The following is a 72089-nucleotide window of genomic DNA, read 5'->3' as shown; positions in this document are numbered from 1 at the left end:
TGTATTATGCATGCCCACTATGCAGAGAAGATACTTATGCAAAGTATTTGGAAAATGGGAAGAAAATGTCATTTGTTGGTCATAGACGATTCTTACCGCGGTTTCATCCCTATCGAAGGCAAATGAAGGAGTTCAATGGCATGGAAGAACATGGAGAAGCTTCTACACCATTATCTGGGGTTACCTTGTTTAACAAGCTTTCAGACATAAGGTGTGACTTTGGAAAGAAGATTAGTGTAACAGGTAAAAGGAAAAAAAATGCAAAGGAGAATAATGTGACAGACAGTAAAGAAGAAAAAGATTTCAGAAAATGTTGGAAGAAGAAGTCAATTTTTTTCAATCTTCCTTATTGGAAACACTTGCATGTTAGGCATTGTCTCGATGTGATGCACATTGAGAAAAATGTCTTCGAATCCCTCATTAATACTTTGATGAATGTTAAAGGAAAAACTAAGGACAATATGGCAGCTAGGTTGGACATGGTTCAAATGGGAGTTAGACCTGAATTGACCCCTAAATTTGGTGAAAAAAAAATATATCTTCCTCCTGCTGCATGCTCATTCACAAAAAAAGAAAAGTTACAAGTGTGTCAGTCGTTAATGGATATAAAAGTTCTGGAAGGTTTCTCATCGAACATGAAGAATCTTGTGTGCATGTCTGAGCTGAAGTTGACTGGATTAAAATCTCATGATTGTCATATTCTAATGCAACATTTTCTGCCAATACTCATACGTGATGCACTACCAAAACATGTTAGATACGCCATCATAAGATTATGCTTCTTTTTCAAAGATATTTGTTGTAAGGTTATAGATGTAGCCAAGTTAGATAAGCTACAATCTGACTTGGTTGTTACGCTATGCCTATTGGAGCAGTATTTTCCCCTTTCCTTCTTTGATATCATGCTTCACTTAACAGTCCATCTTGTTCAAGAAGTTCGATTATGTGGGCCAGTTTACTTCCGATATATGTATCCATTCGAAAGATACATGAAGGTGCTTAAGAGTTATGTAGGTAGTCGAAAACATCCTGAAGGTTGCATTGTTCAGAGATATTCAGCCGAAGAAGCAATTGAGTTTTGTTCAGAGTACCTCAATGGCCTTGATCCTGTTGGGGTCCCTCAATCAAATCGAGACCCCAAAGCAAATATTCCTGGTTTCTTAGCATTCAAAGCACCAATTTTAGTGCAACAAGTTGATCTACTACAAGCACATTTAACTGTGTTGGAAAATACGGAAGAAGTATCTCCCTACATATTGTAAGTGTACCATATTAATTTATTATTTCTCACACTGTGATTGCCTATATCTACTATCTAACACAAATATATATATAAATATTTCTAATAGTGAACATAAAACCTTCCTTAAGTCAATGTTTCCAAAAAAGAGTCTGATGAAAGGTGGATACAAGATGCTCACAACAAGAGATTCATTAACTGGTTGTGTGCAAAGGTGAATGCAAAAATCGTTTTCATAAATTTTGCATTGAACAAGTTGTAGCTACTATTTTAATCACTCTATTCAAATTGAATACATGTCAGGTGGCTGCTGAAATAGACAATTGCAATGGTGGAATGACATCGACATTGACATGGTTGGCTCATGGACCACGTGCGCACGTCATTAAGTATAGTAGTTATGTGATAAATGGTAATTTATACCAAACAAAGGCACGAGATGATGAGAGAGTTTGCCAAAATAGTGGGGTTTCTCTAGTTGCCAACACCATGCTTGTTTGTAGTGCCAAACATAAGCATCCCTTATTGGTAGACGTGACTTTCTATGGAGTGATTGAAGAAATATGGGAATTGGACTATTATCAATTTCAAGTTCCTCTTTTCAAGTGCGCGTGGGTTGCAAGTGACAAAGGAGTAATCACCAATGATGAATGTGGCTTCACCTTGGTCAACATGAACAAACGAGGTCACAAGAATGATGAATTTGTCCTTGCAAGTCAAGTTAATCAAGTCTTTTATATTGATGATCCATTAAAAAAAGGATGGTCAATTGTGCTACAAGTGCCAAATAGATGCTATGAGGGAGAGGATGATGACTGTACTAGTATTCCAGAGTCTCGACCAATTGATGATATTAATATTCATTGCATTCCTGCTCATCAAAGATACTTTAGATCAGAAAATGAGGGTGTTTGGGAAACGTACAAGAAAAAATGATTATTTGTAATTTTATGTCATGTTTATGTTATGAATAAGAGAAGACACTTTATGTACTTAAACAATTATGTTATGCACTTTTATCATGTTTTTATTGTTATTATTTATGTAATGTTTATATATATTTGTCTTATTGTTATTATTTATGTCATATTTATGTTTATGTTATTGTTATTATTTAAGTTCAATGAGGTGGTAGTCGATCGCCGGTGACATGGAAAAGCAATAAAGTATTTCATCCTTCAAGTGGTTCATTTGCTTACTCCTTCAAGTGGCAGCAGTTTTCGTCTCCCTACCGTAGTTCATTTCCTGCTTCTAAATTTCGACGGCCACAGTAGTTCATTTGCTTACTCCTTCAAGTGGCAGCAGTTTACCAAGTTGAGTACGAAGATGAGAGAATCCTACAGCAGATTCATAACCTACACAAATTCTCTTCGCCCATGCTAAATGCTAATGCTAAATTGATTAGGATGCTAATGCTAATGCACCACTAGTATTGAACTGTCTTATTTTTATTTATCAATTTGCTCTTTCATTATATGTTCATATTATTATATTGTTAGTTCCCTTATATTTCATTCATGTTCTATTGCAGGAAAGAGCATAATGGGTCGTAAAAAGGAGGGGAAAAAACCTACAGTTGAAGGGCTACAAGACTTAAATGAAGATAAGCTGCATGGAGGTATTGATGCAGAGCAACATGGACTTTCTAATGAAGATGAAGGTCTTGTAGATGTGCAAAAGAAGAAGAGAGGACCTACATTGATGGGTAAACTAACTGCAGCTGCAAGATGGGGCAAAAAAGCAAAGATTGATTATGATAACATGGGAAGGCCAGCATACAATGCAAATGGAAGGGCTTTACAATCATACATTGGCTCTATTGCTAGATCTATGGTGCCAATTAATATAAAGTCCTGGCCTGATGTTCCAGAAAACATAAAACAAAAAGTTTGGGAAGAGATCTCTGTAAGTATAAGATTAGATTTTATATACTGTTCATTTAAATTTGTTAATTTAGTTTATACATAAAGTGTATATAACAGCAAGGGTTTAGATGCAATTCAACATCTTTGTATGCTAATGCTTGTTATACTGCAAATGTCTTAAGGCTGAATTGCAAGTGTTCATTAACTGCAAAAATCTGTAATGCTTAACAGAAAGTATAATGCTTGTTATATAATTTTTTCGTAATGTCTGTTATATTGCAAGTGTCTTAATTATAACAGCAAGTGTTCATTAACAGCAAGTGCTTGTTAGACTGTAATGCTTATTATACAAATCTGTAATTGTATCAACATCTCTATAATGCTTGTTATACAAATCTTCATTACCTATATACAGATTTCAGCATATCTTAATTACCTATTGTAATGCTTGTGAGTCTGTTGTAATATTTTTTTTAGTAGAATTACTAGTAGAATTTAGTAGAAATCAGCATGTCTTAATAGTACCAACTAATATTTTTTTTTGCAGAATGTCTTCGAACTAGCTCCACAAAGTGAGTCTACTGTAATGAGTTCAGCAGCTCAAAAGTGGCAAGATTTCAAAAAAAAATTGACCAGCAGATTTGTATGGCCGAATAGGAAAAATCCTGAAAAGTTAATTTCTCCCCCAAGTCAGTATCAGCTCCCAATAACAGATTGGAAAGCATTTGTGGATGCGAGACTGGATCCATCATGGGAGGTATAATTTATAAATTGTCATGTTTTTTTTAAGAACTATTAATTTCCATACTTAAATAAAAAACATAATGATGTAGGTTATTCATGAAAAACAAAAAGAACGGACCATGCATTGTAAATATCACCATAGAATGTCTCGTAAGGGTTACATCGGCTTGGAGGCTGAAATGGTAAGATATATATGGAGTATTCTATTTGTTATTTTAAGTAAGTTTTTCATGTTCTTAAACTGATGAATTTTGAATTGTAGAGAGAGAATAATATAATTGCTGAAGACGAGGAAGTTGATAGATCAGTGCTTTGGCGTAAAGCCCGGGAAGACAAATCTGGCAACATAACAAATGTGGAGACGTCAGAAGTTGCAGGAAAAATTGTAAATGTTTAGTTTTATTCAATATCCATATTGCCTAGATAAATAAAAATGTAGTTTTTGGATTGATTGTTATGTCTTCAATTGTAGGATGACTTGTTGGAAAAGAAAGAGAAAGGAGAGTTTAAATCTTCTGGAATGAATGATGTGCTAACCACTGCTTTAGGAAGCCAAGAACATTATGGAAGGGTTCGAGGTGTGGGAGGGTTCGTAAAACCTCAAGTATACTTTAAAACTCCAAGAAAGAAGAGAGAATCAGTCCCAAACACTATGGCCGAAAACTTCAAAGAACAATTGGAAGAGACTAAGAGGTTAAAGGCTGAATTGGAGAAATTGAAAGCTCAACTTGCTAGTGTTATGCCAGTCATCAATGATCGAAGTTCTGAGAATGCAGTATCGAACAAGTGCTCAAACATGAAAGATTCAAAGGTGTTAGATGATGTGGAAGAAGTTTATGAATGCGACATTTCAAATACGAAGGTTCTATATTTCTTAATTTCTAGTCAAGTTACTTTTTTCCCTAAATATATATATAATATCTTTTTATTCTTAATAGGGGAAGAAATGCCACCTAGCTGTAAAACAACTTGAAAACGTGGTGGCGTATGGCACAATAATATCAGAAGGAGTCAGACCTTTAAATTTTTTCCAAGTATCTGTTGATGTTGTCTTAGATAAAGAAGCAGAGCTTCCAATCCCAATTAAGTCTGGACCAAGAATCATCAAAGATGCAGTTGGAGTCATTGTTGGTTGGCCTAAAGAGTTGGTAATTTTTCCAACAACAAAGGTACTTTAAGTTTTACTTGATTTTGTGTTTGCAGTTTTTATATATGCTGCTTGGACAATGGTTTAGTTTATAAAACTTGTATGAATATTCTAAATTGTAGAAGAAGGGAAAACCTCAACCATTTGCTCTATCGGATGTTCTTGGTCATCGTGACAAGTTCAAGGATATTGAAAAGACATTACCCATGGCATGCAAGTATATCTACTCACATGTTGTTAGATTGATGAATGAATCAGAGACCATATACATAGAGTTTAAGGACACTATGTTTGGACGTCCTAAAAGCATACGGTTGCTAAGAGAAGATATCTTGTGCTTTATGGAGATGAGAGAGATAGGTGCCAGACAAATTTTGATTTACATGGGGTATGTTATGTCTAACTTACAATGTTTGTTTGCATTTTAATATTTTATTTGGAACTTGCCCACACTTTGAAACATTTCTAACCAAGTTATATAATCTTTGAGTGCAGTTATCTCTATAAATATTTGAGTGATGAAGACAGGGCTGATTATGTTTCATTTGTGGATCCCGGCAACATACCTACATGCCCACTTGGTAAAGATGGTCGTGACATATCACAACATATTGCCGATCAGTTGAAAGCAGTGTGTAGAGACAGCATTTGCCTCATCCCATACAACACTGGGTAATATTTTAATTATTTATCGATTCTTATTACATATTAGTCAATGTTATATTTTTATTTTTGCAGGTACCATTGGATCTTGACTATTGTCAATGAAGATAAAAATATGATATATTTATTGGACTCTATGTCTAATAGAAATCGAGACGATGCATGGAAAACTATGGTGACCAAGTAAGTAGTAGATTGTGTTGATTTTGAATGCATTCACTTATAAATATGAAAAATATAACTTTTTTACTTTTTAAAATGTAGTGGGGTCAAGATGTACAATGCCTCAAAAGGTATTGCTAAAGCACCAGGTTTTAAGCAATTGACGGTATGTATTGTACATATATATTAACACATGAATGGATATATAGTTCTTATTATTTGGATTGTAATTGTTGCATTACTTTTTTGATTACATTATAGGGTAATCTAAAACAAAGTGGTTCTGTTGAATGTGGATATTGTGTGATGAAGTACATGAAAGAGATAGTTGAATGTGAAAATCCACAGTTAGAGAAGATGGTGAGTTTCTTCTTTATGATATATAATATATGAATGTAATGATTTTATAAATCTAATGCATTTTTGTAGATTTTATAAATCTAATGCATTTTTGTATTTTTTTTACATAATAGTTTGCAGGAACAATCAAGAATCAATATTACAACCAATCTCAATATGATGAAGTCAGAAGTGAATGGAGCGAATTTATCTACTCGTATCTAGATGTCTAAATGAGTCGTGTAGGTTAGGATAAATATTTTATTTTACATTATGGATTTTTGGACATACATACTTGTGGACACACTTTTGGTTTGTGGATGTATTTTTTAGTTATGTTTGTGGAGTAATGGATATATATATACTTGTGGATTGATGGATAAATTTCTAGATTGTTATGGTATTTGTCATTTTGTTATATATATATATATATTGTTTAATTTTGATGAAGTGAAAAATATATTTTTACTTCGTCACATTAAAATTGTGTCGAAGTCAAAGGTAACATTTACTTCACCACAGTTTAATAATTGCGAAGTCGTATCTTATCAATTACTTCAGTATAATATAAAACAATGAAGTCTTGACAATCAATTACTTTGTTAATAAATATAAACTATGAAGTAACATAATACCAACTACTTCGATTAATAAAAAATATGGTGAAGTTATAGATTATATTTACTTCGCCAATCAATATAAACCGTGATGTTACATATCATCTATTACTTCAGCACATTATACAACCGATGAAGTAAAAGATACTATTTTACTTCGGCAATCCATTTAAATCATGAAGTCGTATATCATTTTTTACTTCGGCACTTTATAAAACGAACGAAGTAAAAAATGTTTTTTTACTTCAGCATTGGTCCAACTTTGAACCGGTTTTGCCTCCTTGAACCGGTCAAAGACTTCGCTTTTTTCTTGGATACGACTTCGGTAATAGGATGAAGTAAAATATTACCCTATTACTTCACGTGCGTCTACTTCGGTAATTATCTATCTATGACTTCGGTGAATATACGAAGTAAAAAGCCATAATTCTACTAGTATTATTTTAAATTGAAATGCAGAGAAATGAGCTATAGAAAAGGGATATCAGATATGGATATCAAGTGTACCAGTCTGAAAATTCAGATTTCTATAAAAGTTGAGGGATGTGCAAATTCAAATAGTTTGGAATGAGTGGTGTATCAAGAATTTAGAAATAGTATCAAGTAAGGGAGAAGCTCAGATGGAGTTTTGTAAAGTAAAGTAACAAATGGAATTCTAGTATCATTGACTTCTACAAGTTGTATTTTATTGCAAAGATGAAATAACAATGACACTTGACAGCAGTAAAGAGATGGAAGTTGAAATAGAGTGGTGCAAATTTTTTTTAACTTAAGCTGAAATCATCACAATTATGCAGTGCTGAGCTTAGTCCAGGAGCCTCATATATGTTTCTGCAGCAAGAGTGATCTAGAACGTGAATGTAACATATTCTGTGCAAAGTCATTGGAGTGCTGGAAATGAGTTATACTGTATCTGATTTAAGCCAGATCTCTTTGCAGATTCTTAATTAGTGAGAAGCAAAATAAAGTTGTAAGGTTTGTATTGCCTTTTGATGTTATACTCTTCTCGGTTCCTTATGTTCAACTCTGAAAATAGGTTTCTGGTCAAAGGAACTGAAATGAAGTTCTTGTTTGATCATTATCAGGTGGTAACATCTTTTCAAGCCTTCTTGTTTTAAGAATTTGAAACTTCTTCGAATCTGAATTCCTGAGAATCAGTAATGCGAATTCATTTTACAGAGATGTATTTAAAAGTTCTGTTTTGCTGGAAATTGAGTTGAAAATATTGAATTGTATTCAAGAAGCATTCAAGTTTGTATCAATATAAAGATTGTATCATAAGCTTTGAAAACAAATCTGGATAGAACAGAATTTCAAATTTTCAAAAACTGTGTGAAGTTGTAATAAGCAGAAATTTTCAAATTCTGGAAGAGTAGTGCTAAATTAGAATCTGTGAGCTCGGTTGCTATTGGTAAATCTATTGCAATTGGGAGCTAATCAAATCCATGCTGAATTGAAGCAAGGAAACTGCAGATCTATGTTTTATCGAGAATGTACCAAAATTTTATCAACAATTTTTTTTAATCAGTGGGGAACTTAGTGCATATTGTATAGTTTTCAGCAACAAATGGAGTTCATCTATTTCCATGTCTTATACAAGTGGATAGAATTGATTTATGATTTCTGAAATACTCAATTTGCTGAAAATGAATTCTGCTGAAAGAATTGTGCAGAATCTGTGAGGCATTAGAAATATAATTCTTTTTGTTGTTTTCAGACAAGGAATGAATGGAATCAAAGAGCATACAAGGTGTTAATTGTTTGTGCCAAATGACATGGTGAATTTTGAATGGAGGCAGCAAGAACTTAGCTTCCTAATGTGTCATTGCTAAATGAGGATTTTTGTTACATTGAATTTTTCATAATGGAAGGAGGAATTACTTTAACTTTTGAATCTTGAAACTAAGTCGAAGAATCTGATATATGTAAGGAGATGAGAGGATTGAGTTCTGTATCGAATTGGATAAAAATTTAGTGCTCTAAATTCCTACTAGATTTGAGTATTTGAATTTAGAATTTGACAAGGTTCAAGACCTATCAAACTTAAGAATCTGTCCAAATTACAAAAGCTACAAAGTGCTGAAAAGGAAAGTTGTGATGGATTTTAGTTGTCTGTTTTTTGAATCACACAAATTGTGGTCATTGTCCAGCCAACTTAGGGATGAGTACTAATGGTAATTGAAGAAAAGTTAACACAGATATACAGTGAGGTATGCAATTTTTGAAATGTTAGATGGTATAGCAACTTGATCTTTCTGATATACTTGAAAAGAAAGCAGAGTGCAGTTTTATTTCTGGCCAAGCTTGATTCCTGAAATTGGTCTTGAATTCTTACATTGAAGAGATCAATTCTATATTAGAGTGTTCACATATGATGTTGGTGGAGATGCTAAAATCATTAAAGGAGTATCAAGTAGCCATATCAAGAACAGAAAAAATAGAGAAGCTGAATCAGAATTCTGTGAAGCTTGTTCTTTAACTGTAATCAAGAGCAATTTGGTTATTTTGTGTGCAAAGTCTTCTTCACGGTGTGATCGGTATAAAACCCCAATTGAAGTTCCTGTTTTGTGTCAAATATTCATGCTGTTATGACATATACCAATCTGAATTCATCTCAGTGCTTAATGATTCCTACTTTCCAGCTTAAGTTGTAATGAATTGAGTTAAGTTACAATTGAATTCCAATTATGAAATTGAAGTCTGAATATGTCAATTTAAGCATGGATTCCTTCATTGTCTTGTGAGAAAGCTATGTGCAAATTCTTGCCAGTGATATCTTAGAGATCCGGCTATACCATTATTGAGAGTATTATCTTGAAACTGACATTCTCATGGGTAAAAAAATCTGCAGAATGAAAACAAAATCAGTACATAGAAGAGTATCAAGTCATTTTATATATGAGGTGTTTTATTGTCCGAGACTGCCAATGCTTTAAGTGTGGGGGAGGGAGTTCTTCTCTATTAGTTGATTTGAGATTATTTGAGTTTTCAAATGCTGAAATTGAAGTGGAAAATAGTGAAAAAAAAAGAAAAAAAAGGAAAAAAAAAGTGGCAAATCAGAAAAAGAGTATCAAGAATTGTGAAGAAAAAGTATCAAGATTCTTTGTTAGCCATCAAATTGAAGGAGAGGTTAGCTTGATATGTTGAATTGGTAATGACAAATGGTATTCATCTCTTTACACATCGAATTGGTTAACTCATCAAGTATATTCCTCCAATACTCTCATCTTCTCATTTTCTTCATGAAAATTCTTTTCTTTTGTCTATTTCATCCATTTAAATTGTTCTTTTGCTTCTATTTCAATTCTTCATGATAAATTCCTTTTGATTCATGTATGCTATGTTTATAGTGATGGAGAATTAAAAAACAAGCAAGCTTATGGTAGTGAAATGTTGTGAGTGACATTGAGTGAGCTCCACTTTTATGCATGCTTGAGTGTGAGAGTTAGAATAGGTAAATCCATTGTGAGATTGCAACTTGCTTAATTTTTCAATTGGATTGAAACTACCATACCTACTGATTATTGTTTGGATTGTATTCATGGTTGTTTGTGATTTTTAGATGATTTTAGTTAAATTCTTTTTACTATCTTCTAGGTACTGCTAGGAAATTATTATGGAGATAATTTGTAGTTTTCTTGACTTGAACGGGATGTCCAAGATTAAGTGTGGGGGATTTGATAACCATGATTTTGGCTATATTATCTTGATTCATAATGCACATTTTTAATGGTCTTTTTATAGCTTAATCTCACAATTACATCATATTTCATAATTGCATTTGAATTTGGACTTAATTGCAAATTGACTTATAATTATGGTATTTGATGGTAATATTTTATTCTTATTTTGTAGGCATCAAAAGGGTCATGGACTCGATCAAATCAGACCACGTTTGGGCTCAAATATAAGGCTAAACAAGGCGATCAAGCTTTGGATTGATTTGGGCCGTTTGTTGAAGATCGGAGAGATCTGAGTCATCCGTTGAGAATCTGGTCCATCCGACCTAATGAGGAGCAGATCTCGTCCGTTGATGAAAATCTAGAGGTTTTGATCCAGATCTAAAGACATCACAACCGTTGATCAAGCCCGAGCAATCTGGACCATCCGATTTAATCCGAGGAGTATTTAAATATGAGAGAAGCTACAGTGAAGCTGGGCTCGGCATTTCCGCTACAAAAACACTGTTCCTCCTTCTTCCTTGCGGCGTCGTTGCTCCCATTCCGATTTCCAGATCCGGTGCTTCTTCTTCTTCAATGACAACAATCATCCAACTGTCGACGTTCATCTTCCGGTGATCAGAGAGTTTGAAGGAGGTCTCCAGATGGATATTTTGATTCTGTTCCGCCGCCGCATTCCTGAGGGAGGTTTCCCGATCAACGAATTTCGCATCCATCAGAGCTTCGAGGGAGGTTTCCTGAGAGCTTCTGATCATTTTCCGATCTTCATTCCACAATGAAGTAAGTAGATTTGATCAGCCGACTTAGTTTTGTGAATTTACATAATTGAGCTCTGTTTCTTCGGCCGATGAGGTTTCCAGTTGGATGGAGCTTGAATAGAGGTTTCTAAGAGCTATGAGTGCCTTCTGGAAATAGCTGGAAGCTTCGGGATTATTGTTGAATGCTTATAGGGGTCCCGAGAGCATTTCTGCTTCATGACAGATTGTGAGGAGTTGAGTTCGGGATTTGGTTGAGGAATGTTAGGGTTTAGTTTTCTTTATCTTGTCCTTGAATTGTTCGTCAAATTGCTTAAATCTGATAGATAGCTTGCACTTAATTCCTTGTTTAGCAATTCTCATTTCAGTTTTAGTTTAAGTTCAATTCTGTTCTTAATATTTTCATTTGCAATTTCAGTTTTCATTTAAGTCTCTTCAATCCGAATTTTGTGCAGCTACTATATTGTTTGCAATTTATGTTCATTTTGAATTTACAATTCTGTTTACTGCTTGTTTGTAGGTTAGATTATCTAGTTAGCACAGCTTGTGTTTGGTTCATTTGATATGCTAAGACTGTGATCATGCTTAAATGTGAATGCTTATTTTGATGAATAGATTGCTACCTCTGTTTAATGCTATTGTGATTGAATTCTTGAGCTTGATTGTTAAAATGATTGTGATTGAGAATTGGATGTAGATTGGTTTAGTAAAGGGTGTCTAAACCTTGAGTTTACTTGTTATGGAGATCGAGAATTGAATTATTTGATTTAATGATGCTTTGGGACCCAAACTTAATTGATACTAATTTGATGAGATGGAAAAGAATCAATTTAGATGAGAACAACATTTCTTTGATGCTATTCTTGACTTAGTTGAAATTAGATTTTGATTGGAACCACTTCTAGAATTCACACACTCACTACTTATCCTTGGAAAAATATGACTTGGGACTCGTTACTACAACATTTGATTTTATTTTAATGAGTTTCAATTTTAATCAATTTAGGGTGCCACGTGACATGCAAAAAGGCCAACACCAATTATTCGAGAGCTTAAAACTGTTGGTTATGGGTTGACCTATGAACAACAGGTTCAAGAAGTTATTCATTCCCTTTAAGATTCTTAGGAGACCATGAAGCAGACCCTAACCCACAGTGAAAGTATCAAGACTTTCACTGATGCCTCACACCATGTAAAATTAGAGTCGGAGAGACTTGAATTCGCAAGGATTTCTGGACTAGCCTATGTCGCTGTCGGTTCTGTTGGATTATCTAGATCCATGAAAAGGAAATGATTCAAGAAAGGGAAGGGAAAGAAGAAAGAAGTTGCTGCTGTGGCACAGAACCCAATTATGAAGAAAAGAAAGAAGACTGGAATGAAATCTAAAAGCAAATTGACTTGCTTTAACTGTAGCAAAAAGAGTCACTTCGCTCAGGAGTGCACCGAGCCAAAAAAGATAAATCCAAGTATGTTTTCTTTTCTTGAGCATTTTGTTGCTAGTTTAGTATTGTTAGTTGATTCTTATCCTTTGTGGATTATAGATTCAGGACCATCCAACCATGTAGCTCGGGAGTGAGTTACATTTGTAGAGTATCATTGGATATTAGCTAACAACAAATGGATCTATGTAAGAAACAATGTAAGAGTTGAAGTCAAAGGAGTCGACACTTGCAAACTCAACCTTCGTGGTGGTAGTGTTTTGTTTCTACATGATGTCCTGTATGCTCCTGAAATTCGACGGAATCTTGTTACCGTTACATGTCTTCTTGATTTAGGGTATTATATTAATTTTTACAGTCGGTGTGTTGAACTTAAGATTAACTCAGTGTCAATCGGATATAGTTTTTTAACAAATAGTTTTATGGTTCGATGTAGAATCAGATGTCATTTATTCTATTGAGGGTTATTTTTCGAACATTGCTTTAACTAGTGATATAGGTATAACTAATGAGGTTTAACAAGCTATATTAGGACATATAAGACAAGAACGTATGAATCGGTTGGCTAGAGAGATCTATTGAGCACTCAGGCTAAGATTCACTTGTCTATATGTGAGCATTGTCTTGTTGAAAAAACAACTAGGAAACCATTTAGTAAAGCTATTAGAGCTGAATCACCATTGCAATTAATTCATTCGGATATTTATGGTCTAATGAATGTGAAGGCTAGACATGGAACTTCCTATTTCATTACATTTATTGACAATTTCTCTCGTTTCGGTCATGTGTATTTGATTTCTTATAAATCAGAAGTATTGGATTGCTTCATTTATTATATGAATGAAGTTGAGAATCAAACGGAACATAAAGTTAAGACTTTACACACTGACCGTGGAAGAGAATATTTGTCTGATATGTTCAAGACAATATATAATGATAAATGGATTATTAGACAAATGACAATCCTTGAAACTCCATAGCAAAATGAGGTAGCTAAAAGAAGAAATAAGACTCTTCTTGAGATGATTATGTCTATGATGGCGTAAGCCAATTTGCCCATCTCCTATTGGAGAGATGCATTATTAATTGCGACCTATATATTTAACAAAATGTCTTCAAAGTTAATTCCATCTACCTCATATGAACGTTGAACACGCAGAAAATCAAATTTAAGTAATCTGAGACCTTGAGGGTTAGCTGCTTATGTTCATGATAGTTCTCACAAGTGTGAAAAACTGGGACATAGGGGTAAGAAATGTATCTTTATCAGATATCATGAGGCATCCAAAGGTTATGTTTTTATAGGTGAGCAACTAAATAAAACCATCTCTGAAATAGATTTGAGAGATGCGACTTTTCTCGAAAGAGAGTTCCCAACCAAATGTGATGTTGATAAAAGAGTTCCTCTATTTAAGGAGGATGATATATTATCCACAAGAGAGGTGTTAAAAGGGATGTCTGAGTCTAGTCAACTGAGTGTGAGTGATATGCCAAGTCATGAGTTGACTTCTCAACAGCACAACTTACGAAGAAGTGTTAGTAAAATCAAACCTAAAAAGAGGTTTGATATTGAGAATGAAGTATTGATAACACTTTCAGTTGACAATGATGAACCTCAATCCATTGAGGAAACATTGAGATGTAGAGTTAGAGAAAAATGAAAAGATGCAATAGTTGAAGAGATGAAGTATATTATTTAAAATCATGTTTGAGACTTAATCGATTTTCCTCCGAGCCGAAAGGCTATTGAGAATAAGTGGATTTTCAAGATAAAGAGAAAAACTGATGGATCGATTAATAGATACAAGGTTCGTTTAGTTGCAAAAGGATATACCCAAATGGAGGGTATTGACTTTGAAAAAATATTTTCTCCCGTAGTGAAATTTGTATCAATACTAGTTATTTTAACCTTTGTAGTACATTATGACTTCATCAAATGGATGTAAAAATCACTTTCCTTAACGGTGAACTTGATGAGAAAATCTATATGGTTCAACCAAAAGGTTTCATGCTGAAGGCCAAGAGGAGAAAGTATGTAGACTTAGAAAGTCTATATATGGGTTAAAGCAAGCGTTAAGACAAGGGAACATAAGATTTAACGAAGTCGTTTAATATTATCGTTTCAAGATGATCAATAAGGATCATTGCGTTTTCTTGAAAAGAGAAAAAGGAAAGTATGTCATTTTATCATTATATGTTAATAATATGCTAATAGCTGGAAATGACATTGGGTATGTGAATGAAGTCAAGAAGTGGTTGTCATCACAATTTGATACAGCTGATATGGGAGAAACTGAGCACATCTTAGGGGTGAAGATCATTAGAGATCGCCCTAAAAGACTTTTGAATATATCACAAGAGTCTTATATAAATAAAATGTTGCATCATTTAAGCATGTCTAATTACAACATAGAACATACACCTATTGTGAAATGTACTATTTTGAGCAATAATATGTGTTCCAAAACATCAGAGAAAATAGCTGAAATGAATAAAAAATCATATGTCAGTGCTATTGGTAGTTTGATATACACTATGTTGTGTACACGCCCCGATATCAGCTATGTTGTTTGGCTTAGTCAGTCGCTTCCAGTAAAACATAGGACCGAGACACTAGAAGGTGGTAAAAAGGATAGTCAGATATCTCAAGACGACAACAGATTATTGCCTCTGTTTTCAAGGATCAAATATGAGTCTGAAAGGTTATTTAAATGTAGTTTAGGCTGAGGAACTGGATGATAGAAAATTCACATCAGACTATGCGTTCTTGCTGAATAGTGACGTCATCTAATAAAACAACAAGAAACAAGTTTGTGTAGTTTTGTCAACTATAAAAGCTGAATATGTAGCATGTTCAGTGGCTGTGCAAGAAGCAGTCTGGTTGAGAAGGTTCCTGAAGCATCTGAAGATTGCTGAGGAGTCCAGTAACTATCTACTGTAACAGTCAAGCTGTAATAACTTTTTCTAAGGATCCCAAATATCACAGTAAAGGAAAGCATATAGCTATAAAATATAACTTTGTGAGGGATATTATGGCCAAAAGAAAAGTAATTCTTGAGTATGCCCCTACACATAGCTTGCAGATCCTTTTACTAAGTCAATACTAGAGAGTCATTTAAAGTACATGTAAAGTCTTTGACACTTCGTAGAATATAACAATATTGTAATAACAATCAGATATTATGATTTGATTGTGTGATTTGCCATAATTTATTTAGTGTATATGATTTTGTTACATTTATATAAAATTTCGGTGAGCATGTTGGTAGGTTGAGATTGGTCTACTCACATGGACAATCATCTCTATTTGTTGAGTACAAATAGAGGTAAGACCATTACTTATGAGACAGCTTACATAGCTATAAACAAAGACAGATCCATAAGTTAAGATCACCTTAATAATTGTGTTAAGATGAGATCATTTATATGTTAATAATGATCGAAGTAAATGAACCACCATTTATTGAACCTGTTGAATGATAGATTGGAATTCATATGTTGAATTCAAAATTAGATATTAGGTATATCTAGATTAAAATCGTATGATATATATTAAATTTGAAAAAAAATATGCGCTTTTTTTTTATAAAGAGAATAACATCGTAGTATGCGATTCATACCACATGTGCTATTGCGACAATAAGGGTAGTAGGAGAATGAATCCCTATTTCTCTACTATGTGAGACTTTTGAGATTATAAGTTAATCTTAGTTTTTGCCTTTAGTGACTATTTAGCTGTTTATTTAAAGTTTTAATCATTGTCTGTTACTCTAGCATGGATCCTATGAATATGGATGATTCGGTGTATGGAGCATAACTAAGAAAACGACTGATTAGAATGAATAGATTCTAGCTAAAAAAGAAGATTAAATAGATTTATATCTTTTGATGTTATTCACTGATCGATCCATTTCTGTTATGTATAGAAATAATTATGAATATTGAATATGAAACATGCTCTTGACATAATAGTCATAATAAGATATTAGAGATGTTCATATTAATATAAATGAAAATTATTTAATCAGGGTAAATAGCAAGACATGAATATCTCCAAGACAATGGTTATGTGCCACCGGGAGATTGGATGTTTCCTGGATAATAGATATGTACCGTCAAGAAAGAGACTATGTGCTATGATAAGTATGTCTCTAATTCATTTGGAATAGCGACTAAGTAAAGTATAACAACTTTGTAGGATTGATCACTCTGAGAGCATATGTAAACTGTAACAATCTTCTTAGCAACAATCGCTCAGTGCGCTTGTTGTTGTACAAATCATTTTCGCTAAGTATGGATTGAATGTTTTATATGGTCTTTATGACTAAACTCTTATATAGTTTATGTGACTTGTTTAGTCTTTGTGATTAACTAGTCTTAGTGACTTACCTGAATGAACTGGTCTTTAGTAATGGACACTTACAGCGAAAAGCCTCAGATGTTCTTCGTAATTTCACAAACCAAATCCCGCAACCTTGGATGTTCTTCTTCCTCTCGTTCTTCCACTCATTCCCTTCGATGAAAGACTAGGACACCTTATATTTTTAATAGGAATACCAAAGGGTATATTAGTAAATTTCCCCGTTGAAATATGGACAACATGGGAATCATGGGTAGCCCAATTCCCATGTTTCCATTACCAACATTCCCACGTTCCCATTCCCATGGGACAATTTACTAATATATCCCTTAGTATTCCCATTATATAAGGCGTTCAAGTCTTTTATCGAGGGGAATGAGTGGAAGAATGAGAGGAAGAAGAACATTTGAGACTGTGGAATTTGATTTGTGAAATTGTGGAGAGCTTTTCGATTTTTGTAATTGCTCTTCTTACAATAAGTCTGAAGATCACATTCTACCATCGCCGATTGCAGATCTACGGGAGATCACTGTAATTGTTTACAATTTACGTTTTAATTTCATGCATTTAGAATACTACACGTACATAGTGGGGTTGGGGGTGTTCATCCGGATGCTACCTGTGGCAACTACTAGTTAGGAGTTATGACAACTACTAAGAGCATCTCCAGTTAGGAGCTTCTACTGGTGATGTGGCATGAGGGATGAACCTCCCTCCCATTGTGGGAGAAAAGTCCGCCCCTCAAATGACGGAGCAACTCTACATCGTCAATAATTTTTTAATTATTTTTTAAAAACATTTGTTATTAAAAACACACACACAAGATGAGATAACATATGATAGTGGAGAGATAAATTTTATAAAAATATAAATTTAAATTTTATAAAAAAATAATTATATATAGGATGAAATACGAAGAAAAGATAAAATATATATATAATGAAAAAAAATATGAGATCTATATAGAAGAGAAGCTGTCGAGAGATTTTTTTTTTTTTTTTTAATAATGAAGAGATATATAAGGAATTTTACTTTTGATGTGACATTGACATAGCATTGAAGGAGCTTCTTGAAAATGTGAATGCAGATGCTCTAAGTGTTTGATGTTGGGATGCTGATATGAATCCTCCTTGCTAAGTCGGTACGAATTCAAAAGAAGAAACTTGACGAGGCAAATATACAATTGACAAGGAGAGTTTATACCTCAATGAACTTGTGCCACTTTATAGGTTTGGATCGATAAGGTTAGAGTATCTTTTGTCTAGTGATCAACATGACCAAGTTATGCCGAGGCTTTCATCCAAGTTGAGCATCAAATGCAACGGAACATGTCACATTGATTACGAACACAATGGATCGCGTTGACGATGGGATGCAAGTAAACGAGAATCAAATCCTAAAGCACTAATAAATTTATGATGCAAGTAAACACTGCATGTATTTAGTTTTTAGAACAATATTTTGCGTGGTGTGATAAAAAATTAAAAGATAATAGACTAAGAGATGTACAATGGATGCTTAAAGAGAAATTGTTGAGATCTCACATTAACCTTTTGGCGATGCAGATACAAGTCGATCATTGTCGAGAAGTGAAGCAGGAAGGGAAGCCTTGCAGAGAGCTATGTGCGACTTGAGTCTCGGGATATTGGGATGTGCGCTTCGACATCTGTGGCAGCGCAGCTCCATTTTCAACAGACTCTCATCGTCATTTATATTGGCCACTCCGTGCTTCTCGATTTCTTGGATCAAATCGGTTGAGTCGCGGAAGAATGAAGTGTTGAAAGAGTTCCAGTGTTTCTTGTTTTGCAATCGTGGAGAATCAAAATCTTGGCTTATGACGTGAAGATGAAGTTGCCGCATTGACGGAACCTAGAGAATAAACACATTGACTCTGACTAGACTAAGAAATAGAGAAGACGATGTTATTGTTGAAGGGCCGACATACCGCGTGATATCCAAGTCTAAACATCAAAGAAGCATCCTCCTTTAAGAACATCCGAGTCCATTTCAGCCCAGCAGAATGCATTGCCTTCAACAAAGAAAGATGTTCTTTGCGAACATCTGAAAGAGAATCAAGTCCTTGCAATCTCGATACAACCAGGACATGTTTCTTCGCCTGCAGAATGAACTAATGCAGTAAGCACAATGAACACGATATGCGAAGATAGGAAACATGTTACAGTTTCTAACCTTGGGATACATATCATTTAGAACAACATAGTCATCTGATTTCTCCATTACAACATTCTGGTGCTTCTCGGGGTTCAGGGCAATTTCATGAAGTGCTTGTGCCCAAGCACCCCAAGACCTTTTTGTAACTTCGGCATGCCTTCTGTTCTTGTCCACCGCATCACCTAGAGAAGCACTGCTCGTTAAGTTGCCAATGTTTTCATTGCATGGAGTATGACCATGACCATCATTCATGACAATATTTTTGTCCTTGGAAGCACCACTAGTTGCAAAAACCTTTGATTTTTTGTTTCTGTCAGGATTAGATTGGGCTTCTTGCTTGACCATTTGATCACTATCTGGAGAGGATGTGATGGTAGTTCCTTCCTCATGAGTATCAGAAATTGCACTCACACGTCGCTTGCTATCAGTCTTGCTTTGGTTCTCCAATATGGAAGCGAAGTTTGCGAAAAGTGATGAATAAGCATTACGGAGTACTTTGCAACCTTCAACATAGTCATTGTTCAGACAATTCGGCCTTTGTGGATTCATGTTTGGCCCAACAACATGAATTACATGAGTCACCCTTTCTCTTGAGTGAAGTGGCGAGTTAGATGGAAGAGGAACAACTACAGAGCTTCCAGGACTGAGAATGTCAGCACATTTCTTTGTTGCAGTTTGAAGGGATTCCCCAGCTACTTTAAATATTGCTGCATTGACACCTCCACCACCAGGTTTCAGCCGCCTACATGAAGCACCGAATAAGAAATATAAGCATCCTAAGTAACAGAACTTCCCAATCAAACTGTAATGGCTTATTCGGTTTGCATCATTCTCAATCTACAAGAGACAGCATGTTAACAGATTGCCTGCAAATAAATTCAACTGAGAGAAGAGATTAAAAGATATAGAAAGCCTGAAGTATTTTTCAGATAAAAATTGAAGATAAGAGACTTAATAACTCCAATAAAAAACTTGAAGTCTAGAGACTATTTTAGGCATATCGTAATTTCAGAAAGCTAATAATACTGAAAGTTGATTGAATGAAGAATGTGCTAGCTTAAGTCTAAACTAGCACATTTGCATGACAAATTGAAGCCATTAGACATCCATCAAAGCACACATGTATTAACAGATGGATCAGGTAATAAAATATGGTGCATTATAAGGAACCATTCGGAGGGGCAAAAATGTGCGTAATAGTGTGCATAAACAAGTCTCTTCTATCTAGTAATTTCAATCATCAATTTGATCTCTTTACCATCAACCACGAGATTGCAGGATCTTACTACTGAACCTTCATTGATAAACTAATTCTGTTCAAATAGCATGCACCAAGATTTATTATGCACCTGTTTAGCATTTAATGTTAACATTCTAACATTTTTTTTAGGGAAAAAAAGGTATTAAAACATCATCAGCGACTTCATCCTACATACATGGAAGAAACAGCAACAAAGCATATCCTTTTACCAACCATACTTTAAGGAATACCAGAAGTTTCACCAGAAAAGTTCAAAAGATACGAGAACTCATGTGAGAGGACAATCAAAGGTTTAACATAAAATAATTTTACCAGTTGGCAGCATTGGCTATTACATTGCATCTCAAGTTTCCTCTTGTATGCAGCTGTGTAATATCTCCAACGAATGTGAAGAACTTACTTGAGTCAATGTGTTTATTTGCAGACCTTTCTCTAACCAAGGACAAAATCTTTGATTTTTCACTGAGGTCGACAAGAACAAGCCTAATATTGTCAAATCTTTGCAAAAAATCAGAAACACAGTCAACTATGATTTCAGAAGCCAACTTAAGGTCAAACTGAAAATCAGCTGTCGAGATGGATGGGAAAGCTAAAGTATGAACAAAGTCCATGGAACTATCACCAATGAGAGATCTCTGCGACGGGCAGTTAGAATTTGAATTTCTCAGGTCCTCTTTATTTTTTTCTAGTTCCATTGAGCATGTACTAGTAACAGAAGTTTGAATCGAAGCAGTATCATGGGGGAGATTTCCAACAGGTGTTGAATCTTTGCCTGAGGCATCAAAATCCAGTTTATCAATTTTCTTCAAAAACTTCATTATCCCAAGCTGGACTTTTGCTTCCTTAGTTTTCTGTCCAAAAACTCCAGCTGAAAGGATATCTGATGGGCCAAGTTGACTGTATGTTTTAACAGCCTCTTTGACATCACTTTCATTTTGACAAAATGTAATTCGACAGAATCCTTCACTTAGATTTGGTAACTCTTTCTTTTGTAACATACGGTTGACAACCATAGCAGCTCTTCCACCTTGTAGCTTTCCCTCATGCCCAGTCCGTTTTACTGAACGTGAAATGCACAGCTGGGCAGGAAGATCAAGAACAACTGCGTGCACATCTACTTGCACTTTACGAAGTCTAACAAAATCAGCTCGTTGCTCTTGTTCAAGGTTACACCTGTCAATAAATACACTCTTACCCTCTTCTAGTGCAGCAGATGCACTCGTTATGCACTGTGACTTTGTCCCCTGCTTACCATTTGCAACGACGTCCTACATGAAGAACAATTAAATCATGAGAAATCTATATAATAGGTAACATACGGGAAATTAAGAGATAATGTAGTCCTATACAGTCAAATTAAAAAGTGATGCAAAGCTTCCAACAAGGACTTTGCTCCTAAAACAAAAGCGAAAGACTATATTTTACTAAAACAAGACTAATTAATGACGTTTGATCAGATGGTTATAGGCCAATAAATACAGGAAGCTCTGCAAATGGGAAAACAAGTTAATCGAATGTCCAAAGGGAAAAGGTATAAAGAAGAGGAATTTGCTACATTTCATGGTGGGCAGTTGTCCCGCTTCACAAACATGATCAAAGTGTCAAATTCATGCAAAAGTGACAATAATATTACAATAGTCACTGTTTAATTTTGCATCCTTGAGCTAAATTGGAAGAAACAAATACCCATACCAAACCCTAGTACTTACATAAATTATATAAGTATCGAAGAAAAAACAAGCATTCTTCATGATCATAATAAACCCTATATCTTATTCCAACTTGCATCGAAATATTCATATGGATAGTAGATGGCAAAGAGCACCTTTTCCCTAAATCGAACTCGGCAAACGGATCAGCCGTAGCTTGCATCTGATTCTCGTGTATTGGAGGAAGGAAAAAAGAAGTTTTTAAGAATGAGAGCGCGAGAATAAGAACGATAGTCTATCGCACATGTGGATTCATGTTTGATATCGGTTAGATGCTTATTTTCTAACAGGACCACTACCTCGAGCAACGAAATCGACACGCAAACAAAAAAAATCTGGAGGAGATTGATGTGGGGAAATGGCGACACGGAAGCGTACTTGGCAGACGCGGACCCAGGGGCGGCGCGCGGCGGCCATGACGTCGTCGCAGAAGGTAGACTTGCCGCTCCCAGGGGCGCCCACCAGGATGACAACGAGGGAACTGACCCCCTCCGATGTCCCGTCGCTGCCTCGGAGATCGGAAGTGTGGTGGATGGTCGGATCGCCCGGCATGGCCGATTAATCGCTCTCGACGAGGGAAAGTAAACGACGAGCTGAGGACGAGAATGAGATCGGGAGCAAGATGGAAGCGGGTCGTTGTCTAGTGTTGTCCACGGACCGGTTCGGCCCAATGAATTCCAGACTACTAAATTGTCTTGGGCCGTGATTTTTTCAGTGCATTATTTTTTATATTATACATTAGAGACGGGGACCAAGATTTGAAAATCACCCCTCGTATTTTATTTTATTATTAAAATATTTTTAGAATTTTAAAACTTTCGAAACACTTTAAAGCTTTTAAATATTTACTTTTTCTTAGTACATTGTCTTATTGCAACCTTCAAAACTAAATAGGAACAACAATTAGCAATTTATAATTTAACAAACTTTTCTCAAGCAATTAACTAGCATCATAATTACTGATGAGCAAAATATCAATTAAACCAAAATAACACTAGACTCTTTCAATATGAGAAAATTTGAATTAATTTGATAATTTATTCGATTTGAATGGCAAAATTCAATCCGTTCAATTTGTCAAAAAAAAAAAAAATCAATTCTAAATTGATTACTCAATCCTAATCATAATTAAGTCATAATCTCTACTTGTTAGTATACATTTTAATTTATACCTTTTATTTTTGTTATTATTTTAAAAAGTACCTTATGTTAAACAAAAACAAAATAATACTTTATCCTATTTTTTTAGTTTCAAGGAAGTTTTTCATTTTTTCCTCTATCAAGATCTTCAGATTTTTTTTTTTTACTTTATATATTTATTTATTTTGCTTCAGCTGATCAAAATTTTAGTTCTAAGACATTGCCTCTCTAAAAGAAGACACACATACAAAGAAATAATGATACCAAACTTCACTTGATACAAACCTGACTTTTAACTATTTATACTCTGACTTCATGAACATTATATCAGAGCTTCGAATAAGAAACAACAAGGATTTCAGGCAACCTTTGTCATGAACATTCTACTCAGAGATCATTAGTCAGATTAAGTAGCAAGTCTTTTATCAGAAATATAACTGCATTTTAGCTAGGAAGACAAGAAATTAGAACAAGAAAGCGAGAAACAAAATGTCCAAATTTTGTGAATGTTGCCAAAAGCTTATATAAAATTACAGATGGTGAGTATGTAACTTATCAAACATGGTACCATTCAGTATTAGCAAGAAAGACTAACTATAATCCACAAGGAGCAAGGTTCCGAGTTGTCACTGCCTTGCTTTCTTTGAACTGCAACGGGGGCACTTGTATTGCTTTATGCTCTCGGCTTTGGCAGGAGTTACCTTCACACACTTGCCATGAAACCACCTTTCACATACATCGCATGCAATCCAAAACTCGTCTGCACTGTAACTTCCACCACATGCACCACAAAGGGTTTCGCTGTGTTCATCATCATCTTCATCGTAGCTGCCCTCATTAGCTATCTTTGAGTTGCTTTTTATCGGTCCATCACTCGATCTCTGTCAGGAATTCAGAATTAAATAGTCAACAGATTAGGAACAACAAAAATACAGTTCAGATTCAATTATCTAATGTCCATACCTTTGAGAGTTTAGATTTACTACCACTGTCAATACCAGACTTTTCTCTTGATTGCCGCCTGTCGGACACCACTTCGAAGACAGTCGGATGTTCATTGATCATGCTGAACAAGCGTTTCCTGTTGGGACCGAGGAAGAAGAAAATCTTATATAAGTAGTCGTGAACCCTAGAAGTTGAATGCTAGTACCTGGCTACAACTTTCGTGGAAGAAACAATATCAAACAAAATTCTCGTCCTAAAAAAGAAGCTAAGTGATTTTTTTACTAATCATCTAACTTCATGGGAAGTCCACTGAGAAAATCCAAGACAATAGTAAATCAACCGAAAACACTTATAACACAATAATCCCTAGACTGCAGTTGATCGCTTCTATTTGAACTTCGTCCTTGGATACTCCACCTGTTACCCGGTATCACTATCAGTATAGCAATTTCTTCTAGCTTCATACAAGATCACTGGAGTATGCACTCACCTGATCTAATTAATTGACTATTTTTGGACTTGGTCTAAATCATCAGAGCCTTTGACTGCTATTGTCGAAATGAAGCTTAGAAACTTCAACCATTTAGATGTAATGAAGAAGAATAGAATTAACATAACAGCAAGCGAGTAGTTCATGTCATTCCATATTATACTCCAGTACGGATATAACCACCAGTAGTTCACCAAATATCATGGTGAGGAACTAACAAACATAATGACACAGTTAGAAATGCAGTCTAATTGATACTAGAAAGCTATATATCCACAGCTCTACAGCAATGCTAATACAAATATGTAAAACAAACAAATACAGCTTCATATCACCTACTTAAATGGAGTGTATCAAGATATTATATTTTAACTAAGGTAATCAGAGAAGATCTGGCATAAGGTAGATCATTCTTATACTGCCTCAGAACTATACCTTAAGAAGAGGGAAAGAACAGAGTGTTTTTTTAAATATGCAGAGTGTTCTCAAAAACAAATAAAAATTACTTAATCTACACTTAATAAGAACTAAACAAGTGAAAACATTTAATATATGTGTGCGCAAAATGAATCACGAACAGATGATGCCATCTATTAGGGTAGCCCAGTGCACGAAGATCCCGCCAGTACGGATCGCAGGGAAGGGTCGGATCAGGTCTATTGTATGCAACCTTACTTGCATTTTACAAGAAGTTGTTTTCACGACTCGAAACCGTAACCTCAAGGTCACATGATTGTGCCAAGGCTCCCCTTCTTATCCATGTCATCTATTGATCCCGAAAAATTGCATTTAGCAACAGAAACCATATAAAGGAGTGATGTGACAAATCCAGTGAGTACGCAACAGAGCCTTTGTGAACAATAAATTTGTTGATCAGGAACTTCTTTGAAGAAGCATGTGATGAATATGGAATCAAAAGATATATAAGTGTAGTGATCTAAACATTGGATTAGCAGGTTCATTTAGTTTTCTGTGTAAAATAATACTATTTGACATTGTTCCATGATGAAATTATATACCAAATTGCCACCTCTTGCAACCAATTCATATTCTACTAAGTAATAGAGAAGCTGCCAGCAAGCTCCCAACCCTTTTTTTTTTTTTTTTTGCAAAACCTCCTTGGAATTAAATCACTTCTAATGACCTAGAGCTTGTTTGTTTGAGTATATTCGAATGATGTGCGCAGATGAGTGTTCAATGCACAATAACAACAGAACTCTTAAGAAAACAAACATGAATATCCTTAGATCAAACGGGTTCAGCTAATGACAAGTTTAGCAAAAGCTAAGGACAGAACAAGACTATCCTTGATGTTCAAAATTGGGAAAGAGAGATGATGTAAGTAGCAGCAAGTTTTCCTAGTAAACTGCAGAAAGTAGGCACAATTAGTAAGACACACACGGAAATGAATAGCAAGGAAAAAGGAAATAATTGATGATAAATATCGGATTGATACATTTGCAATAAAAGAAAATAAATTGAAAAATATTCAAGATTAGTACATCTATAATAAATTTTAAATTTTATTTTTGCCATTTGGTAATTTGAAGTCAATGAGCATTTCCTATATTGATAATAAATAGAAAACAATTATAATCCCTATTAAGATAAGTATATTTTCTTTATTTAGATTTTTTCAGGTATTTCTAATTTGGTTTCTCTATGACTTTTTCCTCTGGGTATTATTACTATATTCTTCGCTTCATCAACTTTGTTCCAAGTTCCTATATGATTTGATGGTTCAATTATACCAAAGTCCAGCTGACGCAGACAAAAAAAATTATGAGATATATACTATTAGAACTTATCAATTTTAGGAATAGCATAGATAAAATTAAAGTCAATATAGAGTTTTTATCACACAACACAAATTCACGTATAGAGTCATCCATTAACATCATCTACAATACTGAAGTTACAAATATTTCACAGTTATACACAGTTTTTGTAGTTTTAATCTGAACCATGTCCATGAATGAAGAGATCCAATTGCTATTCATTGAATGTACAAGAAACACATGATCATTAATGATAGTCAAGTGATAACGAAGTTAACATTCCCCATGTTTGCATGAGTCTGAATAAATATCTGAGTATGCAGCACTGGGAGAGAGTGTAAAGAAAACACAGATAGAGACAATATAGAGAAAGTATGAATAAACATGAGAGATCCATGGGAAACAATATGGGTGATGGGGAGCTAGGTAATGTGATAAAGGAGACACTGACACAATAATGTCTACGCATCACCTTCTTGTGTAACATTTTGAGGGTTCCAACACCATGATAAATTAAAATTCTTACAAAAACCAAATCTAGCCATAAATAAATTGGTCAGATAAAGATTGAATTATCATCTCCTACTTGGTCAATCTTAGACTTCTTCAACTATTTCAATTTGTCCTATTCAAAGAAATGACTTTAAGGTAGACTTTCAGTTTAGTGACTCATTATTTTCAGCATCTATCTCAATAGTCAGTATGCCCAGAATTAAGAAAATGGTGGCAATTGGAGAACAAGTTATAGATTCATGGATGATATTATGGCATCCACCAGTCAGCCTAGTAGTTGCTGGCTACAGAAGCCACTTACATGAATCTTTGTATTAAGTATTAACTTCTATTCTGCCTTAAAAATGATAATTACCTATAAGATGTAGTAAAAAAAAAATGTACGAGTACTGAGTTAAAGAAAAAATATTCAAATATAACTTTATATGTATCTTAAAATTCATTGAGTAACACATATTCCACACATAGTGCTTGAGGTAAGATCTTGATTAGAGGGGATGAAGTCATCCTGAAAGACTTAAAAACATTGACCAAAAACAAATTCAAAGATGGCAATTTTTGGGTAAGCAACTCAACAATAAGTAGATTACACAAACTTTCAGAAGCCGAGAAACAGAATTCACTATTCAGTCCTCCCATTTGTTTCAATTAGATTTGCTATTGATTTCTCAGAACAAATGACGACAATAGCATTTTATGTAAAGGAATTAATAAAATTACAAAAAATTATCAACTCTAGTGTATTTACACCTCATGGCTATCATTATGTTCAAAATCATGAAATTGTAATGTCAAAGAGTCCTTTGTGATGTAGTATGAGAGTAGGAGACGAGCTCATACCTATCGTTCCGGTTGAGGCGCGCCCCAAGATAGAAGGCAACAGACAAGAGCCAGGAATCGCTGTGCAGGGCGATGAGCGAGAGCCAGTCCCTACGCTCCATCCCGTCCCTAGCGAAGTTGATGCCGAGAGCCGGCTCCGGAAGCTCCGGAGGGACCTCTTCCGCCGGGAGGTTCACCTCCCACGAGTCGTTGGAATGCCCGTACAGGCACAAATTCTCCCTATCTGCGCCAAACAAAAAAGAATCAAGTAGAACGAAGCAGAACCACCAAACCCGTCGGATCTGCGTGGAGAAGGTTGAAGGAGACCTACCAGGATCGCATTGGGCGTAGAACTCGTCGACATCTGCGCCAAACACAGGGAAAGACATCGTGATCGATCAACGTCAAAAAGAGGTCAAACAAGAACAAAAGAGCGAGGAAGAGGGGAAGGAGTTTACCGTGGGTCAGAGCTCGGACGATACCGGCGCGGCGGCCGCTGTAGTCCTTGAAGATGTCCTCGACAGTGCGGGGGGCGGAGCCGAGATCCATGGCGGCGGCGGCGGTGGCGGCTGCGGCGGCGGTGGAGGGGGCGGAAAAGATCGAGATCCCAGATCCGGCGCTACGGATCGGAGGCGGAGCGGCGAGAAACGGAAGGCATGAAGCGAAGTAGTTACCGTTTTAGCAGCGATCAACTGGAAGAGGTTAAATCGACCTCGAGGAAGGCGACGACAGAAATGGACTACTTTTGCTGTTCTTTTGGCAGTTTCGCAAACAGAACCTTCTACTTTATAGATTTTCCAAATCAAGCGCCATTTCTCGCAGGATTTTCAAACGTGTTGCGAAATTCTAAAAAACTGCACTTAATTGTCAGATTTCCTAAAGACATATTTATTTCTTATTTTATTTTTTCGGTCAACAACAACTGTAATATTACATTAAAAAAACAACATAATTATATTGAATTTCAAATTACAGCAATATCATGCGCTCACAAATCAACATGATTTTAGAGTTTATGTAATATTCAAGTGAGGTTGTTCTTTGCTATTCTTTCAATATAATTAAGTTAAGGGTGAGTATTCGATTAAAATCGAATCAAATCGAATTGAGTTAATCGAATCAAATTATTTTTTAAAATAAATCGAACCGAATCAATTTTTGATAAAAACTGAATTGAATTTTCAATAAAATCGAACAAATCGAATAAATCGATTTTTCTAAAACTTTGATTTGGCTTAATAAAAATTTGGCTTAACAAATCGAATAAATCGATTTTTTCTAAAACTTTGATTTGGCTTAACAAAAATTTGATTCGGTCTAAAATTTATGATGTAAAAAATCGATTTGATTCAAAAATTCGGTCTATTCATTCAATTTGATTTAATCGAATAAAAAATTTAAAACCGAACCTAAATCGAATTATTCGATTTTTTTAAAAAAAAATCAAATTTTCGAATAAACCGAATCATATTTTTAAATTCAATCGGTTTAATAATTTATTCGATTTAATCGAATTTTTGCTATCGGTGTAAATGTTAAAAAAAATAAATATATCTTAAAAATTTTAAAAGTTAAATATATAATTGTATAAATCAACCCACCACCCACTTTCACTTCATAAAATCTCATGGGATTATTGAAATCGTGAGTTTACATTTAACAACAATAAATGATAATAAGTTTGTAAGAACAAAATAAAATATTATAGGTGTGTTTTTGATAAAAACAAACGTTAGTTGTGTTTTTTGATATTTTAAAAAGTTGAATGCCCTCTTTAATAAATTGCACAATTATTTATATTTTTAAGTGTAAATATATGAGTTTCCAGGGGTTCTCGTATAAAACTGGTCTTTGTAGTGCGCAACGGACTTTCTTAGGGCTACTTGGGGTTTCGCTCTTGCCGCCGCGAACTGGTGGGCGACTGCGCCGTTCTTGCTTTTTTTCCGGCTCTCATTGATAAACTTCTTCTTCAAAATTGTGATCAAGGACTTCCTTTCGTGCATTGGTAAGTGGTATTGAAGGATTCCTATTTGATCTATAGATTCAATTCTTCACTCGAAATGGATGTTGAGTAGTGGTCAAAATAATCATCCGATCTTATTTTGTTATCATTGTTTTTCAAATCATAATTTTTTTGGATTTGCTGCTAGTCCTTTTACTGATCCATCTCAGTGCGAACATCCAGATGGCTATCGGCGGTGCTTTAAGGAACACCCTTCGCCTGGTCTCTGCTCGATGTCTCTGCTCGCTTCCGCTGCTGTCGCGCAGTAAAGGTTCTTGTTTTTCTTCTTTTCCAATTACTTCCACCAGCGCACTTGCTCCGAGTTTTTTCATCGGGAACCAACAGAGATCGAACTTCCAAAAGGAGTTTTTTTCAACTTCGACGGGTGGGTCTACACCTTTTGGCAACATGACTGAAACAAGATTTCCAAAGAGGAGGCCAGGGACGAAGCCTCGAAAGAAAAGGGCAAGCCTTAGACCTCGAGGTATGCCAGCGATTCATTCTCGTGCCCAAGTTACTATGCTGCTTCCACTTCTTTTCAATCGTGCATTCTAAGCTTATGCGTATGACATATGTCATCAGTTCTGAATCACATTTTTGATCAAATTTTGTGTTACTGTGTTCCTGAGGCTAGTGTGCTTTGATACTTCGAATTTTTAATGCTATCATAGAATTACGATTTCTAATTTGGATATTCTTTCATATGCATAATAGTCTTAGGCTCTGACTACTTGGATGGAAGACACTAAGGAAAGGAACAAAAAGATTTACATAGATGGTAGAGCTATATATATAATTCCTTGATCTTTTCCCTCTGTCCCTCCTCTCTCTCAGATATTTCATCCAAGTAATTAGATCCTTATAGCTCTATTTAAATGATAATTCAAAATATTTACTTGATAATTATTCTTGCCTAATATTTTCTTTCAAGCTGGATCGCATTTTGAGCCCTTAACACTAAGTGGGTTCTGCTTTTGTTGTTTTGTTTGATTTTACCTGTTGACTTTGACAGTATTCAATGTAAGATGATACCCACTGTCTGTTTAACAGTTCAAATGTTCGACTTTTCTCATTTTGATTATAATTTTGAGAGAGATCTTGTCATAGTTTGACTTGGATATTTCTGGATTTCTGCTTTTTAGCAGCAATTGCTCTGTCCTTGTAAAATAGATATATAAGACATTGAAACAAGGTGTTCATTGTAAATCATAATTCAGGGCATTGAACTTGAAATAAGTTGATAGAAAGATTTAACAGTAAACAAAAGATACATTATGTACTTTAGCCTGGATACTAGAAATTTCCCACATTATTATGACTTCTTTTGTTATTAAACTAAATTATAATGAGAAGATAAGTTTTACTATTGATGGTGGATTGGAAACCATATGATATTGTTTCTACTAATCTTCTTTTGGTATGGGCATTGCAGTGTGTTGTTGTTTCTCGTTTCATAGTAGTTTGTCCATGTGGTACTGAAAGAAGGAACTATATTTTATGTTTTTGGCTGATCTACACATAAACTATACAACATAATAGTCGCTTTGGATTATGTCATTACAAGAGTTGGTATGTCTGCTTCCTAACATCCAAAAATCGTCTTAGAATATCAATGATAAAGTTATCTGAAGTAGTGTTATCTTCTAATTCATTCTAATTTTTTATATTCAATTAGGTGTCTGTACGTCTCTATTATTCTCTGTAGTGGAAATGATATGGTTGCCTAATTAACGATAAATAAGGTGCAAGTCTTTCTACAGAAGTCTTCCATTGGATTTTATATGCAGGCCGTCATCGGATATGTATGGGTTGTATCCCTTCATTGTGCTTATGTTGCTCTTAGAGTTTTATGTATTTTTTTAACATCGGTTGTCTAGACCTGATGCAATACTCAACCTTGTTTTATCCTGGCTTCTATCAACTTTGGCAGTGTTTAATTTTTTACAGGGATAGTGATGGTTCTGTTATGATTCTAGATGATTGACCAAAGTTCCTCAATGAGCATAAAGCTCACATAAAGTTTTGTAATGTTAAAGCTTCTTCCCCCACTTTTTACATCCCAGCCATGTGTTCTGTGTGAACTTATCTGTCTTGTGTGTTTTTATGCCTTGAAATTATTGTAACATAAAATGTCCTTTAATAACTTCTAGTCCTAGCTGATTGCAAGTGATCATTTTGCGAGGTCCTTAATTTCATTTAAAATGTTGCTTTCTTTATACTACATCCCACAAGCATTTCAGTCTATTAGTCTCTTTCTACTCTTTGGATCTATGATATGTCGACAAAATGTTCAGGCCCTTATGCTTGGGTACAATATGTGCCTGGAGAACCAATTCCCAGAAGTAGACCAAATGAAGGCAGTGTGCAGGGAAGGAACAGGAAGAAGCGCATCAGGCAACGGAAGGCGTTTATATTGGTATCGCCATTACACTTGTGATTTTAGCTTACAAATTTCACTTTTATTTTATGCTTCTGTTTTTTTCTTTCCTTCTGAGTAGCTTGGTTATGGAGTTTGAAGGGATTAAAATATGATTTCAATCCATGTTCATCTGAAGAAAATTCAATCCATGCAGGGCCACACTTGTGCTCTTCTGTTTCTTTTGCTATATCTTAGTTTATCCAGTTAGATGGACAAAGTAACTCGATATGTAATTTATTTGTTCTCCAGTGTCTACAAGCTTTCTGCATTCCTCTGGTTAAGTATGATTTCACTAGTTAACTTAAATTCATTTTCTCCAGTTTGCTATGGATTTTATGATTCATTTGCAACAATGATAAGGCCCAAACTTGTATTATTTCTCACTTGTGGATACTGTTTTTCACCTTATAGTCTGAAAAGAAGAAGCGCAAAGCTCAATATGCTGCATTTAGGAAAAAGAGGGATGTCGAGAGGATTCAAAGGAAAATGGCTGCAGTGGCCAGGGAGAAAGATTGGGCTGAAAGGTTGATAGAACTACAGAATCTTGAGGAGAAGAAAAAGGCTGCTGCAACGGCTTGACGAAGAATTGTGGGACGACTATTCCTTACTGCAGGTACATTTAGTCATTTCCCTTCTTTTAAACTGGATTCGATCCACTACTTGAGATTCATATTGTGAATTGTTTTGGAGTACCGATAGAAATTGAATTCTACTTTATAACAACAATTGGGTACATGGATATTGGGTTTGTCTTAGTTAGGTTGACCAACTTAAAACCGTAGGTCGCCCAAAAATCTAAAAGATCCATTTAGACACCTCTCAGATTCCTATATAATTCTAGGACACCTTCTAACTTAGCATTGTATTTGTTCGAGCCTCAAACGACTCTTTAGGGCTTCCTACACTGAACATAGGTAGATCTTGATACAGTGCAAACATTGTCACGCCTCAGAGGAGTCCCTGCCAGACAAAAAAATCCGGCAGCATCTCCCCTGTACGGGTGACAATCTGAAGCATTACTACATACAAAATATACCTCAGCCACACTCGGCTGGAATATATATACAAAATATAAACAACATAACACGCAGTTTAATATACTCAGCCGGACAAAAATGAATAAAACATATAACATAATACAACAGCCCACACGGCTGGATATAAACACAACCACGCAGTTAATAACAGCCCACTTGGCTGAAACAAAATAAACACACCACAGCAGAAGACATAAAACGATACGAACGTAAAACCAACAACGACACTAACAAAAAATACCTGTCATCACAGACTTGATCCAAAATTCACATCGACTTGTTGAAAAATAAAATACACAAAATCAATATACCACCCCAAACGATAACAAAACCAAAACGAAAACTATCCTCGAGTGTGACGTAGGACCCAGGACTGGCAGTCGGCATCTGTCCAAGCATCCATGACTCATCTACCTGTTACTTGGCGAAAGAAAATAATTTTGTGGGGTGGTGAGTATTGGAACTCAGCGGGTAAGGAAAGAGATAGTGCATGAACATAACATATAAGTAGAGAGTGTCAACAGTATACAGCCTCATAAGAAGAATAGCAGATATTGTAATAGAACCAAAATAAATGCTCATACCTGAAACCATATCCTAGGCTAGGTATAGTAGGTCAGAATTGGTACTAATCTGCTACAGTACTACTCATACTACAGAGGTAATAAGCAAGGTATATACAAATTTCCAATAACTAACATCTACAATGGGAATATATCTCAACATAAGTAGGCATATCAACATATGTGAACAATAGCAGTAAGTAAGCAATATCAACATATATAAACAACAGCAGCCAAAACAAATATAATAACAACAGCGTATGCACGGATGGTCACTCCCGCCCACCTCTCCGCACCATGACCCCTGTATGGTCGAGAGGCCGGGTCAGTGATAGACTGTACACCACTCCAGCTACCACTCACACAAGTGGCCGAGGGGACAGTTGCATAGTAGCTAACTAGCTACATCTGCGACGGGGTCCCTGCTGCTCGTACTCCAACTATCACTCACACGAGTGGCCGAGTGCGGCACGACAGGACAAGCGGCATCAATTCCAGCTACCACTCTCTCGAGTGGTCGAGGATGCGACATGCATGCAATGACATGATGCGAACAATGCAACAGTCATCGTATATATATAAGCAGAAACAGGTATGCTACATGAAGCCAGCATGCTCAATACGGTACATAAACAAACAATAGTTAAAGCATACAAATATGATATTTAGTATTTGCTACTGATCATGGACAACAACAAGAGACTGTATAGATATGGAACGAATTTCTCAAAGATTGCGTGGAAGTATCAAGCGCAAGAAACTAAGAGTGGAGTCAAGGTAAAATAGTCCTTATCCAAAAATAGTTCATGCACTAAGTTCAAAGAACTACAGAATCAAAGTAAAAAGTACCCGCCTTTATACGTAAATCGAGCTAAGCAATTCCCGCATCACAGTACTCGTCTCGAGCCAAAGTCTTGCATCACAAATTGTATTTAGCTAATTACATATATCACAACTAGCTAAACCACATCCCAACTAATTAGTAAATATCCTAATCGAAACGATTATTAATTAACCTTAATTAATAATCTACCTCAATTGATCCTAATTTCTTCCATAGCCAATCTAATACCTGATCAAACTCACATCATTAACAATGAAATCCGAAAAATATTTCCCAAAACTTTCAGATGCACAAGAACAAGCTTAACACCATCGCGGCTAGGCAAAGCTACCAAAGACTGGATACCTAAACTCAAATTGTCATGAAGAAATCGATCAAAGAAAATAAAATCTCAACAGAGTTCAATCCAACAACACCATCACGACTTCAAGGAGAAACTTGAATCAACAACTCTAAATCTGGTTAGTAATATCAGCAACTGAACCTGTCCAACCCTATAGAGCCCACGAAAAGAAGCAAACAAATTATAACTCCAAAAGAAAAGTACTATCATCCTATCCTACATCCTTCGGCTATACATGGAGGAAGTCCACACCAACACAACAAATCGAGGCTTTCAAAACATGAACTCTACTCAAATCAGCAAGAAGAACCCGACAGAGCTAAACCATCTTGCAAAAAAACCCAAATCCATTGAGGAAATCCGAGAGAAAAACAAGCGATGAGTCAAGAACACGCAAGGTCACCCAGGAACATCATCGTAATCCTTGAAACACAGCTCATCAAGGTGGACAAACATCATAAGAAACCCTAGCAAATCTTCCTAGCACCTCATCCTTACCTTATGAATCTCATACCCACATAATCGGAAAGTACTTGCTCACCAGTCAGGGCACGACACGAAGAGAAGAGGATCAACGGCTGTGGTCCATAGTGCTCGTGCGAGGGAGAGGAATCGCCGCTGTGCTGCTCGCGTGAGGAGGAAAGGTCGACGGCTGGGGCTCGTCGTGACCGGCGGTGGTGTGACGTCTCGAGTGCTGGCGTGAGGAGGAGAGGCGGCAGTGTCTTGGTGCTCGCGTGAGGAAGAGGGAAGGGCGACGGTGAGGTCTCGACAACAAAGAGGAAGAGGGAGAAGGGAATCGGCGCAAAGAGGAAGAGGGCGTCGGGGTTTAGAGAAGGCGCGGGTGAGGATTTAGGGCAAGGTTTTTAACTTAGGGATTTTTAATCAAACCCTAAATCCATTTCTCAATCAACTCCCACTTCTGGGTATTCCAAACAGACCTTTTCCAAAGCCTATAATTTTATCCCCTCAAAATACGCCCTATGGTCCGATTAAATCCAGAAATTTTTTTAAAAATTCCAATAAAATTATTTATCAAATAATCTTATTATTTAAATATTATTTGGGTACCGTATTTTACAAACATGGCTTCATGATTACTCTCTCTAGATAACTTGCTTTTACCTAAATGCTTATTCTATCTCAAAAAAAAATGTTTGGGTTGGCTTCAAGCTTGACACTTCACCGAGATGAAAGTTCCAAGCTTTAGATTAGTTCAATGACAATACTAGTAACAACTCGCCAAGGATACAAGTGTTGTCAAATAGCATTGATGAATCTTAACCATTTAATTTAAACTTGTGTTCAAATATGAAAACTACACGATTAAGCCTGCAGGAGGAACTAACAGAGTGTAGATGAAGGGCATGTTGATTCATGACAAGAATATAGATAGTCCATATTAGATCGTCCTATAAAATAAATTTTAATTAGTTTTCTTTTTTTTTGTATATCATCCTATACAATAAGTATCGTATCTAATTGTATTAGATCAAATTGAATCATATAGCTCTTTCCATTTCCAAGACATGTAGAAACTATATTGTTTTGTATGTGAATCACAATACATCATATTATACTCCTATAGTCCGCATTTACTCGCCCAAGATTTGATGGAATTATAGTGGCAAATTTCCTAGGTGCCAAATGGATTCTAACTGACTACTGTTGGATGCTAGTTAGAGTTAGCGACCATTTGATTTCTCCGTATCAGATTTGAGATTTGATTTGCTGTGCGTCTGACCCAATTCACCTTTCGAGTTATATTTCCCTTACTGGCTAAGAAAAAACACGTATAATAGTTGCGTGCATTATTCAACACCATACTTAAATTGTTCATTTCAGATTGCAGGTTGGGAATTTCTCACCATCTTCATTGAGGGGCTGTTTACTCTCTTCTTAGTTATAGAGATGTTTCTTTAGATCTGGCTGTGGATACCTTTGAATCCCAATTCAATGGATAGATCTCTGTTATCCATATTAAGATCTACTATGCACTTGATATAAGAAATCAGAACTTTGTCGTGAAGTTGTTTTGATTCTGAACAGATTGTTCATGCAAAATTCTTCTTTTGAAGGAATAAAAGTGGGAGAAACTACAACTTCATCATGTGCAAATTGCGATTGTGATGCATCTCCTCAATTGAGTTCCTAGAAAAATTGCTTCTAAATCCTTTTCGAGTTGGGGATTAGTAGGGAATTGAGTATCAATGGCATTTGTTCTCAGAATTGTACTACAAAGATTAGAACATAGATTAAAATCTCGAACCGGTTCGTCTGATATAAATGAAATATCTCGTTCTGTTCATGGACTGACACAAGTATGCCTTCGATGTCGGTGCGTCGTGACATGCCAGATATGTTGCAGGAGCCTAATTATTTGTTTGAGCACGTCATGCGGGCTCGATGACATGTTTAGATGAGTCACTTGGTCCGACGATGAGTATATATATATATATATATATATTTTAGAATTATATAAAATTGTATTGTTTTGGTTCGGCTTGACATTTAAATTATAGATTAAAATATATGATCATGAAGGAAATTAATTTATTTCTTTGCTTTGCTACATGACAATGTATTGTGAACCTCGTGAAAAAAAGCACACTTTAATAAATAGGTGTAATAATGGTTCTAACCAATAGTTGGTTCATGGTGAGCGAGTGAGGGAATCCATCAGATTGTGACGACATATTTGTTAATGTGCGAGTAAAAGATAGTTAAATCAAATTAATGGAATCAATCGAATTCGGTTTATCTAAAAATTTATTTTTTTCAATTTTTTTGATTATTTTAATTTATTTAGTTCAATGTATTTTAAAATTGATTAAATTGAGCAACATCGATCAAATGTTATATGGTAAATAGTCGATTAATATTGTTGGATCAATTTAATAATTGATTGAATTCGATGATTTTCCAATTTGTGTAGGTGGTTTTAGAATTGTACAAATTTCATGACGGTTCATTTTCTATTAATATTTTCGACGAATAGTGTAACTTTTTGTTAGAGAAAATAGAGCTTAGGTAAAAATTGTTGCTCCGATAGAGTTTCATATCCAACGAACTTTTCAACTTATTATACATGAAAAAGATGATAAACAAAACTTAACAAACATAGTTTTAATACAGTTTCTTCTTCGACGAATAGTGCAGTTTATGCCTCTAATATTTTTCATGGGGTAGCTGCTCTCAACCACACACCTTTCTCGTGATTACGAAGTTGAAATTACTGAAACCTCACTTCAGGTATTGGCTTTGTCAGTTTTCTATTATTGTATTAGAGCAGAGTTCAAGCGAGGTGTTGGCCGCTCGTAACATCAGATTTAAAATTTTCAAGTAGTCATTAAAATACAATTAACCAGCAATCTAAATAATCTATAAACCGTGTAGGCGATGATATATCTCAAATTGGTCTTACCAATATTGTAGTTGGGGATATTTTCATAATATACCTAATAATTTTTTTTTATTTTGTCATTATGGAAAAACTAAGAGTTGAAATCGTAGCTTAGACGAGAAATAATTCTTCAAGAATGGATGCTTGCAAAAGGAATTCAATGCATAATAGCTCATAAGTTCTGGCTTAAATAGCATATCTATTGCGCTAATTGTAGAGTCTCTCGAGTCGAAGCTTTCCCTTTTAGTCATACAAGGGACGGAGATCAGAGGAAATAAGAAAAAAAAGGTCGTTATTAGGATTTAATTAGAGTAGTCATCTTAGTGGAGGTGAAGTGAATATCTTTATACATTTTATATTCTTTTGTGGAAGTTAAATCAAAATGTGCAATTTGTTTGATTGACTCACTAATTTCATACTTCATCCATTTGTCTGGATCACTAAAATTTATTAGGTTTATTATTCTCAAAATTTGTTAGGTTTATTATTCTCATAAATGATTCGATATTTGATTCGAATGGAGGAAGATATAGAGAAATTATCAATATATAATATCCAATTTAAATATCTGATTAAATAATATATATTAAATTTTTTTTCTAAAATTCACTATTTATGTTTTTTTTTTAGTATGTTATAGAGTTGAATCTATTTTTAAAAATTATATATATATATATATATATATATATATATATATATATATATATATATATATATAATACTGATCTCGTGCGTGACTGTGCGCGTCACGCAGGAGATGCTTTGTTTTTTTTTTAAATGTTTTTTAATATTTTAAATTAAAAAAATTAACATTTCCTTATATAAATTTCTAATACATTAATATATCCCCTCAACATATTACAATACTCAATAAATACTTAAATTAATTTTATTTTAATTTTTTTTAAAAAACCAAATACTAAGGAAGCCTGAACCCCACAGGTAAAATCTAAAAAAAAAATAGTTTTGATATTATAACCCAAAGCCTGAACACTAGAGGTAAAATCTAAAAAAAAAATAGTTTTGATACTATAACCCAAAGTCTGAACCCTAGAGGTAAAATCTAAAAAAAAAAATAGCTTTGATACTATAACCCAAAGCCTGAACCCTAGAGGTAAAATCTAAAAAAAAATAGCTTTGATACTATAACCCAAAGCCTGAACCCTAAATAGCTTTGATACTATAACCCAAAGCCTAAACCATAGAAGTAAAATCTAAAAAAAAAATAACTTTGATACTATAACCCAAAATCTGAACCCTAAAAATAAAATTTTTAAAAAATATTTTAATTATTTGTTTTAATTCAAAAAAAAAAAATTTTAAAAACTAAAACTAAAACCTGATATCCTGCGCGCGCACAGTCGCGCACTGTGCGGGCGCGCAGGATATCAGGATCGTGTATATATATGTATATATATATATATATATATATATATATATATAATATAATATGATGTTAATTCTAATATATGCTAAAAAAAAAGGTGATTCGTTGCCCTTAGCGCCTTTGCTAATCTCTCCCTAAAAAAATGATAATGTTAGTTAGCCTCATTGACTATTTTTGGGTGTGATCGGCCCGGTCCTACGGAATTTTCCCACCGGCCACCAGGGTAAATCAGGAAGTGCACGCGGCGGCCAGCTTAGAAGCTCAGCATCCTTTGGTTACGCCCCCCATTTGGAGAAAAAATTCCTGCAAATACGTCGTAGCTGGGGTTCGAATCGCGGGTGTCTGGGTGACAACCTGGATGTCCTACCACGACACCATGACCCCGGGGACCCTCGCTAATCTTTCCTTAGGTCAATACGGAGGAGGCAAATCACGGATGACTACTAGCCATTAATGCAGGTGGCAAGGCATGGGGATGTTAATGTTGGTACTCCAAGGTTGTTTTGATGTGATCAAACAAGTTAAGTCCTGTTATGTTTAATCCTGTGTTCAAGTGTGAAGGAGCTTAGGAGCATAGGAAGTTGAGCAAAAGACGTAGCTAGCGAGAAGGATGGCACGGGAGAGAGCCGACAGGCTCGGCGCGTCCGAGGGACGAGGTGTTGCGGAAGAGTACGTGGGCGGATGAGAAGGAGGCGTGAGACGTTTCCGATAGACGAGAAGCTATTACTCGAGAAATCCGAAAGTTGGGTTCGGGTGAGCCCTATTCCGGATGGCCGAAATCACCCAAGCGAGTGGAGTCGGAGCAGAAGACCCAGACTGAGGCGAGTAGTACCGGAGCAGAGGGTCCGGACCAGAAAAAGTCAACCTTGTTTTTATCCACATCCGACGTGGATGTTGATCGTTGCATCGGGGATAGAATTCTATCCCACTCCAGGCGCTTGGAACCCTTTCAGGCGTCCTGACCAAGGATATAAATACAGCTTGGTCCAGAAGCTAAACAATAACAAGCAATTCTTGATATAACACTTGTGAGTTTTTCTGTTTTGTTTAGCTTCTTCCTTTCTAAGCTTTCATTGCTGTAAAGAGGCTTCTCCGTCTGAAAGAGAAATTAGTGTGCATCATTTCCTTGAATTAAGAACCTCCCCATCGAAGCACCTAATCAATGGCCGGACGAAGTATATACCCATCGAAGTTCGAGGGGGAGTTTGCTAGCTGGAAAAAGTGAATGCAGGTATTCTTTAAAACCGAATTTGAATTACTTTTAATAATGAAGTTCGGTTTTGTAGCACCTGAGGGTAAGGAGGAGTACCAGTGGAGGAAGAAGGAGCAAGCCGACTACGTGGCAAACGACAAAGCAGAGTTCCATCTGCTGAGCGTCCTTCCGCCACAAGAAGTCAACCAGATCAGCACCTATGACTCAGCAAAGGAGTTTTGGGAGAAGTTCCTTGAGCTACACGAAGGGACGTCCGAAGCCAAGCTCATGAGAAGGGACTTACTTCGCAAACAGCTCACCAACCTACGATTTGAAGAAGACAAAACGATTGCACAACTTCACTCGAGGATTAAGGAGCTCATCACCGGACTTTCGAATCTCGAAGAAAAGGTAAGCAACTGAGATTCGCTAAGGTACGCTCTTAGGGTGCGTTTGGTTCGGGGTTATTCTTGATAACCTTGGTTATCCATCCAAGGTTATCAACAAAAACCTTGTTTGGTTTAGGTATTCGATGATTCCCGAGTAATGTTCCATGCCCGACATGTCAGCAAAAGGGTCATGCAGCCCTGAATCGAAAAACCTCAGAAAACTAAAGTTTTTCTTGATTCCGGGTTAACGAATTTTTTTTACCAAAAATACCATCCGATAAGAAAAAACATGGAAAAAAGAGAAAAATGTAAAAAAATATTAAAAAATGTAAAAATAAAAATAAAAAAAATGTTAAATTTTTTTTAAAATTTAAAAAAATAAATAATTTTAAAAAATAAAAAAAATTTAAAAAAATATAAATTTTAAAAATAAAAAACAAAAAATTTAAATTTTAAAAATTTAAAAATTTTAAAAAAATAAATAAATAATTTATAAAAATTTAAAAATAAAATAAATTAAAATTAAAATTTAAAAAATAAAAAATATAAATATAAAAATATAAAAACATTAAAAAAAACACACACACAAAAGTAAAAACAAATATACAAGAAAAAGAAAAGTAAAAAAAACATTAAAAAATAAATAATAATAATAATAATAATAATAATAATAATATGTATAGTTGATTTTGTAACTGAGGGTAATACGGTAAAATATTAAACTAAGGTATTCATTAAAACTTTCAAACAAATAAGTTTTTGTTGCATTACATAGGTTGAACAAAACAACATTTGGTTATGTTTTATTCCCCATAACTTTGGTTATGTAATTACCTAGTAATCACATAACCAAGATTACACATGATAACTTGAACCAAACACACCCTTAATGTCTTCCCTAGAAATACAAAATGGGCATCACTAGTAGATGTCTTCTATATCTCTAAGGACTTAGAATCTATTACCTTAGAAGAATTATTTTCAATTTTTGAAGTGCATGAATCGAGATGTGCAGGTACGAAGGAGCCGAAGTACAACATCGCCTTCAAGGCAACGAGAGACAAACATGAGTCGGAATCCTCTCTTGACGACGAAGAAATGGTTATGATGGTAAGACGTTTTAAAATATTATTTAAATCAAGAAAAACTAACCATCCACAGGGTAGAAAAAAAAGGACAATCAAATGCTACCACTGCAACGAAGAAGGGTACGTTAAGGACAACTGCCCTAAGCTAAGGAACAAGGATAAGGACAAAGGAAAGAAGTCTGTCCAAACGAACAAGTACAAGACTTTAAAGGCACCGTGGGATGAAATGTCGTCCGAATCAGAAGTTGAGGCTTTCTTCGGACTTGCGTTGATGGCAAGTCATCAAGACGAACATGAAAAAAGATCTTCCAAAATGAGCATCGAGAGCATCGATGAAGGGAGAGCGACATCGGAAGAAAGCAGCAATTTAGGGGGAGCCATAGACAACGAGATCGACAAGGTAAGTCAGGTACGATCTCTTCCTCCCGATAAAATGTTTAAGTTCGTTAAATTATTATCTAAAGATTGTTGCAAATTAGAAAAAGAAATTAAAAAAATTAAAAGTAATTCTAGCAAAATCTTGTCCATTAGAAGATTTTAATAAATTAAAGCTAGAAAATGACAATTTACAAAAAGAAATTAAAAACTTGAAAAATCATACATGCACATATAGTACAAGTATTAGAAGATATAATTTGAACTGGTATTTTAAATATCACAAACGACAAATTAGGAAAATTTCAAAGAAATATGTTCCTAAAAAATATTTAATTAATTCAATTCTCTAGAACCTATGTTGAGTTCCAAAGTCTTGTTTAACTTGAACTTTAATTAGATTTAGCACTTTCAGTGAGAAAATTAAACGTTTTAATTTCCTTATAAGGTTTTATCTAGAAAGTGGTTGTTGCTCCAATAACCGAGAAGGCCTAGTGCCTCGCTACAGCTTGGAAGACAAATATTGAAATAAAATGTTTAATTGACTAACCAATAAAGCATTAAAATTGAAATTAGATAATGCTTTGAATAGTTAATCATTTTTTTGGAAAATTCGTTCTATGCAAATCGGTTTAACTTTAAAAAAAGATTCTCATTTTTTTTTAACTTAAAGTTTTTTTTTGTTATTTTATAAACTTGTGCTTTACCAAAATATATTTTATATGTTGCATAAAGTTTTTTTTTTTAAAAAAAAACTCAGAAAATTTTTTTCCTTAAAAATTTTTTTCTTGCTTAGAAATTTTTTACTTAAAGTTTTTTTTAGGTATCAGATTTACTTTATCAAAATTTCTAAAAAATTATTTTTTTGAAATTTTGTTTAACTAAGGAAATTATTGATTGTTTCACAAAATTTTTACTTAGATTTTTTTTTAATTATAGCATTGTTAGTGCTATCAAAATTATTTTTAATATTTTCAAAAAAGCTTGATAAATTTTTCAAAATTATTTGAAAATCAGAGTTTTTATAAACATTACCCTTAGATTTTTTTTGATGCCCCATTTTTTATGTGATCAAAGGGGAGAAGAGAAAATTAAGTCTAGGGGGAGGTAGCTTAAAATTTTTATATTTTTTTTAATTTTTTGTTTTATTTTTTACACTTTTTTGTAAAATTTATTATTCTAAATTTATAGTTGTTTACCCTAGTTTAACTTGGGTTGCTCATATCAAAAATGGGGAGATTGTTGGTACCTCAAGGTTGTTTTGATGTGATCAAACAAGTTAAATTATGTCCTGTTATATTTAACCTTGTGTCTAAGTGTGCAGGAGCTTAGGAGCATAGGAAGTCGAGCAAAAGTCGCAGCTAGCGAAAAGGACGACACGGGAGAGAGCCGACGGGTTCGGTGCGTTTGAGGGACGAGGTGCTGTGGAAGAGTACGCGGGCGGACGAGAAGGAGGCGCGAGACATTTTCGAGGGACGAGAAGCCGAAGCGGAAGGTTGCTCTTGAAGGCCGGAAGTTGGGTTCGAGTGAGCCCTATTCCGGATGGCCGAAATCACCCAAGCGAGCGGAACCAGAGAAGAAGACCCGAACCGAGACGAGCAGCACCGGAGCAGAGGGCCCAGACCAGAAAAAGTCAACCTTGTTGACTCTTAGGGTCCGAGCGCCCAGACTTATTCCGGGCGCCTGGAACCTATTTTTATCCACATCCAACGTGGATGTTGGCCGTTGCGTCGGGGATAGAATTCTATCCCACTCCAGACGCCTAGAACCCTTCCAGGTGTTGGTTGCTACTTGGAACACCGTTCTGTTTCCCCTGTACAAAAATTTGTACAAGCACAGAACTTAACTTAGCTACCCATGTGCTCTACTGAAGTTAGACTTGGATTGCAAACGATATTTAACATTATTAATCCAAGTTGCTCTTCAGAAGTTAAACTTGGATTGAAAACGATACTTAACATTTTTACTCCAAGTTTAACCTATGTGTTCTTCAGAAGTTAAATCATATTACAGAAGTTAATTAAATATCTATTTCAAAGATTGGCTTCCAGGTTAAACATGGCGAGTCACTAGGCCTTCTTGGTTATGAGATCATCCACCACTTCCTAGACAAAGGCTTTCAAAGAAATTGAATATTTAACTTCTTACAATATCCCTAGGTTTAACTACAGAGACATCAATAGAAGCACAAGATTGAAACACGAAATCGAAAACCTAAAAACGATAGCCTCTTGTGTTGGTATTTCAGGATCCACACAAAGAAAACAAACTAGTACGCAGTGGGATAATAGATTAGTTGTACCTTTCTTTGTAGACAAAAGACCTCTTGATCTTCTGTTGTATTCCTCTCCTCCTCTTGGACGTCGTGTGGGCGACGATCTACCAATAATAAATTTTAAAACTTATTATTTACGCAGTGGGATAATAGATCGTGTGGGCGACGATCTACGCATCGGGATAATAGATTAGTTTTAAAGTTTTTTTAATTTTTTTTTTAAAACTATTTTAAAAATCCTTTTGAAAACCTTTCAAAAAAAATACTTTTTTAAATTATTTTAAAATATTTTAGTTATATATATATATATCTTTCAAAATTTATTTTAAAATCACTTTAAAAATCTTTTAAATATTATTTTAACAATATTTTTAAAATAGTTTTAAAAATCATTTAAAAAATAATAAAATTAAACCATTCAACTAAATACTAAATTCAACTCAATTTAATTAAAATTTAACATAAATTTAACTTTAATAAATAATCCAACCTTAATTGAGAATTTAGGTTAGTATTAATTGAGAATTTAATTTAACCTTAATTAAATTAATTTAATTAAATTTAACCTAATTAAAACTTTAATCTAACTTAATTTAATTTAACTCAATCAAATTATTTTATCAATTAACATAACTTATAATCTAATCAAAGCTTAACTGTAACCTTAATTAAAACCTCAACTTTAACATTAATTAAAATTTAATTTTACTTTAATTAAATTCTAATTACAGTAATCCGATATTAATTTTTTAGGAATAATTGATTAATAATTAATTTAAACAATTTTATTTTAATAAATTAATTAAACTTAATTAAAAATTCAAATGGAAGAATAGAAAATATTAGTTTTTCAAAATAATATATTTTCTGAAAATTAGTATTTCCAATAATAAGTCCCTTTGACATTTTGATAGAGCTCCTTATAGCTAAGGAAGGTAACTTAAGAGTGATGTCAACGTGAGGAGAAGTGTCAACTTAACTGGGAAAATACTAGTATTTTGCTTCAAAAATATTGTTTTAAAACTACTTATTTTAAAAAATATTTTATAAAAATACTTGTAGGATTTAATTACTTGGAAAATTAGTGAAATATATAATTGTTAAAATTATTTGACAAATTTTGTTTAAAAAGTATTATTTTCAAAAAATTTATTTCGAAAAGTGTTCAAAACTCATTTGAAAAATTTGTCTGTTTTCGAAAATTGGTTGAAAAATATGTTTCTAAAAGTATTTGATAAATGATATTTTCAAAAATTCATTTAGACAAATTATTTAGAAATTTATATTGTAGAAAATATCTTAATTACTTGCAAAATATCTGCTTAAATTTTTTTTTTTTCAAAAGATTGGGCTTTCTATTTGAAAAGAGTGTTTGTTTTCAAAAACTTGTTTCAAAATATTACATGAAAATTTATTTGAAACCTTACTTAAAAATTTATTTCAAACTGTACTTGAAAAATTATTTAAAAACTTGTTTGAAAAACTTGGTTTGCAAAATCTATCTATTTTATTAAAAAAATTTGCACTTGTTTCAAATCAACTTCAAAAATTTAACCTATTCTTGAGAAACTTATTTGGAATAGTTGAAAATTGGAAACTTATTCAAAAATACTTTGAAAATTGTGTTGCAAAAATTCTACTTGGACATTTTTTTTTGAAAAATATGTTTTCAACAATTGATAAATAGAACAGCTACTTGTATTCTGAATTCTTAAATCATCTTAATTGTTTTATTATGCAAATGATTGCATTTACTTGTGTTTAATGCGTTGCATCATTTTTTTATATATATGGCAAAGGACGAGGATAGTGGGTTAGGTTAGAAAAATTAACTCACTTTACTCAAATTTAGAAAATTAAACTTAATTTGCATTACATGTTTAATGCTTATTTGCATGTTTTTTTTTAACTTTAACCTATGTTTTCACTATATCAAAAAAAGAAGAGATTATTGGTGCAGATTATACTAATAATCAGGTTTTGATGTATACCAAATAGGTTAAAGTTAGATGTGTTATTTGTCTAACATTTTTACTAAATATGTAGGACTGAAAGATAGGAACCTGACACCGAGCTGAAGCCTAGTTAGTTCTAGAGGACTTGATAACTAGCATGAAGTCCAACTAAGTCAAGAAGTGATATGATATTTGGCAGGAAGTCTAGTTGAGTCTGAGGGACTTGACAACTAACTAAAGTCCAGATGGAGCATCTGGTAGGAAGACCCAGTGGGTCGAAGAGTCAATTAGGCCTATAATGGTAAGTGAGGTAAGCACTGGAGGAGAGAGGACTAGTGAAGGTGAGTCCCCGTTAGGGGTTATAGGCGTCAGTCCATATTAGAGTCATTTTGGAAGTCTAAGCTGAGACCATGACTAGATTATGATCTTGGAAAGACAGGATCTAATTAATAATCATTCTGTTTTTTTTATATTGTCCTTACTCTGTGTTATAAGGTATTTTTATTACCACTTTGATGCAAGAAAAAAGTTGGAAGAAGGTTATCCAGGCACTCGGACCTTGTCCAGGAGCCCGGAAGTCCGGGCAAAGATGGATAAAGTTTTCAAGATAAACTTTCAATGAGATGCAACCACGTTAGCACACTCCAAGCGCCCAAGAGGAGCTCCAGGTGCCCGAAGTAGCTTATATAAGCAGCTTCGACCAGTAACTTCAAAACACCAATTCATATGACTTTCATACTTGCGCGCTGCTCTGAAAGGTTTCTAGGATACTGAAAAGCTACTCCGACAAGCTACGCTTGAGTCTTCCATTTTTGTATTGTGGATATACTTTTATTTCTTATAGTTTGTATTTTTAATTTCTATAACTATCATTCGTGATTATAATGATTGCCCAACAAAAGCATTCAACCAGCTTGAAGTAGGAGTCATCGAATGCTCAGAACCAAATAAAACTACTTATGTTAACGCTTGTTCTTTCCAATTCTTTTCCGCTGTGCATTCTTGTGATTTTAGAAAAAGCGATGAACGCTCTTCACACCCCCTCTAGCATCTTTACGATCCTACACTTACAACGTTGATTGTATAGATAGCTAAAACTGAAACTAAAAATGAATACAGAATGTGATATCTAAACTAAGAGGACAAGACATCTATTTATAACATTCTAGTCGAAATGACCATTTGTTAACGTGACATACTGAAGGTGCCTTAATGCCAACATAGGCCCCTTAGTTCCAATGAAGGCACCTTAGTTCTATCGGAGGTGCCTTAGTTGTGTTGACTCTTTTCCTCATTGCAATGGTGCTCTGGTTAATCTGGCGGATTAGAGGCGCCTTGGTTCATCGGAGGCATCTTAGTTCAGCTGATGTGGACTCTATTTCTTATCTCCTTGGCAACGACTCCATCCAACAGAGGTGCCTTAAGTAACCAGAGGCGCCTCAGGTCCCTTCAGTGGCAACAACTCTACTAGGCATTCGAGGTGTCATAAGTCATTTGAGGCACCTCGAGTCTTCAAAACACCAAGGCGCCTCTAGATAGTGGAGGTGCCTGGATGGTCAACTTCCAAGTTGACCATCCATTTCTTTGCACGCTTAGGTGATTCTTCGAGTGTCTGGAGTTGAGCTCACTCAAATCCAACTCTAACTTTTTTTCTCGAGTAGACTTCCACTTAACTTCTCATCCCTTATATGCATTACACTGTTCTTCTTGCTTCACCGATGCACTCTTCTATAGCTTTACGTTCCTCAGATACACCAAGTTCATTGACTCACTCCCTATGACATCCTTTTCATCGTTGCATATTCCGCTCGACTTCTTGTGTTCTCAAGTTTCTGCACATTTAGACATAAGACATCAAAACACACATGACCTAACTTAACTCAATTGATCGACATCAAAACTAACTCGAACTTACAATAATAATATATACATTGTATTTTAACGTATTGGCATATCACATGAAATTTTTTAAGTCTATTCTATTTATCTTACATGATCCACCTAATGTTTCAACATACCAGAATTGACCATAAATAAAAAATAATAATTTTAATTATTTAATTTGGTTTTCTAATGTTTTTAATCTATTTTACATGTATAAATTTAAAGCATGACATACACATCGAATATAAAAAATATAAATCATAGTAGTAAATTAGTATATAAATTTAAATTCTTCAATACTTGCATTATAAAAATTAATATTATCATATGATATTGAAAATATTTTAGAAGTTAATTCATATTCTTTTAAAGTTAACTACATCAATTGAGATATTTTGTCAACTGTCTATGCTTTATCAAACACTCAATATGGCAATAAAGATTTTTAAATTGACAAATAGTTATCAATCTAATGGTAAGTTATACCCACATATGAATGAGTTTATCAATGGACATACCAAATATGAGAAGTTAAAAATACTTTACTATTTAATTTATTAAATTGTTTAATTAAATCTTTTTCACTTATCTTATTAATATTTTAATTGTATGACTGATTCGGATTAGAGGAATATGTTTAACAACAAGGTTAACCGATAGGAATCCTCAAATATGTTTAGAAAGATATTTGACAAAAATAAATCTAACTACTAATTTTCTTAATTTAATATTAAAATATTACAATAAATTAGAATAGGTGATGCGTGTAGATTATATATATTATTTTACATTATTTGATGCACATCTACTTATATTTCATGTCTATGATTTATGTGTTTTGCATCCTTTTCTATCATATTTCAGCATAATAATTATTTTATGCCTAGAGATCTATTCGGTATTTGTTTTCACTTTCAGGAGTAGTTTGGAACGGAAAAGGATTATAAAGACACAAAAGAAGATTAATTAAAGACGACCATGACCTAACTTTGTCTACCCCGATGAGAGAAAAGCAAGGATTGAAGTACCTAAGTCATTTTAGATTCAAATTGAGCTTGGCCATACCTTGAGGTACGACCAAGGAAACATAAAGACAAGGGTAGTGCCAAATGGCATGGCCAAGATGATGAACTAGAGTAGAGATGGTCATGGTCGTGTTAAATAGCATGGTCAGGAGTCTGCCCGCGCCTTTCTCCAGAATAGACACAGCTTAGGTCATACCTTGAGGCATGGCCATGCCTCTAGAAATACAGGTTTGAAGATCAGACCATGTCAAATGTCACAACCCAGAAGGTAAAACAGAGCAGCTTCATGTTCTGGCCGTGTCAAATGACACTACCAAACTATATGGACAGAGCCAACTTGGCTCTGGTCATGCCATAAGGTATGGTCACAAAGCCAGACACAGCTCTGGCCATGCCAAATGGTACAGGCAAGCTATTTTACCAAAGACAAGTTGGCTCTGGTCATGCAAAATGACACGCCCAGGTAGCTGGAGGGCAGTTTGGTCGTGTCCTAAGGCATGACCACCCCGTGCCCTCACCTCTATAAAAGGGGCACTTTATCCCCTTCCTAGAGAGAAGAAGATCCAAGGTGAGAAGGGACCATCTAGGTTAAATCCTTGCACCCGAAGGCATCATCTGGGCGATCTGAGGCCGTCCTACTGCTCCATCTTCATCGACACTCCAAGATCTACATCCAAGGGCTTCACTTGACTTCAAGGATAAGTTTCTTCTCCCCTTAGAGTTCTTAAATTTCTTATGGATTTGAGTTCTTGGATTGTAGTTCTTCCAATTATAGAGTATATTTCTATTATTCTATGAATAGGAAGTAATTGTAATATGTGGATGTTGTAAACTCTGTTGAATTACTAATTTTCTTGCTTGATGAAGCTTGTATGGAGCTTGTTTTGTTTGATGTAATGCTTGCAAGTAGGTTTTCCTTGTGAATATGAATTTATCTATCTAGATTGCATGTCTATATGTGTAGATCTAATTTTTAAGTTAGATACATTGTTGTATGTCTATATCTAGGCATAAATCTAAATTTTCATTGAATTGATGCATAAGTTGTTGTCTCTTTTGAGTGTACGTTTCGATATAGCTCGACATGATTTTAATGTAAGGGAATAGGTTGCTTAAACACGCAAACGCGCAGCGGAAAAAAACCTATTTCCTCCAGAAGATCCATGCGAAGGGAAACATAATCTTATACTAAGTTAGATCTGAAGACATGATAGAGTTATACCTTTGAAGTGTGCTCACGATCTCCCGACAGTTCGGATCACAGCACGATCAATTGTTCGCGCCTCTACGATATCCACACGAACAAGCTTTGCCTTCGTTTGTCTCACAAACTCAATAAGATGGAGAAGAAAAACACACAAGGTTGTGCTAGCAACCCTTGATGTGTTTCAGCCAAGAAGAGAAGGAGGAAGAAGAAGAAGCAAAGGAAACTTTTCACCTTCTCATCTAATGAAAAATCTTCTCAAAAAATATCATTCAAAATGATATTTATATCCATCTCATGGAATACCAAGAGTTTTGACCTTTCATCTTCTAATCCAATGGCTCAAAATTAACCATTCAATCCAATAGTTAAATTTTGACCATTCAACTTCCTTGGTGAACTCAAGTTCACCCAATGAGTCTAACCCATTGATTCCCATGCAATTCGACTCAATCCAACGATTGGATCCACTTGAGTCTAACTCAACAAGCCCAATTCAGATTACACTTAATCCATTGATTCATCACATGAACCTATCTCCATATCAACTTGTTCTTTGTGTGTGACCCTGTAGGCTCTCGTAACGTTGGCAATGTATCCAAATCAATATTTGCGATACATAAACAATGAGTGGCATCTAGCAAGGCATCATTACTGCCCAAGTGACGAGAAAGTCGTGATCCGACCTAACCTTTTCGTGGCTATCATCATGTATGACTTGATCCCTCTATCCTTGATATCTAGATTGATCAATAAGACATAGACCATGTCATCCTCTTATCAATCTTTGTGTTTCTTAATATCCAAGTAGACACACTCAATCAAATAAGCTCAATATCTCATATTGACTCATTTGTGTATGGTCATACTTTCTTGTGTCCTACTAATCAAGGGGTCCATAGATATCGCTTTTGTCATATGGAAGGGATAGATCCCATCTACATCACTCACATCCCTCCGCATAATTTATTGCATACCCAGTGATCAACTTTATAGTCCACCCTGTTACGGGTGACGTTTGACGATACCAAAGTATACAACTCCTTATGTAGGGAACCATAGTGACTTCAAGTCTAAGGACTATTCATACCAACAGTCACATGAGAATATTTATGATACTCATACGACGATCCATGAAACATTCTCATGGCGGGTCATTTAGTATATATTCTCTAATATATACCTATGTGTCAACCTGATATCTCATATCCATGACTTTGAGATCAAGTCATCCGTTGACCTACATGCTAGTCTTAACGTATTAATATTGTCCTTGTATATTAATGCTCGACTAGAAATAGTTAAGAGTAGTGTTCTCTACAATATCTCACTATCAATTCAACCAATTGATTATTGTAGATAAGAACCTACTACCCAAGGACATTATTATATTTATTCAATCGACACTGAACTGCAATAAATATAATAACTATAACCTTTGCCTTTTTATTAATAGTGATATATGATACAAAATGAGCCCTTTACAATCATCTCATAATCGGTACTAAGGCTAATTCTAACACGTAGGATATTTGTTTAACGTTGATTATCTAAGGTAACTATTCTTCTATATGGAACGTAATCTCCTAAGGGAGAACAATTCTACGATGGATAAATCTATCACTTGACCTAATGTATTTTCTCTAATCATATGCTATGCAAGTGACCTAAGTAGTCTAGAGACGTACACTCGGGGAGGCCTTGTGACAGGAGGTTCTCTGCTGAAAATCCGGACTTTTTAAAAAAGGTAGATCCGCTACCTTAGCGGCCCCCCTAGTGCCAGCCCCACGGATATGGAAATCCGGACTTTTTAAGTTACTTCTTCACTTGATGATATACTTAGTTACTGACAAGGGAAGTACTCCGATATATCATTGCGGGATGATATTCGGTAGTAATTTAAACTGTCCTACACACCTACAAGTGGAGAACTAGGAATGGGTGAATTCACAATATTCACCATTACAATGAAACTAATGACCTAGAATATCTTCTGAACTAAGGACTTGCTCAACTTTCCTTTATTTTATTTTCATATTTTAGTTGAAAACCTCAAAATAAACGATTATCGATTCTATCTAGCTAAATTTGAAGTGTAAAACTAATTAGGCTTTAATTCTCAATTTTTGTAGAATTAACTTATATAAATTTTATTACTTGATGATAATCATGCATTTACGGTAACACACATCAATAGATATCTCTACAATTTGATGAAAATCTAAATGATTATGTTTGCAATTGACTCAAAACTCAATCGGATTTAATTTTAATATGTCACTTGAATGATCCATAAATGCAATTGATTTAAATTTATAAGATACATTACCATATTTATATTTTGCACGTATCTCTGTAAACAAAAGAGTGTTTTTCTCAAATATTTAATATAAATAGATGATTTTAAAAGGGAGAGTCATTTGAACCTGGAAAATTTTTATATTTCCTTGTGTCTCAGATGTTGGAAATGGCTCTTACACATTATTGTTAAATTCAATAAATTGCGATTCAATTTTAAAATTGCCTTCTCCTTGCCTTTTTAAGACTAAGATGAACTTTCTATCACTTGAAATAAAGACAAGTTGAAAATAATTGAGCATTGAGAGATAAGAATAAAGTATTTAGTTTAAAAACAATGAATGGAGTAATTTATTTATAGAGTTTGGGGCCCAAACGACCATTTAGATGGGTTAGTTACCAGTCTAACTCGTCCAACTGAGTTAATATTTAACTAACTCGTTGACTTAATTACTGTCTGTGTGGGGGCTGATTCGACCCCAATTCACTGTGGTCGAATGTAACCTATACTTATTTTATTATATGGTATAAGTTTACAATGATTGTGTGCTAAAAAATTTCTTTATTATAAATTTTAAGATAATTTTTTATCTTAAAAAAAAAATGTTCATATAAACATATCTCAATTTTGGATAAAATTAAACTCTTTGAATTTGATGAGGCATTTAGGTTATTATAGATTGTTGAATCGAGTTTAAGAGGTACTGGGACAGTCTGGATCCTCTGGATCATTTTTTGCGGTCCAAGAGATGATCCCTTGATGTGGATTGGTGGGGATGAATGATCCCCACCTATTTTATGAATGAAGATCATTCATTTCATCAATCCATGCTAAGGGATCATCCCCTGTACCATAAAAAACGGTCTAGAAAATTTATCCTCGTACTAGAAAGATAGTAAAAATCCTCTAATCCATAAATTATGGACCAGAAGATCTGTCCTCACTTGGAAGGGGTGTTAAGAATTGTAGCCGTTGAGTCATCCCGTTACGACCCATAAGAATATGTAGCCGTTGCCCGTTGAGTCATCCCGATGCCTTCTCTCCCGTGTTTGCTCTCCTCTCGAGCGGCTCTCTCTGGCGATCCCCAATGTCACGTGATCGCCTCCTCTCGTGAGGTCGATCTGCTTTCTCCCCTTGCAGCGTGGGCAACGTGTAAGTTTCCTCTCCTCTCTGACGATGGGATAATCTCTGTTCCTCTTCCTCACAAGATCTTTTGTTCTGAGTTATGTCTCCATTCCAGACCACGATCTCTAGTGCGACCAATCGCTGCCGGAGGCCTGCGGAGCCTCCGACCGAGCTACAATACCTATATCGCGGCACAATCTTGCGATCTCTGCAGCGAGGGTCGTCTTCTTGACTTCTTCTTTCCCAGCCTTCTTTCCCACCCTGGAGAAATTGAAGTCGAGCATCCCTTGCATCTTTTTCATTGTGATGCTATTTCACCTTTTTCTAGGTCTTGGTACTTTCTTTCTTGTTCGGTGAGAGATATCAGCTATCGTTAGTGTAGTTTGGCTGGTGTTTTTTTTCCCATATGGCGTCGCTGATTGGAATGTTGTTTTCTTTTTAGTTTTTCATTTAATTGGGGATTTTGGCAGTTGATGTGACTTTCTTTCTTCTTGATCAGGTGTTTATAGACTTCTTTAGACCGTGATGTTTCTATTGGTTTCACTGAATCATAATTTCTCCTCCTAAACCTGCCATGAATTGAGATTCCATGCTTTCAATTAGATCTTTTTCGCTGTGACGAGATCTTATTGGATCCATTGTTATTTGTTGAAGGAATTGAATCCATTTACCCCTCTCTTTGTGATGCTATTCTGCCCCAAGCAGATCAGGGAGGGAGGTGTTGATTTAGGTTTTTAGTCTTCTTGTGTTTATCTTCAGAAGTCCCATCCTACCAAATTTTGCAGAAAATTATATAAAGAACTTGACTCACCCATTTATATTTCTTTACTGAACACTGAGAAGTAAATCCAAACTCTTATGACTAGTGTCAAGATGCATGTTATGCAAATCAAATATGATCATAATATCTTGAACATATTATTTTTTAGATTATTTACTTTTGGGCTAACATTTTGTTAGAGATCATTCATAGAAAATACAATATCATATTGAAAGATTTTTAACAGAAACTTGATTGGCTGTTTTTATTTTTCAACTAGTTTTATTAGTTGTTTTTGCTACTAACAATAACTTGCATTTGACTACATTTGTTTAAAAAATTTACATTCCGAGTAACTGAACAAACTCTAATGGATAGATTAAATATGGTTATGCTTGTAGTATGCCTCTTAATTGATAAGCAGTGTAGGTTGCTATTTTTCTTTACACAAGTAATTGAGTTTGGCTTTACAACTAATCATTTTTACTCTTGGATTTTATAAATGGACTTCTATTATTTTAGTAAGTGCACTAGCATTTTTATTTGTGATAACAATGGCGGTTTTAATTTGTGTAAGTTGTGAACTTAACCCTACTTTTAGTCTAGATTGTTCCAACATTCACTTGAGTGGTAATAGTTGATACAATCCAAATATTCAACACCTAGACCATACTATTTTAGATTTGGCCATCAATTTTTCTCATACTATTTGTTCTTTTGTTATTTTGGTTGAATACTTTTGCCTTAGGCATCTCGCCTAGAGGCTTTGATTCAAATGTTCCTTGCATGATCCTTTAATCAATTGGCTAAGTGATTTTTGTTTTCTAATAAAGAGTTGGCCAAGTGGTTATATTATCATGTATTGACCTCTCATATAAAATTTATGTACAAATACATATTAGCAACAACAAATGGCAATGACCTCGTAGTTACTTTATTTCTCTCTAAATGTTGATACAAACTATCAAAGCTAACTAATTATAACATTTATTCAAGATGAGCTACCTTTGCACTTTTTCATAGTGCAACATGTGATGAAGGATGTCTTCAATATTGTTGGGCGAAGCAAGCTCAAAGGAAGATTACTCATTATGCAAATATTTAGCAAGCACAATCACATATTACCCACTCTGCAAGTTTACAACTTCTTATCATACAATATCTTAAATAGCTAAAGTAAATTATCGTAAAAACTAAAAACTAAAACTCAAGCTATCTTAAAATGTTTCCACCTTGCTTAAAAATGAAAATTGTCATCTCATATTTTGGAACTTTTTTCATCTAGTGTTTTGTTTATTTAACCATAGCTTCAAATCATTGAAGGTGCCAACCATTGTTACACCAAACATTAGAAAGAGAGTAGTTGTCTAAAGTTGTGAATTCCTTAATTTATGGTTAGGTAATAATATAAATTATGGAGAAATAATTCCGAAGCATTTGGTGTAACAAGTGTAGCAAAACTTTCCAAGCATGGATACCATTGTAGAATAACATGATTCTTATGTTTACAGAGCAAACATTTATTTCATGCAATTGTTGCCTTGATCCTAATATAATAACATGGTTTATTACTTATTTCAGAGCAAACATTAATTGTTGCTTTTAAATTCTACTTGCAAGTTGAAATACACATGCATAAACGCACACATATCTATGTGATAATTGAACATTTATGCTCCTCTCTTACCTAAAAGTAATCAAGTTTATCTTTCTTGATCCAATTATCTTAAATAGTTTTCACCTTGCGTAAAAATAGGATTTCTCATCTCATATTATGGAACTTTTTTCTTTTAGTATCTTGTAGATTTCAGAAGTGTTCACAATTATGGTTTCGCCGATAAAGCTATTCCTATAGAAATTGCCTATGAAATTGTAAAGCTAATATGCTAAGTTAAAAATGATTGAATGTGCCAACTCTAGTTACACCCAAGAATTGCATTAGGAAGAATTGTAAAAGTTGTGAATTCCCAAGAATTTGTTCATGTTATAAATATGATCATGGAGAAGATAGCATGGTTCTTATGTTCACAGAGCAAACATTAATTTAATACAATCCATGCCCTCACCCTAATAGCTTAGTATGTTCATTACTTACAAAATGTAAACATTTGTTCAAAGTCCATAGAGTATGAATATAGTATGAGTTATATTATTGTGCTGTCCTATTTTTACATGAGATTTAAAACACACGTCGAGCATTTATGCTCTTATTTACCAAATTTATATAGTATTGTCATTTTAACACACTCTTATTGAGTGTTCAATCAGCACATGTAAGCAATTCCATCCTTTGTTTTACACACAAATGTGCTTGAGAGAGTTTGTAGTTTACTATGTTATAGTGTAATTTATGTTGTTGTGCTCTCTTTATTAAATGTTAGACAAGGTGTGTGTACTTTCTCCACATTTTGACATACTTGAAGGTACTTCCATTGCACATGCACACTCTCATGTAACATGCTCTCTCTCTCTCTCTCTCTCTCTCTCTCTCTCTCATAGTAGTTCAATATTCGTGCTTCACATTTTGACATGCTTGACACCACACATGCATGAACATATGAGAGTTCAACATCCAGGCAATATTACCAAGTTCATGTAGTATTAGTTATATTATTGTGCTCTTGTATCTAGTGTATACGGGCCGCCTGAACTTCTTGAACTGCAAATTGAAAAATTATATGTAGCTCAAATGATAACTTGTTACTTTTATGTGAAGCTGATCACATTACGATTTTGAATAGATCATACTTTTAAGATATTGATGAGTACAATGGTTGTAAGGAATAAAAGTAGTTTTGTCAATTTCTTATTTGTGAATGGGAAGGCATGACTCTTAAACTCGTTTGACATACCCCTTAAAAGGGTTTGGATATTTAGGTATTCAGATATTGTTCCTACCTTTTATATTAGCTCAAGTTGCTTGAACAGCATGTTGGCTTGCAGAATTACAGCTTGGACTGCCTAAGTACCTGCCCCAGCTACTGCTCATGTTGTTGTAATGGCTGCTCAAGCTGCCCAGCCTACCTGAACCATAAATTTAACCATCCAACTAGATAGGTCACTTGCAATCAGAAAACTGGGTGTGGTAGTATCCCCTACACTTCAAACCTTAAGTTATGAAACCTCGGTTACACTACACTTTATTCTTAATTGGCCAAAGCATATATATTACTTACATCAGTATATTGCTGAAAAAGAACAACCACACTCATAAGTTATATACAATAGATAAAATGTAAAATCTTTGTTGTTGTGTAGTTCAACTGAATAATGATTCACCGTTCATGCCTTCTACTTCATTCCCTTTTTTGGATTTAACTTTGTAATACCCCGGTTCTGAGATTCTGGTTAAGTATGACTTAAAAGGTTAGATGGTACTATCCATATCACCAAGGTGCACTTTCTTTTTCGGAAGCCCAAACTTAAGAACTCCAAAGTTAAGCGTGCTTGGCTTGGAGAAATCTGAGGATGAGATTCTGGTTAAGTATGACTTAAAAGGTTAGATGGTACTATCCATATCACCAAGGTGCACCTTCTTTTTCGGAAGCCCAAACTTAAGAACTCCAAAGTTAAACGTGCTTGGCTTGGAGAAATCTGAGAATGGGTGACCTCCTGGGAAGTTTTCCAAGGTACGTGCGAGTAAGGACAAAGGACGTTGAAAGAACCTCCGGTGGTCTGTGGAGCTAGTCGTCAACCCGATGGACAATTCTGGAGGCGTTCCCGGTTCAGTCCGGGTGGGGCCTGCCCGGGCTGGGGCGTATTTATTTGGTATCAGAGCTAAGTTTACGAGTCAAACTGGGTATTTTCATATTTGTACGGATTTCCATTATGTTCATGTTTCGGAATTCCGTTTTGGATTTGTATGGATTTCCATTGATTTTCTCGTTTCTGAGTTCCGAGGTCATAAAGGGGGACTGGATAGCGACGGAACATCTCCAGACAACAAATAGGTAAAATGTTAAATTTTATAAATTTTTATATTTATAGTAATATCTGGGATATAACTTTATCTGAGGGGATCTACACGAGCAGCTGCGTCGAGACGTTGTGCTGGGCGGCCACGTAAGAGGACTTTGGAATTTCTGGCAACGGACTCACCAGAGATGCCTACTAGGGTTGAGTCTGTAGGTCAGGGACAGACTCAAGATACTGTGAGCACGTCGGGCTCTCAGACTCCGGTGGCTTCGTTAGAGGTACCCACTCATACCTTATACACTGTACCACCCGTGGCAAACCCGATACCTCCACCAACAGAACCTGCGGCGTACCTGGCACCACCGCCACCTGGATCTGCCATGTACCCGACACCTGCGCCCCCAGTGCCTACAGTGTACCCAACACCCGCACCAGCAGTACCGCTTGCGTCATTTCCAGTATCACCACCTATCGTACCTCCAGTCGTGGCCACCCATATCAACCCTGCAGTACCACCAGTGGTACATGCTCCAGCTTATGCAGCAGCAGCGGGAGTACTTCCCCCGGTCTATCTAGCGGTACCACCTGTAGCACCAGCTCCAGTGATTCCTGCAGTTCCCGCGTCGATCCCTACCCACCTCACTGATATTGTCGCGGCACGAGCCCGGATTCTAGCATTGGCGGAGTCGATGAAGAGTCGATTCACTCTATTCCGCGGAGAGACTGATCAGAGTGTGGCGCAGTCCTGGATAGAGACCATGGAGCGGATCTTCTTCTACATAGCTTGCTCCGAGTGGGAGAAAGCAGAGCTAGCTGTTTTCCATCTACGGGATGAGGCCGACACCTGGTGGGATACGCAGCATTCCATTATAGGCAAGCAGAATATTACCTGGGCGAGTTTCAGAGAGGCTTTTGAGAGCCGATATTGTCCACGAGCATATCAGATGACTCGTCGACAGGATTTTCTGAGTCTGCGGCAGAACAACCGCTCAATGACAGAGTACAATGCTGAGTTTAATCGGTTGGCTAGGTTTTGTCCAGAATTAGTTGATGAGGACAGATCCCGTATGCTACAGTTTGTCCAGGGGATGGATGGACATCTGCAAGTAAAGATTGCCGGTTTTGGTAATTCTTCCTACATAGAGACATTGGACAGAGCCCTGATGGTAGAGTTGGCTCACAAGAGAGCATACCCGGACAAGAAAAAGAAACAGACGGATCGAACATCTGGACAGATCCAGCAGCCACAGGCTACACAACAGCAGAGGGGTCGCAATCAGACAGGTCAGGGAACTTCTAGGGCATCTGGTCAGCCTCAGAAGTCGAGGCGGTCTTCATCAGGACATTTCCGGCCTCCTCAGCAGACCCAAAAACAACCCGCCAGTGACATCCACTGCGCCCGGTGTGGGTTCAGAGAGCACATCACATCAGCCACCCTGGGACAGTCAGTTTGCTATTATTGCAAACTGCTTTGGCATATAAGCAGAGATTGTTCGCTGAAGGCTCAGCATATTGCTTCCGGAGTTTCTGGTCATAGAGTTCAGCTCAGTCAGACAAGACTCAGCGAGACGGGCACAGAGCCCAAACTTCGCATCGCCTGCAGAGGATAGCTCCCCCTGCAGCTGCTGCTTATGGCATGCATGGATAGGAGCACCCAAGTGCCCTCATAGTACCACAGAGTTCTGTCGTGGGATCGCCATATCAGTTGCAGCCTCAACCCCTAGTCCAGTATTGGCAACCCCAGCCTCTGGTTCAGTACTAGACGCAGTCACAACCACTAGTACAGTATCAGTTGTAGTCCTCTCTTCCACCTTTGGCCCCGTATCCAACACCGCCTCAGTGGTCGGCTCCTGCCCAGATGCAACCGCCGCTGGCAGCGCTACCACCTCCACCTCCGCCAAAGACTAGACGGATTCATGCGGTCACTAGAGAGGATGCGCAGCGGGCCGACGGATCCGTTTTTCGCGGTACGATTTGCATTTATGTCTTATCTGCTGATATGCTGATAGATACTGGTAGCTCACATTCTTTTATATCCCGTACCTTTATGAGGGAGATTGGTAGATTACCCACTATTAGACCGCAACGACTGACTGCCTTTCTACCGTCCGATAATACTTTGGATGTCACCCAGGAGGTCAGAGGTTGCCCGTTAGATTTTGGCAACATGATACTTACGGTAGATCTTTTAGTACCGGAAATGGTCAAGTTATTCTTGGCATGGATTGACTGTCAGCATATCATGCCACTATTGATTGCCAGACTAGGGTGGTCACATTCCGGCCTCCGAACCAACCCTCGTGGGATTTCATTGGCATTAGAGACGACGGTATATCGACTATTTCAGCGGTTCAGGCTCAGAAGCTGCTGTCACATGACTGTTAGGGTTTTCTGTTATCTTTGATTCATACTGAAGATGACAGTAGTTCTCAACTCTCCGATGTTCCAGTACTTCGAGAGTATCCAGATGTATTTCCAGAGGAGCTACCAGGGTTGCCTCCCAGAAGGCAAGTGGAGTTTGCTATTGAGTTGATTCCGGGAACCACGCCGACATCGAAAGCTCCTTACCATATAGCACCAAAAGAGTTGAACGAACTGAAGGTTCAACTCTAGGAGCTAGGTGCTTTTAGACAGGGGATTTATATGCCTTAGTGCTTCTCCTTGGGGTTCTCTGGTATTATTTGTCAAGAAAAAGGATGGTACTCTGAGGTTGTGCATAGACTATAGACAGCTGAATGCAGTGACCGTCGGAAATAAGTACCCCTTACCGCGGATCGAGGATTTGTTTGATCAGCTCAGAGGTATATTAGTGTATTCTAAGATTGATCTGCGATCCGGATATCATCAGCTGAGAGTCAATCTGATATTCAGAAGACAACATTCGGTACCAGATACGACCATTATGAGTTTTTGGTAATGTCATTTGGGCTTACCAATGCTCCAGCGGTATTTATGGATTTGACAACATTCCGTACCAGATACGACTATTATGAGTTTTTGGTAATGTCATTTGAGCTTACCAATGCTCAAGCGGTATTTATGGATTTGATGAACCGCGTCTTCTTGGAGTATCTTGACCAGTTTGTTATTGTTTTCATCAATGATATATTGGTAGTGCGTTCCGAGGAGGAACATGCACAGCATCTTCGCACAGTCTTGGAAACTCTTCGACGACATCAGCTATACGCGAAGTTTAGCAAGTGTGCTTTCTGGTTATCTTCAGTTGGTTTTCTGGGACACGTGGTCTCTAGACGAGGTATTTCAGTAGACCCTCAGAAGATCAAGGTTGTCACCAGCTGGAAGCAGCCGAAATTAGTACAAGAGATCCGCAATTTCTTGGGACTGGCAAGATATTACAGACGTTTTGTCGAAGGTTTCTCCCGCATAACTATGCGACTGACACGCCTGACTAGGAAAGGCGTGAAGTTCACGTGGTCCGAGGCCTGTGAGACCAGCTTCCAGGAGCTGAAGCGGAGATTAGTTTTGGCTCCAGTTTTGGTTTTGCCCGCTGGAGAGGATGGATTCGTACTTTACACTGACGCATCTCTTCAAGGTTTGGGCACTGTTCTAATGCAGCACGGCAGAGTAGTCTCTTATGTTTCTCGTCAGTTGAAGGAACATGAGAAGAACTATCATGTACATGATCTAGAGCTAGCCGCCATCATCTTTGCTTTGAAGATTTGGCGGCATCATCTGTACGACATTAACTTTGAGATTCTCACGGATCATAAGAAACTACGGATCTCCTGTACTGATTTCGGCTGCTCCCAGCTGGTGACAGCTTCGATCTTCTGAGGGTCTACTGAAATACCTTGTCTAGAGACTACATGTCCCAGAAAACCGACTGAAGATATCTCTGTCGTGTTGCATTAGAACAGTGCCCAAACCTTGATCTAGAGCTAGCCGCCATCATCTTTGCTTTGAAGATTTGGCGGCATCATCTGTACGACATTAACTTTGAGATTCTCACGGATCATAAGACACTGCGGATCTCCTGTACTGATTTCGGCTGCTCCTAGCTGGTGGCAGCTTCGATTTTCTGAGGGTCTACTGAAATACCTTGTCTAGAGACCACATGTCCCAGAAAACCGACTGAAGATAGCAAGAAAGCACACTTGCTGAACTTCGCGTATAACTGATGTCGTCGAAGAGTCTCCAAGACTGTGCGAAGATGTTGTGCATGTTCCTCCTCGGAATGTTAGTAGACCAATATGTCATCAATGAAAACGATAACAAACTGATCAAGATACTCTAGGAAGACGCGGTTCATTAAATCCATAAATACCGCTGGAGCATTGGTAAGCCCAAATGATATTACCAAAAACTCATAATGGTCGTATCTGGTACCGAATGTTGTCTTCTGAAATCAGATTCTTTGACTCTCAGTTGATAATATCCGAATCGCAGATCAATCTTAGAATACACTGATGAACCTCTAAGCTGATCAAACAAATCCTCGATCTGTGGTAAGGGGTACTTATTTCCGACGGTCACTGCATTCGGCTGTCTATAGTTTATGCACAACCTCAGAGTACTATCCTTTTTCTTGACAAATAATACCGGAGAACCCCACGGAGAAGCACTAGGGCATATAAATCCCCTGTCTAAAAGCTCCTGAAGTTGAACCTTCAGTTTGTTCAACTCTTTTGGTGTCATACGGTAAGGAGCTTTCGATGTCGGCGCGGTTCCCGGAATCAACTCAATAGCAAACTCTACTTGCCTTCTGGGAGGCAACCTTAGTAGCTCCTCTGGAAATACATTCAGATACTCTCGGACTACTGGAACGTCGGAGAGTTGAGAACTACTGCCGTCTTCAGTATGAATCAAAGATAACAGAAAACCCTGACAGTCATGTGATAGCAGCTTCTGAACCTGAACCACCGAGGGTTGGTTCGGCGGCTGGAATGTGACCACCCTCGTCTGGCAATCAACAGTGGCATGATATGCTAACAGCCAATCCATGCCAAGAATAACATCAAACTCGACCATTTCCAGTACTAAAAGATTTACCGTAAGTATCATGTTGCCAAAATCTAACGAACAATCTAACCTCCTAGGTGACGTCCAAAGTATCATCGGACGGTAGAAAGACGGTCAGTCGCTGCGGTCTAATAGTGGGTAATCTACCAATCTCCCTCATAAAGGTACGGGATATAAAAGAATGCGAGCTACCAGTATCTATCAGCATATCAGCAGATAAGGCATAAATACAAATCATACCGCGGAAAACGGATCCGTCGGCCCGCTGCGCATCCTCTCTGGTGACCGCATGAATTCGTCTAGTCTCTGGCGGAGGTGGAGGTGGTAGCATTGCTAGCGACGGTTGCATCTGGGCAGGAGCCGGCCACTGAGGCGGTGTTGGATACGGGGCCAAAGGTGGAAGAGAGGACTGCAACTGATACTGTACTGGTGGATGTGACTGCGTCTGGTACTGAACCAGAGGCTGGGGCTGCCAATACTGGACTAGGGGCTGAGGCTGCAGCTGATATGGCGATCCCAAGATAGAACTCTGTGGTACTATGAGGGCACTGGGGTGCTCCTGTCCATGCATGCCATAAGCAGCAGCTGCAGGGAGAGCTATCCTCTGCTGGCGATGCGAAGTTTGGGCTCTGTGCCCATCTCGCTGAGTCTTGTCTGATTGAGCTGAACTCCATGACCAGAAACTCCGGAAGCAATATGCTGAGCCTTCAGCAAACAATCTCTACTCATATGCCCAAGCAGTTTGCAATAATAGCAAACTGACTGTCCCAGGGTGCAGGCTGATGTGATGTGCTCTCTGGACCCACACCGGGCGCAGTGGATGTCACTGGCGGGTTGTTTCCGGGTCTGCTGAGGAGGCCGGAAACGTCCTGATGAAGACCGCCTCGACCTTTGAGGCTGACTAGATGCCCCAGAAGTTCCTTGACCTGTCCAACTGCGACCACTCTGCTGCTGTGTAGCCTGTGGCTGCTGGATCTGTCCAGATGTCTGATCCGTCTGTTTCTTTTTCTTATCCGGGTATGCTCTCTGGTGAGCCGACTCTATTATCAGGGCTCTGTCCAATGTCTCTATGTAGGAAGAATTACCAAAATCGGCAATCTTTACTTGCAGATGTCCATCCAGTCCCTGGACAAACTGTAGCATATGGGATCTGTCCTCATCAACTAATTCTGGACAAAACCTAGCCAACCGATTAAACTCAGCATTGTACTCTGTCACTGAGCGGTTGTTTTGCCGCACACTCAGAAAATCCTGCCGGCAAGTCATCTGATATGCTCGTGGGCAATATCGGCTCTCAAAAGCCTCTCTGAAACTCGCCCAGGTAATGTTCTGCTCGCCTATAATGGAACGCTGTGTATCCCACCAGGTGTCAGCCTCATCCCGTAGATGGTAAACAGCCAGCTCCGCTTTCTTCCACTCTATGGTCTCTATCCTGGACTGGGCCACATTCGGATCAGTCTCTCCGCGGAATAGAGTGAATCGACTCTTCATCAACTCCGCTAATGTTGGAATCCGGGCTCGTGCCGCAACAATATCAGTGAGGTGGGTAGGGATCGACGCGGGAATTGGCGGAATCACTGGAGCTGGTGCTACAGGTGGTACCACTGGATAGACCGGGGGAAGTACTCCCGTTGCTACTGCATAAGCTGAAGCGTGTACCACTGGTGGTACTATAGGGTCGATATGGGTGGTCACGACTGGAAGTACGGTAGGTGGTGGTACCGGAAATGGCGCAAGCGGTACTACTAGTGCGGGTGCTGGGTACACTGTAGGCACTGGGGGCACTGATCGACAGGCTCAACCCATATCGACCCTGTAGTACCACTATAGGCACCGGAAATGGCGCAAGCGGTACTACTAGTACGGTAGTACACTGTAGGCACTGGGGGCACTGATCGACAGGCTCAACCCCAGTACGCATCTCAGTACGCATCTCTGGTGAGTCCGTTGCCAGAGATTCCAAAGTCCCCTTACGTGGCTGCCCAGCACCACGTTTCGACGCAGCTGCTCGTGTAGATCTCCTCATATCTGTTAAATTATATCCCAAATATTACTATAAGTATAAAAATTTATCATTTTACCTATTTTTTGTCTGGAGATGTTTCGTTGCTGTCCAGTCCCCCTTTATGTACTCGGAACTCAGAAACGAGAAAATCAACGGAAATCCATACAAATCCAAAACGGAATTTCAAAACATGAACATAACAGAAATCCGTACAAATATGAAAATATCCAGTTTGACTCACAAACTTGGCTTTGATACCAAATAAATACGCCCCGGCCCAGGCGGGCTCCACAGACCACCGGAGGTCCTTTCAGCGTGCTTTGTCCTCACTCGCACACACCCTGGAAAGCTTAACCTCACTACATGTGGTAGGACAGCAGAAGTTCATCCTAGGATTGGGATAGATAATATATCTCGTGTGCTGTAACACAACTTCTGTAACTTCGTTGTCCCATTGAACCAAGATCTTGGAGTCAACAAGATTGGGTAACTGTTACAGTCGTATTAGTTGTAGATTTTTAATCTCATTCCTCTGATCTCGACTTAGCCCCTTCATAAGAGGATCTGTCAAATTATCTTTGGACTTGACATAGTTGATCACAGTGTATAAGTACGTCGGGCATAGGTTTTGTCCAGCTAGGAATATCTTCCAAGAAATTCCACAGCCATTCAGCTTCTTCAGCTGCTTTGTCTAGTGCTATAAACTTGGATTCCATAGTTGATCGAGCAATGCACATATGCTTAGTGGATTTCCAAGATACCGCTCCTCCACCGATTGTGAATACATACCCACTAGTGGATTTGGAATCTTTTATATCTGATATCCAATTAACATCACAATATCCCTCTAAGACCGTGGGATACTTTTCATAATGTAATCCGTAGTTCACAGTATATTTCAAATATCTAAGAACTCGAATCAGTGCTTTCTAATGGGTGTCGTTTGGATTACTCGTAAAACGACTCAGTTTGTTGACCGTACAGACAATATTCGTACGTGTGCAGTTTGAGATACATCAAGCTGCCTGTTATCTGAGAATATTCCAATTGCGATATGGGCTCACCTTTTCAACACTGACTCTAAGTAATGGGATTGTCTCAAAACTATCCCATCGGATGTTCTGAGAATTTTAATTCCCAATATAACACCTGCTAGACCCATATCTTTCATATCGAAATTCTTGGTCAATATTTTCTTTGTACTCATGATTACCTCATGATTACTGCTTATTATAAGCATGTCGTCTACGTATAGACAGACCATTACATGACCTTCAGGTGTATTTTTGATATAAATGTATTGTCACATTCATTTATTTTGAATTCGTTTGACAGCATTATTTTGTCAAATTTTTCGTGTCATTGTTTAAGCACTTGTTTAAGTCTGTAGAACGACTTAACAAGTCGACACACCTTTTCCTCTTTTCCTGGAGCTACAAACCCCTTGGGTTGCTCCATATAGATTTCTTCTTCCAACTCACCATTTAAGAACGCAGTCTTAACATCCATTTGGTGTATTTCAAGGTCATACAGTGCTGCGATGGCTATCAGCACTCGTATGGATGTAATCCTTGTCACCGGTGAGTAGGTATCAAAGTAGTCAAGACCTTCCTTTTGCTTGTACCCTTTTGCTTGTATTCACTTACAACCTAATGGTTTGGTACCAGAAGGAAGGTCTACTAGTTCCCAAGTATGATTATTCATGATGGACTCGATTTCACTATTGACTGCTTCTTTCCATATTAGGGCTTCGGGACTAGAGAGAGCTTCGCTTAATGTTCTTGGGTCCATTTCCGACATAAAAGTCATGAAGTCTGGCCCGAACAATTTCTCAACTCTAGCCCGTTTGCTCCGACGTGGCTCTTCGCTTTGATTGTCAATAGTCCTTTTATGACAACTAAGTTCAGAAACATCATTTTCGTTAAAACTCTCGTTGTCATTACTTAGAACGTTTTCCCTCTTATTTGGGAATACATTTTCAAAGAATATCGCATTCCGAGATTCTATGGTTGTTCCCACATGAATATCAGGAATGTCTGATTTGTGAACTATGAATCGATATGCGCTACTGTTATGAGCATATCCGACAAATATCACATCGAACGTTTTAGGTCCGATCTTTACTTGCTTTGGCTTGGGTACTTGGACCTTTGCTAAGCACCCTCACACTTTCAGGTATTTGTAAGATAGCTCGCGGTCTTTCCATAGTTCATATGGTGTTTTATCATTTTCCTTTTGAGAAATTTTGTTGAGAATGTGATTTGCCGATAATATAGCTTCTCCCAACAAGTTCTGGGGTAAGCCTGAATTTATCAACAAGACATTCATCATTTCCTTTAGTGTCCGATTTTTACGTTCGGCAACACCATTTGATTGAGGCAAGTAAGGAGCCGTTGTTTGATGGATAACACCAGATTCTGAACAAAACTCATCAAACGGTGCACCATATTCTCCACTTCTATCGCTACAAATTATTTTAATTCGTTTATCAAGTTGATTTTCAACTTCTGTTTTATAGGTTTTGAATGCTTCTAAGACTTCACCTTTATTTCTTAAAAGAAAGACATAACAGAACCTTGTGCGGTCATCGATAAAAGTAACAAAATACTTTTTACCTCCTCTAGTTTGCACGAATTTTAAGTCACATAGATCACTATGTATTGGCTCTAGAGGAGTTGTTGACCTTTCCACTGAATGAAAAGGTAGTCTCGTCATTTTTGCTTTCACGCACACTTCACATTTGTGTGTGTGTTTCGTCAACATTGACATTTGGTAATAAATTTAACTTGACGAGACGTTTCAGAGTTTTATTATTGACATGCTCAAGTCGATCATACCATAAATTAAAACACTCAACAACATAGCTAGAAGCTTTTATTTTATTACCATCAAATTCACGGTGTACAATCATTACAAATATTTTGAACAGACTCTGTTTTAAGTACCCCTTACCTACGAAGACACCATTCTTCGTAAGTACAAAGTTGTTGGACTGGAACACTAGTCTGAAACCAGCTTTAACAAGTGCTGATCCAGAAACTAGGTTCTTCCTGATGTCGGGAACATGGAGCACATCAATGAATGTTAGCTCCTTCTCAGACGTCATTTTCAGAACTACTTTCCCAAGTCCGATGATCGGGGATGTCGTGGAATTGCCTATATAGAGCTTTCTTCCACTTATCGAAGTATACTTGGAGAACATCGCTTTATCATAACAGATATGACGTGTCGCTCCAGTATCGATCCACCACTGCTTCGAGTTGTCCACCACCATGTTGGCTTCAAACACGATCGCAGTGAGATCCAGTTCCATGTCGTCAGAAGTTGCGACCTAGTTCGCAGCATCTTTCCGACTCTTGGTTGGTTTCTTTGGGCGTCTGCAGTTTTTGGTCATGTGTCCTAGTTTTCCGCAGTTGTAGCAAGTGCCTTTGAACTTCTTACCTTGGTTATTCTTTTTGAATTGCTTCGGCTTCTTGGCGTTCGGCTCAGCCAGGTTGGACATCTCGTCGATTGTCCGCTTCGTTCCTCTAGAGTCGGATAACTTTCGATTATCTTCCTTTATTCGTAGCCTCAGGATCAGGTCTTCAAGTCCCATCTCCTTTTGCTTGTGCTTCAGGTAATTTTTGAAATTCTTCCATTATGGAAGAAGTTTCTCGATTACCGCGACTACTTTGAACGACTCATTCAACTTCATGTCTTCGGCATCCAGATCATGCAGTATTAGTTGCAAGTCTTGGACTTGAGACGTCACGCTCTTGGAATCCACCATCTTGAAATCCAGAAACCGACCGACGATGAATTTCTTTAACCCGACGCTTTCGGTTTTGTATTTCTTTTCAAGTGACTCCCATAGAGATTTTGCCGTCTCTATTGAATAATACACGTTATACAACGTGTTGTCCAATGCGTTGAGAACGTAGTTGCGGCACAGGAAATCTCCGTGCGACCATGCATCGCATGCAGCCTTACTATTGGAATTACCTTCCGTAGCAGTTGACGGGTCTTCATGCAAAAACCATATAAGGTTTAACGTTGTCAGGTAGAACAACATCTTCTGCTGCCATCTTTTGAAGTCGGCTTCGTTGAACTTTTCCGGCTTCTCTCCGGGTGGAACAGTGTTCGGAACTGCCTTTTCTCCATGTGGAACGGTGGTTGGAACATCGTTGATCGTAGCCATCTCAGTTTGCACAATATCGTTTTACGCTTGTCTATCTGATTGTCTTTGATGACGAACTGTTGGCTCCTGTGTAGTTGTAGTAGCTTTATGACAGTTGGAGCTGTCAAGGATTGTTGCTGGAAAGGATGCAAACTGAAATCGTCGAGGCTAGTGTTTAACACTATCTCCGTAAAACGATATTGCTCCGCTGCAGGTGCTAACAGATAGCAGCAATTCGTTTCTAAGATACAACGACGTTGTCTCGGAGTAGCAACACTATAAACTTCGAGACCGGCGAACCTTCTCGTAGGCTTTTTGGACTCTGAATGCAGAAGGAATGAAGCTACTCTTAGATGATTGGATGGGTTGATTGAATGAGTGAGTTTTTCCAACATCTGGGGGGTTCTTCTTATACCAAGTGAAGAGGTGAGGTACCATTTGGTGAGAACTCATCTGGACCGTTTAATTCAGAGGAGTGCATCCATTCAGATTGCACTTGATCTGGGCCTTTAGATTTGAAAAAAGTTGTAACCCTTTCATATAGCCTCTGATCTTAGCCGTTGGAGCAAAGAATTGTATCTTTTCAGATCCCTTCTAATCTTAGCCGCCATATTAATCCTTTCAGTCTAACGCTTCAGATTAGATCCCGTCACCAGTGGTCCGATCGCGACTCTTCGCGATCAACGCTCCAGATCGCATCACTTGTGATCTATCACCATCTTCGATCTAATGGTTGTCATTCATTTGCCCAGTCAACAGTCTGGTCATCTCTCCTTGCACGTACCCGTGCCACGTCATGCCTGAGTAGTCAGGTGATATGTCACCGCCGCCTGGAGCATAAATTTAAGCTCCTTGCGATGATGCGACTACTCGCCCATGGGAAGAGAGCACTTGTGCTTTTTGTGTAACTCCAATAACACATCAACATATATAAGGAGACAATATCTCCTTGTTCTTTTAGAGGTGGGACTATTCTCCATCTACTAATTTTGGGCTTCACTTTAAACAATTAATTTCTCATTCATCCATAATTGGTTTTGAGCAAATCAATAGTCTAGATTTATCTACGCGAAATGTAGATTTCGAATTTGAAATCAATTCTGACTTTCATCGACTGATGACACCTCGTTTTTCCATTCGAAAAACTGTATTCGAACAGACAATTTATCAAGAAGTCTCCAATATGCTTCCAGAAGTAAGGTGAATCCCCTTTTCTGATATAAACTTCCGAAATCCATATACACTTCTCTGTTAATAGCTATGACAAATTGTTTCCAAAATGTGGCATTGAACTATTGCTAAATTTTTGTCCAATATTAGCACACTTCTTGTTTGAGATTATGCTTTTAATACTTTTGCTGGATCCATGTCACTGCTATGCTTATAAATTGACTGTCTCCTATTGAGAAGAGCAGAATTTTACACTACCTGACATGTTATTGATTTTCTCCAGCACTTGGAGCAATTGATGGGTCCAACCCTTGCTCGTTGGGTGGCTTGTGATGTAAGTTTAATGTCCCTTAATGAGATAATAAGATAGAATCCTTTTAATATGTGCTTGTTACATATCCTTTTTAGTTATAAGTAACCCTAATACTTTATCTATTTTGTTTTCTTCAATCACAAGAA

General features: G+C 36.6%; 3 protein-coding genes and 1 long non-coding RNA gene across 7 annotated transcripts; 2 read left to right on the top strand and 2 right to left on the bottom strand.

Annotated features, from left to right (window-relative positions):
• Nucleotides 1-18402: 18402 nt before the first annotated feature.
• Nucleotides 18403-22791, bottom strand: LOC122056649 (transcription factor bHLH140-like). Its single transcript, XM_042618703.1, has 5 exons — nucleotides 22532-22791; nucleotides 20757-21712; nucleotides 19202-19925; nucleotides 18957-19127; nucleotides 18403-18880 (listed from the first exon to the last, which is right to left on the bottom strand). Exons 1-5 carry the CDS (start codon nucleotides 22703-22705, stop codon nucleotides 18557-18559), a joined length of 2349 nt encoding a protein of 782 aa, XP_042474637.1. The 5' UTR covers nucleotides 22706-22791; the 3' UTR covers nucleotides 18403-18556.
• Nucleotides 22792-23735: 944 nt separating this feature from the next.
• LOC122056650 (PHD finger protein ALFIN-LIKE 1-like) lies at nucleotides 23736-28572 on the bottom strand. Its single transcript, XM_042618704.1, has 5 exons — nucleotides 28297-28572; nucleotides 28170-28202; nucleotides 27860-28082; nucleotides 24257-24374; nucleotides 23736-24174 (listed from the first exon to the last, which is right to left on the bottom strand). Exons 1-5 carry the CDS (start codon nucleotides 28385-28387, stop codon nucleotides 23920-23922), a joined length of 720 nt encoding a protein of 239 aa, XP_042474638.1. The 5' UTR covers nucleotides 28388-28572; the 3' UTR covers nucleotides 23736-23919.
• Nucleotides 28573-29682: 1110 nt separating this feature from the next.
• Nucleotides 29683-37153, top strand: LOC122056651. 4 transcript variants are annotated; one of them, XM_042618708.1, is made up of 5 exons: nucleotides 29683-29843; nucleotides 30024-30324; nucleotides 32135-32256; nucleotides 32671-32872; nucleotides 37122-37153. In XM_042618708.1, exons 2-4 carry the CDS (start codon nucleotides 30024-30026, stop codon nucleotides 32836-32838), a joined length of 591 nt encoding a protein of 196 aa, XP_042474642.1. In that variant the 5' UTR covers nucleotides 29683-29843; the 3' UTR covers nucleotides 32839-32872; nucleotides 37122-37153. The 4 variants fall into 4 exon arrangements, with proteins under 4 accessions (XP_042474642.1, XP_042474641.1, XP_042474639.1 ...); XM_042618707.1 differs by having other exon boundaries at nucleotides 36896-37153; XM_042618705.1 differs by having other exon boundaries at nucleotides 36889-37153.
• A 17331-nt stretch (nucleotides 37154-54484) lies between these two features.
• LOC121968393 lies at nucleotides 54485-55162 on the top strand. The gene is made up of 2 exons (XR_006108120.1): nucleotides 54485-54671; nucleotides 54760-55162. It is a non-coding gene; the product is annotated as an uncharacterized LOC121968393 (long non-coding RNA).
• Nucleotides 55163-72089: the final 16927 nt, after the last annotated feature.

Source organism: Zingiber officinale, chromosome 3B, assembly GCF_018446385.1.
Source record: "Zingiber officinale cultivar Zhangliang chromosome 3B, Zo_v1.1, whole genome shotgun sequence".
Classification (NCBI taxonomy): Eukaryota; Viridiplantae; Streptophyta; class Magnoliopsida; order Zingiberales; family Zingiberaceae; genus Zingiber; species Zingiber officinale.
Note: the sequence above shows the minus strand (reverse complement) of the source record. Positions and strands in the feature narration are given on the sequence as shown.

Bases quoted from the DNA above. Each gene is read 5' to 3' on its own strand.
- LOC122056649 (XM_042618703.1), bottom strand. From the start codon at position 22,705: ATGCCGGGCGATCCGACCATCCACCACACTTCCGATCTCCGAGGCAGC. The intron at 19,128-19,201 runs GTTAGAAACTGT...TTCATTCTGCAG, and splicing joins TAAATGATATGTATCCCAAG to GCGAAGAAACATGTCCTGGT. The intron at 18,881-18,956 runs GTATGTCGGCCC...TTTATTCTCTAG, and splicing joins TTAGACTTGGATATCACGCG to GTTCCGTCAATGCGGCAACT.
- LOC122056650 (XM_042618704.1), bottom strand. From the start codon at position 28,387: ATGGATCTCGGCTCCGCCCCCCGCACTGTCGAGGACATCTTCAAGGAC. The intron at 28,083-28,169 runs GTAGGTCTCCTT...TGTTTGGCGCAG, and splicing joins CTACGCCCAATGCGATCCTG to ATAGGGAGAATTTGTGCCTG. The intron at 24,375-27,859 runs GTATGAGCTCGT...CGGTCCCAACAG, and splicing joins CGCCTCAACCGGAACGATAG to GAAACGCTTGTTCAGCATGA.
- LOC122056651 (XM_042618708.1), top strand. From the start codon at position 30,024: ATGGCTATCGGCGGTGCTTTAAGGAACACCCTTCGCCTGGTCTCTGCT. The intron at 30,325-32,134 runs GTATGCCAGCGA...CAAAATGTTCAG, and splicing joins GGCAAGCCTTAGACCTCGAG to GCCCTTATGCTTGGGTACAA. The intron at 32,257-32,670 runs GTATCGCCATTA...TTCACCTTATAG, and splicing joins AACGGAAGGCGTTTATATTG to TCTGAAAAGAAGAAGCGCAA.